We start from the raw sequence: 72,089 nt of genomic DNA on the forward strand, positions 1-72,089 counted from the left end.
CTATATCATGATTATCAATTGTCCATGTTGAATACCAAGTTATCAATTTTATTGTTTTAAAAGTTGCTCTAGTTTGGACATTAATCTGAGTTAAAATTACTCAACTGCAAACAATCCATTGTTTCATGCTTGGATAAAATGAGGGTGATGAAAAATGCCAACCTTACCATTATAATTTTTGATTTGGTACACTCAGTAGAAATGGCCCATGTTGAAAGTAAACATTTTTGCTTCACCCTTCTTCAGGAATATATTCACTGTAGTTCCTAATGATTAGTGATAGAATAGTTATCTTATGATTTACTGTTTTAGATCTATCATAATCCTATTTTCCATAATCATAAGGTGTTCAATCTTTAGTTCATTGTTTAAATTATGCTTAATTTATGGTAGTTACATGATGATCTTACTTCTAGTTCCTTCTTTTGTTATTTCCTAGATCTACTGAAACTCTAGCCCCGTGATATTTTTCTTTAAAGAGCAGATGATTTGTCAGGCCTATGGTACACTGTCTGTGAGCCAAGTATGCTATGCCGTCTCTCCTCTGGGGTCCATCTTCCTATCCTGAGTATAAATAGGGATCTATGAATATAAAGCAGCTGAAAGAATGCATTCTGAAAAAGTTGCTTGTGTACTGATTAACCCTGCTCAACAGAAAGTACAAATCTCTATGGCTCTTAGAATTACTTCGATTTCACCAAGAATGGACTCATATAACCATAGAATATCATGGTTGGGAAGGAGATCTTAGGCTCCATTTAATAAGACCTTATTCATTAAGGCAGAAATGAATGAAATAGTCAATATTTTGCCAGTTTTGATTTCAAAATTTAATCTTCATATGGCTCACCTAATATATGAAGGAGAAAAGCCCCAGTAACTTGCCAATGAGACATCTCTAGGACAGGGCCACTGCACTACATGGATTCATCTCTATGATCTCAATAATACCATTTGATGTGGGAAACAAAGGCAGAAGAGAAATTGTTAAATTTCCTTACTACCTACAGCCCATTGACAGGCAGAGTGACATTCCTCTAGGGACTCAACTGCCTCAATGTTGACATTTTGCTAAAGGCAAAAGGCAATCCTAGCCCAATTCCCTCCCCACCCCCTCCCAGGATCCTGTAAGCCTACTTTAACATATAAAAATTATTTTGGAAACTTCCTTTATCTCTACCCCCCAAGATACATGTTGGCAATCATCCCTCAAGCATATGGCCCACCAATATACATCTGAAGGGTCTCATGACTAAGGTTTTATTAGACAGTAATAAATGACATTTTCCCAACAATAACTAGCCCCCTCAAGGTCCTGGAAACCTTGCTTCCAAAATTCCTTAGAGACATATGCTATCCCAAACCCCCTCTAGTGCAGCTCTTTCTGCCCACAGGTCCTGTCCCTGTGCTTTAATAAAACCACCTTTTTGCAAAGCCATCTCAAGAATTTTTTCTTGGCCATCGGCTTCAAACCCTAACATCTTTCCTACATCACTATTTATTCTGTCTCTCATGTTGCTTACCTATCAAAAAAATATTCTTAGACAATTGATAACATATTTTTAATGAAAGGAGTGAGAAAGGAACCACACCAAAATTTCCCTCAAGGGAGACTGGGACTTTCCAAATGACTTTGAACTAGCAAGATATACCAGTGCAGTTCATTGCCAGCAGGGAAGCATTCTAGATCATTTTCTTCGTTCCAAGCCATTCTGTTATTATCTAAATAGACTCTTCTTAAGTGATGAGTGAGTAACATTCCAAAAATTATTTGTAAGTGATGGGCATTTTCCAATACAAATAACATAATGAATGATTATTATGTTCCCTGACCAATATTGCGAAGTCATTTTAACACACAAGGCACCTAAATATATTGGAATTGTTTCAAATACAACTAACCATCATCCATCGCATTGTTTCTATGGGACAATTGCTTTCTTAATTCTAAGTCTTTTTCTGTCAATAGCAGCAGCCATTTCTCTATCAATGTAGAGCACGATCTTCATTGGAGGTGGGTTGATTTATACCCAGAAATCATTAAAAAGGAACTTTTTTTTTTATTCAATCCATTTCTGTAACTACATGACAGAAAAATGACATGGAATAGACACTCTCCAGTTCAGAATCAAAAGATGAAAGAAGCATTGCACCCAAGAGTAGCATGCAGTTTCATACTCATGTAGAAATTCTTGATGATACAATTGTATATAAACTGAGGGTTGACTAATCCGCAGCTTATATCTTCTGTGCTTCTCATTTTGTATCTTGATCCTATTTTAGAAATTATGCTATGTGGAAATTTGAGAGCTACATTTAATTAGAATAGCCACATTATACCCAACTACTTCATTTTTCATGGTCTGAAATTGTCAAATTATTTTTTATTCAATAGTTATATTTTCATTCAACTTCATGATTTTTTTGTAATGTGCACTGTAGTAACATAAACTTTTAAACTTAAAAATTAATTTTGACTTGCCAAAAGAAGCTTTGTTTCTGAAAGTAATTATTTGCAATAATTGCCATGCTGTTTTCTGAAGAGGTAAGATTCCTGGTGTCACATGGCAACCCCATTCCTGGGTCTCCTGCTGGTTTCTGTCAGATTAATGTGTTCTGCTCCCCTGGTGAAAAATCCACATGGGTTCTCCTCCAGGCCACCTGTGGAGAAAGAGAGGGGCTTCCCCCCCACACACACACTTATATTTCCAAGAGAATGAGAATAGATAGAATGTGGATCAGAGGATTAAGTATCACTTACAGTAATGCTGTTTTGAGAGAATTTAATCTCAAGAACAAAACAAGTTGAACTTCTGGTCTCACAAACTACTAGCATTCTTCTCTCAAATTTTTCTTAAATAATTCGACAACACTTTGTCATTCTACATGCCCTCTCATTCTGCTCAAATCTTGCCATCTTCTATCTCCTTACTTTAAAACAACTTTTCTTTAAAAAGGATTCAATATTGGCTCTTGGTAAAGATTAGGAAGGTTCAGACATGAATCTCTTACTATTTTAATCACCTACTGTCTAGTTTGACAATATCTGTAATTTTTTCCCCCTTTCCATCATTATTATAACTTTTCTCAAAGCAGAGTCATCATCAGGGAACATCAGGTGCCAAAACTTTCTCTTCATTGTTTTCCTTTATTCAGGGAGGGGATAAGCTTGATAGCTGCATTCTTATCAGGCAATGTCAGACTGCACATCCATTTAAAGATCACAAAACCAGTATGGATCTGAAATACCAAAGGTGCTGAGTGTGAGAGATGATAAGTCTATTGGATTTGTTATACCGTATATTTGAAATCAATTTCAACCCAGCTGGAATGTCTTTTAATTTTGAAAAAAACTTAACTTTGGAATTCTGGAATATGCTTTTGTTTGTTTGTTTGTTTCCTGCATTTTAAAGGACTCTCTTCTTCACAGTTAGGTGAATGGTGTAAAGTTCTGCGTGGTTGGATTCCCATACAGGCAGGGCTTTGTAAGTCATTCTCTATGTTCTTAAGAATGAAGCCCTTTATCTTAATGAAGAAAATTTCCAGACATTTTCTTCCTCCTGGGATAATATCTATGTTTTAGTATTTGTTGACTGAAAAAAAAAAAACCCACAATTAATGACACTTACCATACACTTAGTAAAGCTTTTGGATGTATTTTATTAATCACCAGGTCATTTTCACATATATGACAAAGAATACAGAATTGTATGAAAGCTATTTTACTCAGTTTATAGACAATGTTTAGACAGCAGATAGATATGATCTCTAATCATACTTCCATGTTGACCCCCAGAGATTGTCTTTTATTTATTGAGAACTGTAGACTATTGTAGTATAAGCTGGTTGTGTGGTTTTATTAGGGGTTTACATAAATGCTAATCATTACTCATAAAATGAGTGATGGACCATAAAATGTGATCTATGTGAAACGCACTTCTTAATTTGCTAGGGAAAAAAAGAAAGATAGAGATGATTTAATGATGGTCAGGTTTATACCAAATCTGATAGTTGTTACATGCATGAACCTTTACTTAATTCCTACTCTTAAGGGATAGTGTGTATTGTGTGTATATGAACTGACCTCTCTTTAGCCCTACTTAGTCATCACTTCAGAAGGCTTAGCTCCATTTCTAATTGTTCATAGCATTTGGCAAGGAAATTATTTTTATTCTTCAAAATCATTTCTGGTGAATTGTTATTAAAAGTTATCTACCCTTGGGGGGAAAAAAGTTACCTACCTTACTAAAGACCTAAAAGGAAATTTCTACCAAATACATACTTATATGCTTGGCTTCACTGATAATTGTTGCTTGCAGAGAATGTCCAAAGCCTCTAGCTCAGTCTGACCCATGGTAAATCCTTCTCATTATGCCCCCAGATCCCTGAACATTTCTCTTTTTCAGAGAGTCTTGCTCCCGAGTTTTGTTTTGCTTTGTTTTGTTTTCTTTCTTTTCCTTTTTTTTTCTTCTTTTCTTTTCTTTTCCATTCTTTTCTTTTCTTTCTTTCTTCTTTCTTTCTTTCTTTCTTTCTTTCTTTCTTTCTTTCTTTCTTTCTTTCTTTCTTTCTCTTTCTTTCTTCTTTCTTTCTTTCTCTTTCTCTTTGTTTGTTTGTTTCTTTCTTTCTTTCTTTCAAGTAGTTTTGCTTTTTTACATGAAATTGGGAAATTATCCCTTCCCTTAATACCTAATTATGACTTAAGGCATAATTGCTTCTAGGGATATTTCTAGTTAGGGCCCTAAGAAAGCTAAGAATCCAAGGATAGGGAATGAGCCTATTTTACCCATTGTAACATCCTAGGTGTCTAAAATAGGAAACTGCTCCTAGTAAGCCTCAATAAATATGAACAAACATCCAAATGACTCTTGAGTAGAAAAACTCAGTCTTTGGAGTATATATATATATTTTTTCTGAGCCCTCAAATCATATCACCCAGGGTTGCCCACTCCTCTTATTTGTATATGTAGCTATATAATTGTGAGGTCTAGGCATAGGGGCTATTTATTTTGCTGCTTTTCAGAATCTAGGTTATTATCTCATATAATTGCTACTCTTTTATTCAAATGCAGTCACCTGACTTTGTTTTAATTGTTTAATTTATTTGTTTTAGTAATTGGTTGTGTATCCCAAGTGTTCATTAATAGATGAATAGATAAAGATAATGTGGTTACACACACAGAGAGACACACACACACACACACCCTGGAATATTACTGAGCCATAAAGAAGAATGAAATCTTGCCATTTGCAACAACATGAAGGAATCCAGAAGCTGTAATGCTAAGTGAAATAAGTCAGTCAGAGAAAGACAAACACCACACAATTTAACTCATATGTGGAACTTAAGGAACAAAACAAATGAACAAAGGAAAAAAGAGACAAACAAAAGAACAGACTCTTAAATATAGAGAACAAAGTTGTGGTTACCAGAGGGGAAGTGTGTGTGTGTGGGGGGTAATGGGTGAAATAGGTGAAGGGGGTTAAGAGTATACTTACTTTGATGAATACTGAGTAATGTACAGAATTGTTGAACCACTATATTGTACATCTGAAACTAATATAACCCTGAATGCTAATTATACTGGAATTAAAAAATAATAATAATTGGTTGCAGATCTTAAATCTTTTCTTATTAAATACTCTCCTTAAGGCTGCATGTGTTGGGGGGGCGGGAAAAAAAAAGGCTGCATGTGTTGGTATAGACTAAGGACAAAGAATACATCTGAATTTAGAGCATGGATCCCTTACCACTGATGTGCAGCTCTAACAGTAATAGATTGCTCATTTTATGGCAGAATCTGTGATGATATCTGCTGAGATCAGCAACATGGGCCTAGTCAGTACATGACATTACTATGTTATTAAGTGATATATGGCATTAACACACTGATGCTCTCTGTTTCCCAACTCAATGAATCATAATAGAGTCATAATAGAGTAAACCATTAGAGACACAATAGAAAAATCTCTCTCTCTCTCTCTCTGTATCAGAGATAATGGAAAAAGGATATTCCTACAGCAAATAGGAATTTTTTGGTGGCACTTATCCCATTGATATGACCCCTTCAAAAGGTGATAGAATGGTGTGCCAAACCACGACTGTGCTTGAGCTTTTGCTCAGTTCCCAATCAGGTTTGGCAGTTATCCATGTTGGGAGGCCTTGAGGCTCTGAGAAAGGTCTGGGTCTTGGTGGCCTCTCAGCCACCTTGCTGTGACTTGGAATAAAATAAACCTACTCAGCAGCCAAAGAGAGAGAAAAGGGGAGAGGGGTCAGAGAAGAAAAAGTTGATAAAATCTTCATCTACTTTTGAGAATTTTGTTTGTTTGTTTGTTTGTTTTGGAACCTTGCTTGTCAGAACTTGGAAAATTTAAAGAAAGAGGAACTTCCAGTCTGCTATGAGGTTGTATGTAAAAGGAACATCTTTAGTGACATGACATACTAAAAGGTCAATTGAAGTGACGTGTTATGCCTAAGAAATGGGATTTTATTTATGCCTCCTTCAGAAGAAATAATTGATGACTTTCAACTGTCCCTTGGGTTGAAATTTAACGTAGGAAAAGAAATAAAGGCCCTATTCTGGAAGGTTGCTTGTCAATCTCAATTATTGGGCAAAGTTGTCAGGACTATCACATACATGAGTATAGGATACTTGCTAGTGATAGAACTATATCAAGTAACAATATTGGGTTCTGTTGGTTAAAGCCCTGGGATTAAAAGAACTAAACAGTATCTGTCATGATATTGAGTTCTTCAGAGAAATGTGCAAGATAAATCAAGGTTATTTTTAATCCATTTATTTAGCAGGGTGGTCATAGTCAGAAATGAGCATTTTGTGTCTCTAAACTCAGAGAACATGGTTCTTCAGAAGATTTGCATGATTGGGGCAGAATTTGTGAATGTGTTTGTCCTATGAGAGCTTCTCAGTAAACAAAGCTGCTTTGCCCAGAAAGGGTTGGGCATCATCTGGATTCCTTTGGCTGTAGTTAAAACATTAATGATCTTAATGTTTCATAAGAATCATGAGTACACTGGCTGTGTAACTTAGGTTTCATATTAGTTGCTTACTAGTGCTGCTCATATTAAATTTTGAAAAAAAAATAGATTTTATTTATTTATTTGAGAGAGAACAGCAGGGAGGGGCACGAGTGGGAACTGGGCCAGAGGGAGAGGAAGAAGCAGACTCCCTGCTAAGCAGGGAGCCTGTCCTTCCAGCTGGATCTCAGGACACTGGGATCATGACCTGAGTGGAAGGCAGACAGTTAAACAACTGAGCCACCCAGGTGCCACTAAATTTTGAACATTCTTAGCTATAGAACATTTTTTCACCTTATAATACCCGTTTCTTTTGGCCATCCCCTCACCCACCATTGGTCTTCTTTTCCTTGTCCAGGAGCTCCCACAATTTAACATGAATAAGAATCACCTTGGAAACTTGTTATAATGAGATTTTAATTTAGTATGCTGGGATGATCTCAGGAATTTCATTGAAAAGAAACTCTTCGGATAACTGCAGTGAAGTAGTTGCCCACACTTCAAGAAAACTAGTTTAGATCTTTCTTTGGCTAACATCTTTCTTCTGATTAGCATTGAACTGCGTTTCCATCTTCTTGGATGCAGATTCTGTAGGATCTTAGCTGTCCTTCTCTTTACCACCTATACCTACAGTGAATTTACTTCACAGGGTCACAGGTAAGTCAGAGAATGGCATGCTTGAAAATTTGTGAATATGTTACCTTACAAGGCAAGAACGACTTGTTAGATGTGATTAAGGATTTTGAGATAGGGCGATGATGCTGGATATCTAGGTGGGCCAGAATGAGAGAGAGAGAGAGAGATGGTGTGCTGCTGGCTATGAAAATGGAGGAAGTGACTATGAAAAGTTCTTACCTAGAACCTCCAGAAGGAACACTAGACTGCCAACACATTGATTTGGGGCCAAGGAAACCAATTTGAGACTCCTGACTGCCACAACTATAAGATAATAAATTCATGTTGTTCCATGGATAAAGAAGATGTGGTACACACACACACACACACACACACACACACACACACACACAGGAATATTATGCAGCCATCAAAAGGAATGAACGTTTGCCATTTGCAATGATGTGGATGGAACTGGAGGGTATTATGCTGAGCGAAATAAGTCAATCAGAGAAAGACATGTATCATATGATCTCACTGATATGAGGAATTCTTAATCTCAGGAAACAAACTGAGGGTTGCTGGAGTGGTGGGGGGTGGGAGGGATGGGGTGGCTGGGTGATAGATATTGGGAAGGATATGTGCTATGATGAGCGCTGTGAATTTTGTAAGACTGTTGAATCACAGACCTGTACCTCTGAAACAAATAATACATTGTATGTTAAAAAAAAAAAAGAAGATAGTAGGATGGGAAAAATGAAGGGGGGGAAATCGGAGGGAGAGATGAACCATGAGAAACTATGGACTCTGAGAAACAAACTGAGGATTCTAGAGGGGAGGGGGCGGGGGGATGTGTTGGCCTGGTGATGGATATTAAAGAGGGCACGTTCTGCATGGAGCACTGGGTGTTATATGCAAACAATGAATCATGGAATGCTACATCAAAAACTAATGATGTAATGTATGGTGATTAACATAACATAATAAAATTTAAAAAATTCATGTTGTTCTAAGCTACAAAGTTTGTGGTGCTATGTTTTAGTAACAATAGGAGGCTAATGTATCTCTCTAAACTTGTTTGTTCAGTTCAATGAAAAAGTAAGAATAATAATGATTCCTATTCCTTAAGATTTTTGAGTAGATCAAATGAGATACATGTAAAATATATGGGTACCTATCAAATATATACTGCTGATAAAGATGATGGTGATGATATGAAAGCCAACAGCTCTGCTTCACCTCTTCTAGTTACTCAGAGCCTTAGCCACTTCTAAAAATAAGGGTTATTCTTAACTCATTTGATTTTAGATCATTTTCCACTTCTAAATGTCCCCCTAGATAATAAACTCTCTCCCTTTTGTGTTTTTCCAGGAAAAGCCGGCCATATTCTTGTTCCCATATTAAATCAATTAACAAGACTTTTTGACCATCAACCAACTACCCACAATTATATGTGCCAGGAATCACTTGGCTCAATCATATTTCCCTTGTGTTTCTATAATTTACAGTTTTAAGGTTGGATGAGGTTATTTTTCTCTCCAGAGAAGAGCTTCTTTTGAAAATCTCACGGTTCCATGACTTTTTATTACTTCCCTTTATCAGCACCTAGCACGTTCCAAAATGATGTAAAGGATTAAAAAGAAGAAATGATTTGCCTCTTAAGGACCTGATGATGTATTGTAACAAATATAACATGATCAAGATGTCAATCAAATGTAATGATAAGAACTCATAGGAAAGGAGCTGCATATTGATATGTTTGGAAAAGGCTTTAGGGTGGAAGTAAGTCTTTAGCTGTGATTTGAAAGATGGATAGAATTTGGATAGTGAAAAGGGATGAGGCAAGGTACTTTAAATTAAGGGAACAATGAAAAGAATCTATGGAGTCCACTTAGAGATAGGGATGAGGAGAGACTGCATCAGAAAGGATCAGCTAATAGGGAGATGGAATCAAGGTTGAATCATTATGTGCTCAGGCTTTACAAGTACTGCAAATACTGCTTACTCCATTGTATTCTTGAACCTCCTTAGAAACCCATACCAGCACATTTGTAAGTTTAAACAAGACTTTTTTTTTTTTTCTTTTGTATTATCAGAATAGTCTACACTCTTTCCATCCAAGCTGATTCTCTGCTTTGGATTCCAGGGTTAATGGATATCCATCCTCTATCCTGCCAAATAGCTTGTACCCTGTAATATTGAATTCCATTAACGGTGATAAAGTTCTCATTTTAGATATTTTTTAAAAGGAAAAAAATATCTGATAGGCATATGGAGTAGAGCAGGAACATTCTAAGTATCAAGGGAACTTTTTTGGAGAAGGAACAAAGCAATCAGCAGTTTATCATTATTACTGCTTCTCCCCAGTCACATTAATATAAAAAGGGCTAGCACTTCAGTGAGGTAATAGTGCTGGAGGCATTAGCACCAACATCCCTAGCAAAATCTCAGCAGCTTTCTGGATAGAAGCAAAAGAACAGAAGTGGATGAAATGACTCAAGAAAATAGCAGAGATGGTGAATCAGCAGTCATGGGCTCCCTTAGAGGTAATTTATGTTCATGTTCAAAAGATGGTAACTGCTTCCTAAAAAACATACAGTAAAATAAATAAAAAGTAGAAAATAGTCCATTTCATGATCCCAGAGTAAGTAAGGAAATACAGGGATTTTAGGTAAGGGGAGCCCATGAGTACATTTGTTCCATGTGTCAGAAAAGATACTTCCCTAACTAAAGGAATACCAGGGCTCTCAGCTTGTAGCAGTTGTTGCCTGGTGTTTCTCATACATTTTCCTTTCCAATGCTCTCATGAACCTCCAACTATATGCATGAAGATAAAATGAATCAGCACAATACCCTGAAGTTTTTTATTGGATTTATAAAACATACAAAAACATACATAAAACAACTTTACTTATTAGTGGGTAAGTATAAGATAAACACTCATGTTAATCACAACCCTAGTCATGATATAGCATATTGTCAGTACCACAAATGTAACCCTCTTCTCCCCACCCCCAGGTCCCTTCACATCACTATTCCCTCCTCTCCCCCAAAGTAATCACTATCCTGAGTTTCATGACAATCAGTTCATTGGTCTTCTTTATACATTTGGCACTTACGTATACATTACATAAACACCACAATTTAGTTTTACTTGTTTTCTCAATGTTATATAAATACAATTATATGATAATATTCTTTTGTGTCTGGCTTTTCTTTTTCCCTTTTAATGTTATGTTTTATGAGAATCATCCATAGTGTTGCTTGTGGTTCTTGCAATTATGCTTGAAGTCACTCTAGTGGGTATTACATTATATACAGGCATTATAGAATGGATGTGTAAACAAGTGAATGTATATTTCAGATAACATTTCTAAAAGAATCTCAAGATGAACACTCATCAGTTCTTTTAAAAAGTTGTATTAGTTTTCTATTGCTGCATAACAAATTACCACAAATTTAGCAGCTTCAAATATCTCCTATGTAGTACCTCACAGTTCTGGAGGTCAGACATTTTGGTAATCTTGACTAAAGTTTCTCTACTCTCAGTCTCATTAGGTCAAAATCAAGGTATTAGCTTGTCTGGTCTCTTATCTAGAGGTCTGGGGAAGAATTCACTTCCAACTCATTCAAGTTGTTGGCATAATTCAGTCTCTTGCAATTGTAGAACTGAAATCTCATCTCCTGGCTGGCTCTTGGCAGGAGGTCACTCTCAGCAACTAGACGTTGTTCTGAGGTTCTTCCATGTAGTCCCCTCCATCTTCAAAGCCAACCAATGCAAATTTCTCTCATTTTCCCTTCTGTCAAGAGCTGGAGAAAACTCTGCTTTGAAGTGATTAAATTCATGTGATGAGATTAACCCCACCTAGAAAAGCTCTTTTGTCATATAATGTACCATAATGATGGAGTGATATATCATTATACTTACAGATTTCATCCACACTAAAAGGAAAGGAGGTTTTACAAGGTAAGGATCATTAGGGGTATCATAGAATTCTGCCTATTGCAGGAGTAAGAAAAGAACCATTTTATCATTTTAGAATCTAGCGCTCCATTGCATCCCTATTGCCCTAAACTTGGATCTTAAAATAACGAGGGACACTCATACTTCTTGTAAAATTGATGTCTATCTTCATCAGAGAGAGCTGACATTTGGCATGCTCTTTTTCTCTATTCCTTAATTTAAGTGTATTTATTAAGCATATACTATTACTAAAGAACTGTAGATGATACAAAGATGATGTGACAATTGCATAACAAACTATGGAACAAGATAAATTGTAATAACACAATACTTAGAATTTTTCTTAAGATTTATTTATTTATTTGAGAGAGAGAGAGAGAAATAGAGAAAGAGTGGGGGGTGGGGGAAGAAGGGGCAGTGGGAAAAAGAGAATCTTGAGCAGACTCCCCACTGAGCATGGAACCCAAGGTGGGGCTCGAGGTGGAGCTTGATCCCAGGACCCTGAGGTCATGACCTGAGCTGAAAGCAAGAGTCAGACACTTAACTGACTGAGCCACCTCTCAGGCACCCCTCAATGTGAATTCAAGAGAGGGTGAGACTACATTCTGCTGTGGGCATTGAGGAAGGCTTGAAGTTTCAACCAAACTTAACACCTATCCTCTATCTTTGGTCTGTTCTCTTTATTTCCATTCTCCTCACAAATCCTTTTATTCATTTAAGAAATATCTACATAGCCAAGTACTATTCTAAGCCCTTTACATATCTTGACTTATTTAACTTCACAACAACTCTGCAATCTTACTATCTCATTTCATAGGTGAAAATACCCAGACATGAAAGTTAAGTAACTTGCATAACTTTGCACAACAGGTCAGTAGCACATCCAGGGTTTGAACCCAGCCACAGTGGCTTCTGAGAGTCCTTGTTTTTAAACCATTATGCTGTACTGTTTCTCACCAATTCCAACATAACCATGTTAAAAATTCCAACGTAACCATGTTATTTCCAGGCTCATATCATTATGAACCATCTAGGGCAGTGATTTTCAATGAGTCTATTTTTGTCCTCCCTCTTTTGTCCCCCCATCCCTGAACTGGATATTTGGCAATATCTGGAGACCTTTTTAGCTGTCACAGTGACACTAGCATTTCGTGGGTAGAAGCCAGGGATGCTGCTAAGCATTCTAATTCTTTGCCTCCCATAACAAAGAATTACCCAGCCCCAAATGTCAATAGTGTTGAGGTTGAGAAACTCTTGAAGCCTATGACCCCCAGGATTAAATTAAAGATCTCTAACATGGCAAACAAGGTGTTTATCTTCATGCTCATCAATCCCTTCTGGTTTATTTTAGGAGCACAAGGTACATGCACAGTGCTGTTTCTTGACATAGTGGCTATATTTATTCTCTCTGCTCTGCCTGGAATCCTGTTCTACCTGTCCTCTCACCCATAACAATTCTCAGCCATTTACTCATCCTTTGAGTCTTCTCTCAGGCCACAGTCATTCATGAAGCCTTTCCCTATACTCCAGTCAGGGTGAGGGGCCCCTGTACCATCATTCCAAATTATCCTCTGCATTGTTGAAGTGTTACACTTAAGGCACTGAACACTTATTAGCAATTTCTTTGCCCCTTTCCCCCTAGGAGTTTGGGAATCCCATGGGAGCAGGGACTCTGTTAAACATGTGTCAAAAGCACTTAATAGAGTGTGATTTCTGACATAGATGAACCCAATAAATCTTTGTTCAATGAATTAATAAATAAAAGTATTGTATCCTCTGTTATGGCTGCCATAACAAAATGCCACAGACTGGGAGCTTAAACAACAGAAATTTATTTCTCCCAGTTCTGGAAGCTGGGAATTCCAAGATCAAGGTGTTAGCTCGTTTCTCCTGAGGCAACTCTCCTTGGCTTGTAGATGGCTACCTTCTAGCTGTGTCCTCACATGGCATTTCCCCTGTACATGTACACGCCTATTGTCTCTTCCTTTTCTTATGAGGACATCAATTCTAGGGTCTTACCCTTATAACCTCATTTAACTTTAGGTACCTCCTTAAAAGCCCTATCTCCAAATATAGTCACATTGGGGGTTAGGGCTTCAACATATGAATTTTGGGAAGATACAATCCAGTTCATAATAAATATGAAGTGAGACAATACAGCTATTATTTCAGTTTAGTTAGGAAAATGCTTCTCAAATCTAATCATTTGATATAAGCTATTATTAAAATATTAATGTTTTTTATTCTGTCCTTTCTTTCAAATAAATATATTAATAGTGTAAGTATAAATGAAAATCAAGCTTATATCCTTATAATAGGTATCCATACAAATGCGCACAATGAAAGCAAAATACTATTATTAAATTGTAGCCACAGAATATTGCACATGAAGATATCTGTACTTGCATTTATGCTTTATCATTGAGATTAGCAAGTTTTAGAGTCATGTAAAGAGTCACCTGCACCACAGTAATATAGTTGAAAGAAGGAAAGAAAAGTGAAAATGGAATATCATTCTTACTATGCAAGTCAATACTGTTTCTTCCACATCTTCACCAAATTAGATGCATTTCAAACTTGGGTACAGACTAGGTTAGATTCTAGGATGTGTGATTCAGGAGCATTGGGAGTGGAGGCTAGTGAAGCTAATTAGGGCTAGGAGGCAGGAGACTGCTCTGACTGCTGGCTTGGGTTCTGCTTGTTTGCTTGTCTGCATTATTTGATATTATATAACTTGAAGTTACTCCTTGGATTTCAAGTATCCTGAAAATTTTACCGCAGGTCGTCTTTTAGTACTAAGAGAATTTGCATACACACTTTATAAACCTTTTTAAATGTACAGTGCTAATTTAATTCTTATTCCATAACCATGTTTTATTTTTGGTGGCTTCATACTCCAAGCAGTGCTTTAGAATGATTTTGTAGTGATTTATGCCAAGGGATTTCACATTTGGCATGCATCAAAATCACCTGGAAGGCTTGTTAAAACAGAGTTTGCTCCCAGAGCTTCTGATTCAGTAGACATTGTCGGGGCATGAGAATGTGTATTTCTAACAAATTGTCAGTTGATGCTGATGCTGCTTTTTGGGGCCCCCATTTTGAGAACCACTGCTCAGTGGTTCTTATAAAGAATTGCCTTGCCTCTTTGAAAGATCGAGGTATGAAAAATAACCACATTTTGCTCTTCCAGACTGGGAAATTAAAGGCATATGTAGATGTAATCCCCTTTTTCTCCCCTAGAGCATTTTGGACATCATTGGTATTTTGAGTACAATTCCTCAGTTCCTATTTGGACCTTCATCCAGTTATTGAAGACTGATTTATTGAGTCTTTTTTTGTGTGTGTGTGAAGTTCTATGCTGGGTTGTTGGTATGCAAGAGTCTGCACAGGTAAGGTTGCAGGGTTTATATAGTTTATAGTGTTTACAGGCACTATGTGTCTATTTTAGTCAATGTGTGATATCACAGAACTGGGAATCCAGTTCTGTTTCAGTTTGCCAAACTCCAGCTTTGTGCCCTTGAACAAATCATGTAACTTAGGGGTGCCTGGGTGGCTCAGTCAGTTAAATGCCTGCCTATGGCTCAGGTCATGAGCCCAGGGTCCTGGTATCAACCCCGGCATCAGTTTCCCTGCTCAGCAGGGAGTCTGCTTCTCCCCCTCCCTCTACCCCTCCACCCTGCTCATGCTCTCTCTCTCTCTCAAATAAATAAATAAAACCTTTAAAAAAATCATGTAACTTGTCTGGATTCCAGGTCTATCCTCTCAAAAATGAGATTAGCCTCACATTCACTGACTCAAATATTTCTGGAAAAGTATGACAGTAAAATGATATGGGAGAATATGATAACCTCATTTCTTCTCTCACTAGGTATAATGGTATGAATGGAAATGGTTACTGTTAGTAAACACAATGATAATTTGTGTAATTTGTGTAGCATTTAAGTAATTAGTTGATTAGAATCTTGTTTAATTAGCATTACTTCTGCTTGGGACCTGATATAGAGGAAGGTGTCTGAAATAAGTGCTAAACATCACACAAATCAGAAACTTACACTGAAATCATCTGAATCATCTTGTAGCATGTCTATCATGAAGTCTTTCCTGTCTCTTTTATGAGGATTAACTCTATTTGTTGGCAGCTCTGCCATATCTGAGCACACATATGCTGAGATAAATCAACACCTTATCTCCAGGAAAAGGCAGAACAGCTATTTAAGAGACATTTGACAGTTATAAAAAAAAATCTTTGGTACCTAGATAAATCTAGTGGGTAGTATATGCCATTTCACTGATTTGGAATGATATTTTTTCTCCTAAGAAGTGGACAGAATATTGGCTTCGGAGCTGTACAGATTTGGACTTGAATACTGACTAAGCTACTTATGACTTTAGTGACATCAGACAAGTTACTTCAACTCCTTGAAGCATAATTTTGTCATCTATAAAATGAGACTAATATAACTTACAGGATGTTATGACAACTGAGCATAATAACACATGTAAAACATTGAGCAACATATGTGACATATGGTAGATGTTAAATTTTATTTAAAAATAACTTGTAACCAGAAAACTGTCGCAACTAGATTATAGATAATCACTTTGGACCTAGAAAGGATAATAGTATAAGGACATGGATTGCTGCCAACTGCTTATCCTCTGCAACTGCGTGGATAACCTGAGGCAGAAGGCAGAACAAAGGCTTAGAGAAATACCTTAGTTTGTGTTCTCCTGAAAGCAAAGTATGAGACAAGACCTTGGTTGCCCTAGGAAGTAGGGATTAAGGAGTGGGGAGAATGAGACACAGAGGGAAGATAGGCCAATATTCTCAATATTCAGGTATATTTTTGAGGTTGTCACAGTGGATATTGGCGACTGATTCCCCTGGGTCTCCTAAGAATTATGGAGAACACTTCCCACAACACACCAATTGAGAGAAGAGGTACCAGAACATGGGGTAAGGCTGGTCCTAGGAGCTTTAACCCACACTTCTGAACGGAATCAACATATGGATTGAGGGAGTTCCCATAGCCTTAGAGAAGATGCCTAATAGAAAGTGGAAAGATCCTGTAAGCATCCTTTACAGGTAGAACACTGCATCAGAAAGCTACAGATGAGCCTGAACTGCAGCTGAAGTCAGAGGTTGGCTAAAGGACAAATTTGGGGGAAGCAGGGGCATCTACTACATGAAGCTAGGGTGGCTTTGTTCAGGATTATGTAGGGCCAGCACTTTTTAGAATGATATGGCTACAATAGGTTCACCCTCTTCTCTTTCCAAAATTTCCCAAGGTCATGTTCAAACCAATGAGTATTGCCTTATTTTAAGCATAAACTAAAAGAAAAGTATATACTTGACTTCATACATTTTAAAGACCAGGCATAATGTCCTAGGCATAATGACCATGCTAATAGACATTTGTTTTGGATAATGTGGTCCTTAGACTACCTATACCAGAATTACCAGTAAGTCTTACTACATTAAAATCTCTCAGGACAAGTTATCTTCTTTAATAAGCTCTGTATTGGAAGTCTGGGAATTGTTATGCTGTATTCTTTTGAGCTTTGGGTTCTCTAATTTCTTTTACATTCATTGTCTTACAATTTTCTTCTTATTCCCTTACATGGAAGTAGAATAGGATTTGAGTTGTTTTTCTCCCATCTTTTGGTGAAAGTATGGGGAAATCATTCACAGAATGATTTGTTTTGGTTACATTGTGTGCAGAGTGTGGATGAGAGATTCTTTCATCTGCCACTTGTACATGATTTAACATACACACTTTAATGTAGACCTGCATAGAATCATCCCATCTCCCAGGTACAAGAGGGACAGTAAAGTTGACTATATCAGTAGAGGAAACAGAGGCTAATAACACTTGAATGTTCTATTTCAGTGCAGATACCAATGCATAGTTCAGCTGAGATTAGAGCTTTGTCCAATACCCTAATATTGTTGGGGCAACAGCTGCCTGGAAAACTGGCATGGTAAATAGCTCATAGGCTTGTTGTTTCATCCTTAAAAGGAGATAACATCCAAACACATTTTTCAGAACACTCCTTTATCAGACCAACTATAGTTTTCCTTTCAGACATTTATAAAAGTACTAAATCTTATTGAGCATACAGACAGTGATATCTGGGCACAATGAACTGATTTAAGAATAAAGAAAATACTTAAGCATAGGATTTACTTTCTTGTCAGCTGGCTAGTTTTATGTAGGATTTCTTAAAAAAAAAATCTCTTGCTAGAAATATGCCATTCAATGTAAGGGGGACAAATGTATGGACTGTGACTTCCAAATTCTCTTTTATTAAGTGCCCTCAGAATGTCCTTCTATCATTCTGGATACTCAGGACTCAAACAAGTTTGCTAATAAGATCAGAGTGAAAACTTTATTAAATACTGGTTCATTGCAGATTTTATGGTTTTATTATATAGTTTGATGGTACTCTCTGAAGACTGCATTGTATAGCTCCCTAAATTCCATGCTTTTGATAGGTTCTCTTTCCAAAAGGGCATTGCTATAATGGCGATGTAATGGCAACAGGAGAACTTAATGATTTCAGAACATTATATTTTATAACCATTACCTGTAATAGATAAGACAGGGAATGTTTAGAATTTATTATGTCATAAATGGGTAATCAAATATTTGGGTGGTGGAATAGATTGGATAAGTGAGATGAAAGCTATTGGAGCTGAAATTCTTTGGTATATTTTTTAGATGTGGGTGTGGATAGGTGAGTGGGTGTAAATGACAGCAAACCATTACTTTTCAAGTTCATATACCTGATAGCTATAGTTTTTCTACATTTCCTTCCACCATCAGACTATGAACAACTACTTCTTTCTGCCTTAGTTTCCTTATTTGTAAAACAAAGATAATAATAATGGTCATCTCTTAATGGGATTAAGGCATACACATACACACATACATATATACACATTGTGTATATATATTCTGCCTGATATCACAGTGTTACAGAGTCTACCTAATCATTTAGAGGTAGTTTGGTAAAATTTTACACACAATGCTAACAATATTGGCTATTTTACTATCCATGGAAAATTTGATTAAAGGGATATTGCTAAATAAAAAATTGGAACTGCATCAAATTAAAAAAGGCTTTTCACAACAAAAGAAACTAGTAACAAAAGGAAAAGGCAACTTACTGAATGGGAGAAGATATTTGCAAATGACACAGCATACAAGGGGTTAATATCCAAAATATATAAAGAACTCATACAATGACACCAACAAACAAACAAACAAACAAACAAACCCAAATAATCCAATTAAAAAATGGGTGGAGGACCTGATAGATGTTTTTTCCAAAGAAGACATACAGATGGCTAACTAATCACTAGGGAAATGCAATTAAAAACACAATGACATAGCTCTTCACATCAGAGTGGCTGGTATCAAAAAGACAAAAAATAACAAGTGTTGACAAGGATATGGAGAAAAAAGAAGGAACTCTTGTGCATTACTGGTGGGAAATTAAATTGGTATGGCCATTATGGAAAACAACATGGAGTTTCCTCAAAAAATTAAAAATAGAAATACCAAGCAGAAACAGATTCATAAATACAGAGAACAAACTGATGCTTGCCAGAGGACAGGGGGTGGGGGAATAAGCAAAATGGGTGAAGGGGAGTGGAAGATACAGGCTTCTAATTATGGGATGAATGAGTCATGGACATGAAGGATACAGAATAGGAAATATAGTCAATGGTATTGTAATAGCCTTGTATGGTGACAAAAGGTAGCTACACTTGTGGTGAGCATAGCATAACGTATAGACTTATCAGATCACTGTGTTGTACACCTGAAACTAATGTAACGTTGTGTGTCAACTATATTTCAATTAAAAACATAGAATGCTATATGATCCAGTAATTCCATTTCTAGGTATTTACCCAAAGAAAATGAAAGACACTAATTCAAAATGATGTATGCACTTTTATGTTTATTGCAGCAGTATTTACAATGGCCAAGATATGGAAACAACTGAAGTGAATGAATAAAGAAGATATGATATATAAACACAATGGAATATTACTCAGCCATAAAAAAGAATGAAACCTTGCTATTCATGACAAAATGGATGAGGGGTATTATGCTACTTGAAACAAATCAGACAGAGAAAGACAAATACCATACGATTTCACTTACATGTAGAATCTAAAAAGCAAAACAAATAAAACAGAAACAGATAAAATAAATACAGAGAACAAATTGGGGGTTGCTAGAGGGTGGGGGGGATAGGTGAAGGGGATTAAGGGGTGCAAGCTTCCATTTATAAAATAAATAAATCGTGGGGATGGAAAGTACAGCATAGAGAATAATCAATTAGATTGTAATAATATTGTATGGTAACAGTAACTATAATTATGGTGAGCATATCATAATGTATATAAATGTCAAATCACTATGTTGCACACCTGAAACTAATATAATATTGTATTTCAACTAAACTTTAAAATTTTCAAAAAGGGGATATTGCTATATAGAGGCTAAAGATAAGAATTATAATATCATTAATAATAAAAGTATAGCTTATAGCTGATACATACATAATGCTTACTATGGGCCAAACCCTGTAAATGTTTATATAAATGGATTTACCCATCACAGACCCATTATGAAGTAGCTATTATTAGCATCTTTTTTGTACAGATGAGACAATGAAGGTAGAAAGAAATTATTTCTCCCAGTGACAGTAGGAAAATAGGAGAAAAATTATGATTATTTGGTATAGTAATTTAAAAAGCAGGGTTTGTAATTATTTATTGTAGGTTCAAGGAATCCCTCAGTAACCTCTTTAGGCAACTTAGTGTGGCAGCCAAGTAAAATATGTAGGGTTCATAGCGACAACCCTGAAACACATTAAAGAAAATGACTCACTTGTTATGCTCTTCAAGACAAAAAAAAAAAAAAATCTATCTATTTCAAGATTATTTTCACCTAAAATAAGTTCAAGTTTTGAAAACTAAAAAATATTCAGTTCTTTTTCATTGGTCAGGATATAAAGAAAATCTCTTAATTTTACACAGAGAACAAAATGGTATTCATCATAACTTTCATAGGTTAAAAAAAAAGTGAAAACAAGGAACAGCAACCACACACACAAAAAAGATTTATTGAAATTTAAGGAGGTAATCTGGAACTCCCTGTTTCAAAAACAGGTTTTAAAGCTGGGTGAGATATGTTCTTTGTTTTTCAACCTACTCTATTACATTGGAGCCCCGTCACTCCGCATCAAGCCTGCTTGTGGCCATCCATACCTCTTTCTCTTCATAATGCTTTGAGATAATTCATTTGTTTATCTAGATTAATATTCACTTTCTTTCATAATAAAATAAAATAAAAATTTTAAAAAATATTCACTTTCTTCAAGTTGATGAATAGAAATTGCATATTTTGGAATTCATCTGGTCTACTGATGCTGAACATAAGAGGAGATGCAAGGATGTGCCACGGATGATTTTTAAAGCAACGACCATTTATGCTTCTGAAATAAGGCTTAGCACTGAGTTCTCTCAGACTTCTTGATTGTAATCTGATCCTACTAAAAAATGGAAAGTTTGCACTGAAATTTTAAAAAATTCTGTTTAACAAAAACAACCATAGAAAAGTATATAAAAGGGTAATAGGAAGAAGGTATTTGCAATATCAAAATAAGGTATGAGATATCAAGAATATTTAAGGAACTCTTTTAGCAATACATCATTAGAAAGAAGAGAGAACTTAGAAAATGAATAGTAATTCAGAGAGGTGGAAATCAGAAAGACCTGTAAGCATTTGAAGAGATTGTTTATTCTCATTATTCATCAGAGAAATACAAGGTAAAGAACACTTTGCATTCTCCACAATGGCACAAATTAGAAAGTCACATAGTATCTAAGCCTAGTGAGGATATGGCAAAATGGGAGCCTAAGTGCGTGGCTGTTGGAGGTATAAATACTGGAAAGCAATTTGGCAGTATCTCATGAAATTAAGTTGCCTGTGATCCAGCATTCTCATTTCTGGGTATATTCTTTCAAAAATATGTACCTCATAAGAGAACATGTGGTGGGATTTTCATATCCACACTGGAATGATAGCAAGAATTAGAGAGTGTGCAATGACTATCACCCATAAAAATAGGAAAAAAAATAGAATGGTATTAGAAGCACAACACAATTTCAACAAATACTCACCTGAAATACCACAATACGGTTACAAGGATATAGCACTATCCCCCAAAGTACTTGAAAGATAGATGGGAGAGACCTATATTACATATACTAAAAAGTTCTTTTGTGAGAGTAAGGGCTTGGAAGGGGACAAAAATTTATTTAATAAAAGAAAAGCAGATGATCATTATCCAAATCAATTATAGATGGGAATGATAAACTCAATTCTGGGCATGAATTTCAAAAAAGGAAAAAGCAAAAACCCTCTATACTATTCTCTCTTCATGAAATTTATGTGAATAGGCAGGGTAGGCTAAAATTGGGGAGGGTTTTGGAAATAGAGGAATTCCTGTGATCTATGAAAGCCTTGCCCAAAGATTTTTGGTGCTTATTCATGAGTGGTTTTCAGGCCTCTGATGAGTATTACTGGCTCTGCAAAAATACTAAAATATTCCAAAATACTAAGATTGATCTATTTAAACTTTCTATCACTGTGGTGACTCCAGGTGTCATAATTTCTGATGCGTAACCACCATCACATGTTAAAATGCAGAGTTCCTTTTGGATGATATACTTAACCTGAGAAAGAGGGTGGACAGAGTATTGGCCACCAAATGTATTAGAGGTTGATTGTAGCCACAGGTTACCAGATTGCAATTAAAAACAGGAGTTGTTTTTTTTTTTTTTTTAAGATTTTATTTATTTGACAGAGAGAGAGAGAGAGAGCACAAGCAGGGGGAGCCACAGGCAGAGAGAGAAGTAGGCTCTCCACTGAGCAGGGGGAGACAGATGTGGGGCTCAATCCCAGGACCTTGGGATCATGACCTGGACCTAAGGCAGACTGACTGAGTCACCCAGGCACCCCCAAAACAGGGGGTTTTTTGTTTTTAAAAAAGTAAAATATTGCCATCTAGTTTATTTTCTACTGGGTTTGCTATTGATCATGGTATTTGCAGTTCTAATTAGGAAATGGGTAAAATTAGCAAGTAAACTAAGCTTAATAAGCATAGATTATAAAGAGATCAAAATACATTTTTAAAGCACTCCATGAGCTAATACAAATAATATTAATACATTTTATATATTTATATATATATCAATTTATTAATATATATTTATATATTATATATTTATGTTATAAATATATATTTATATATTATATAATTATAATATAAATATAGCATAAAATAATTATTTTAATATCTTAAAATCTTAATAGATTAGAATTGATTATTTAAAATAAAGGTTGTTGGGGCACCTGGGTGGCTCAGTCGTTAAGCATCTGCCTCCAGCTCAGGTCATGATCCCAGAGTCCTGGGATCGAGCCCCGCATTGGGCTCCCTTTGCTCAGCAGGAAGCCTGCTTCTCCCTCTCCCACTCCGCCTGCTTGTGTTCCCTCTCTCACTGTGTCTCTCTCTGTCAAATAAATAAAATCTTTAAAAAAAATAATAAAAAATAAAATAAAGGTTGCTTTTATTTTCACTAAGGCAAATCTTATTTATGATTGAAAACAATGGAAGAGAAATATATGCATTGTGTTGAAACTCTATGTTTTTGGTAAACAAGAAAAGATTCTACATAGGAGTAGTATAGGCAGAAAGAGGTTTTTTTTTTTTTTTTTTTTTTTGTAAATGCAGTTTAATAAAAGCTAAGATTGAATTACCTAAAAAGGCAACATTCATGACACTATAATATTTAAGACGAGTTATGAACTGATGTATAGAATCTTCAGTGAATCAACACTGATGGAGCTTGACAATGAATACAATCAATGACTGAAATGGGCTACATGAAGCTGTCTCTTTAGAACAAGTGAATATTACCCACCAAAATTAATGGAATATTGGCTATACTCCAAGATGAAATAATTATACTTTTAGAACTAATGTTAACCTAAGTTCAAAGATGACTGATGATCATACTAATGCTTACCATGCAACAATGTCAACACCTGATTATTGGACTGTCAGTCTCCTTTATTAGGTGATCAAGAATCTTTCATGATCTTTCAAGCTATGTATTTTATTTTATTGAATAAAAGAATGAACGTATAAATAAATGCATGGATATGTGGGTATATGGGTGAAAAGAGAAAAACAATAAAAGAAAAAATTTGGAATCATCTTAACTGGGAGAGAAGACATGACTTACCTAGCTATCATTACAAATTGAAGAATTTAGGCTACGTAGGTATTTGGACATAATTCTAAATTAAAATTTTAGCTACCACAACATATAAATTCAGGATATTACTGAAAATATGTAACTTAGAACCAACATATTTCGTAAGATAGAAGTAACAAAGTAAGGAAAACTGTAATAAAAGCTGAGAGCCTGGTAGTACTGTTCTCATAATTTGTAGTCACTGCCAGAAATAAGCTGCATGAGTGAGGTGAGGGTGTGTGTCAGAAGAGGCTGTAGCTAATTTTTTAAAAATAATGGTACTGGAAGCATTTATGATATCTATAAAGGTGTTTTATTTCTGACCGGTGACAGAGGTCAAGGTACAGGACAGATTTGGCTACGCTACACTATTTTGTCCAAACGTCAAATGGGAGACCTAGTCTCTTATCATTTATATAATGCAGCAAAGAATATCAATTTGATTTAATTTGCTCCTTTATATTGAATGTTGTGAAAAAATGCTGTTGATAAAATGCTTATGATCCTTAATTTGTACTTCAAATAAATATGCAATGACAAACATTCCGTTTATAGTCTTGCACTCTGGAATGTACATCTAAAAATATATCCTGGGTAAAGAATTTTTAAAGCATTTTTCTGTGACTTGAAACACAATAAGTAATTATTAGATTTATTTATAAGTTTTATCCCTTATCTTGTTTTACCAAGTGTTTAAAATTTCTTGCAAAGTGTATGTAATAAAGGATAAAACAAAATTTTAGATTAGAGTAAAACAGAGATGGAAAAATAATAAAACCACGTAAATGCAGACCATTTTGTGCACTTGCTACAGATGGATCTCAGAATGACTATGTTTAATTGTCACAGCAAAAGAAAATATATAAGATTTTTGTTCATTGAATTAAAACCATTTAAAAATCAGGTTAATCTTTAATTGCACAGCTTTGCTTGATATCAAAATCTGATAGGAAATTCCCTCATGACCTCCAAAATGGAACATTGTATTTAATGATGTCTCTAAACCTCCAGTAAATATCACTGTGTGTGTGAATGTGTATGTGTACATGTCTCCTAAGTCCATCTATATATTACATATATCAATACATACATAAAATGAAATATTTATATATATATGTAAAATACGGTAATGGAAATTCTATTGGAGAGGGCTTATAAAATTAATTAGTACAAATAGATACTCTGGCCTCTGATAACCTGACTTCTTACTCCAAGGAAATAATTTAGACTGTTCTAACAGGATTTCTTACCCCAAGATGTGTATTATCATAGGGATTCCAGTTATGGGATACAGGGATTTTGCGAACCACCTAAAACTATATGTAAATACCACATGTACCTTTTTACATTTTCCCTACTACCAGTATCACATAGCATTGTCAAAATGAATTGTATCCCTCAAAATTTAAATAATTGCATACCACATGTTTATTCGATTTTTAATTTTGAATAAGCATGTATAGTTATGCCCTTTGATGATTTGTTGTTTATTTAATTGTTAGTATTTAAGTGATTCGCTATTGATATCAACAATGTCAGAAACGAGGGCTCCTTTATTTTGTGATAGTCATGATATTTTATTTAAAATGATTGTTTTAGAGAATATATATGATTTTCCCTGAGAATCTTCCCTTAAATAGTTTAGCATATATTTGGAAAGTTAAGACTTGGTTGGTTTGGTACAATAAAAGCCACAGATGAATTGTTGATGAACCAATATTTGGAGAAGGGTTTTACTTTTTTTTATATTCATATTGTCTCAATTAATGAAACCCATTGAATCTATCACTTCATATAAAACCCAGGTCTCTGCCTGTGTAAATTAGTAATATCATATAATTCTTAGGGCATTAACTGTTTTCCCAGCTCAGAGTTTATACTTGTTACTTTGGGCATGCTGGAATCTTAATCCACGTACAATCCTGGAAAGAATGTGGGATGACAGCAGTGGAGAATGACAATTGCTATCTACTTTTGAATTAACTGCTTCAGGTGAGGTCATTGCAAATCATCAGGCAAGGCAGAACTTCTGTCACTAGACAGGAGAAGAGGCAATTTTCCTGATTTTACAGAGACTTTTTGTGATTTGTGGGTTAAAGTCTTTATATTCAGCATAAATCATCCAAATGCCCCATTCCACTTTTGAGAGTCCTAGTCAATCCCTTAAATTTTATGAGATCTGGCAGGGCTGATAAACCCATTTATGTTATAATTTAAGCAACCTGTAGAAGTTTCTGCTCTTCTTTTCAGTTTCAGCAGCCCAACCCTGCATCTGCAAGAGGTATGAGATTCTTTTAGGATAAACATGGGAGCTTTCTTTCTTTATTATCACTTAAGCTAAGAATTTAAAACCTTGAACTTACCCTTTTTTTTTTTTTAAGATTTTTATTTATTTATTTGACAGAGAGAGAGAGAGCACAAGCAGGGGGAGCAACAGAGGGAGAGGGAGAAGCAGGCTCCCTGCTGAGCAGAGATCCCAACTCTGGGATCATGACCTGAGCCAAAGGCAGCCGCTTAACCAACTGAGCCACCCAGGCACCCCTTACCCTTTTTTTTTAAATAAAATCTCCAGTGCTATCAGAATAGCTAGCCTACTCCACATTTTGTATTACTCCGTCTCATCGAAACAGTATGTTCCAGCAGCCAGCTGGTCTGCCAGAGGTTGCCTTCAATGAGCATTTTGTTCCAGGGAATTACAGGATAATAATTTATGTAACTATTTTGGCACATGTCTGTGGACTAATAGCATGCCATTTTCCAACCTTCAAAACAACCAAGTCAGATAAACCAATTCTGAGTCATTTTCCTGCAACATCTCCAGTTACCTAATACTCTCTCAGGCAAAGTTCTAGGTATTTTAAACAGAGAGGGGTTTAATTCAGGTAATGTGGTGGTTACATATCATCAGAAGTATTTAGTTAAGGAAAGTTAAAAAAAAAAATCACTAAACCCTTGATTTAAAGACCAAATTATTTTAGTTGCAGTCTAGATGTTAAGACGCTACTCCTGTTATCAATGTTGCTACCCGCATAGTTACTTTTTGTTCATGGCACTGGTAACTAGGTATCAGCACATGGAGCTTACAAAGGCACATGTTTTTTAGAACCTGTTTAGGAACCGTAAAAGATGACTTCTATTTCTGTCCCTGCCTTTCAGATCTTGCATATATCTCAGCGGCAAACACTAGATTGTATCCAATAACTTAGCCACAAAGGAATGTGAGTAAAGCCCTTTTAGCCTTTGTGGTACAGGAAGGACCATGGGACGGTTGTGTTTTCCTCAATCTTTCTAATATACTTTACAGAGTTAATTTTTTTTTTTTTAAGATTTTATTTATTTATTTGACAGAGAGAGAGATAGCGAGAGCAGGAACACAAGCAGGGGGAGTGGGAGAGGGAGAAGCAGGCTTCCTGCCGAGCAGGGAGCCCGATGTGGGACTTGATCCCAGGACCCTGGGATCATGACCTGAGCCGAAGGCAGTCGCTTAACGACTGAGCCACCCAGGCGCCCCTTTTTTTTTCTTTCTTAAAGAACTTTCTTCTCTTGCTTTCCATGTAATGGTATTTTTTTCTGTTTTTTTTTCTCCTCATGCCTTGCCTGCTATTTTTAAGGACCCTTTTCTGGATGAAGTGAGTAAGGAATATGGAGACAGATGGGTAAGCCCATTATCTTTGATATAATAGCCAGGAAGACTTCTCTGAATAGGTGCCATTTAAATGGAGATTAGAAGTCTGGGTGTGTGCATGTGTGTGTGGAATTCTAGAAATATGGGGTAGTTTTTAGGCATAACACCGACTTTTTTTCTTTTTCATTCCTTTCTCCCTTCTTTCTCTTCTATGGCAACTGTGGAAACCATCTGCTGAAGGTGGCAGCATCAAAGGGTGAAATTCTTTGGCATCCTTGCGTAACTTCCTCAAGGGAAGCCACACAAAAGAGAGGTACCCTATTATGAAGAACTGTACTGATTGTCATATGAAAAATAATTTTCACTTTGTTTTATGCCACAAAATAAAAGAGAGTATTTAACCTGTTGGTTTCATGAAGATTTGGGGTTTATCAGAAAGTAGTGCTAGAAAGAGACAAGAAAAATGTGGGCCTATACAATAAAGTAATTATCAGGATAGACAATGAAATTTAGGTCAGATAAGAACAGATAGTATTGATGGACAGTTAGAAAGTGATAGTTTCAATATATTTACAACACTGACAAGTACAAGGATTGTGAAGGTATTTGAACAAGTGAGAAAAGTATGGAATGCTATTTTAAAGTATATGATATCAAGAATTGATGGGAGGTTTGTTTTCTTGTGATCTCAAGATTGAGGGTGTGCTCATAGAAGTGAATGATGGGGGAGATACAAGGTCAACAAACTGAGAGGCCAAAGCCTTATGGAGCACCATTTGAAAGACATTTAATTTACCCATTGCAATATTTTAAATATTCAGTTTTATTAGTAGATGAAGCCAGAACTGCAGAAAACTGGAACTGCAATACTGGAACCCTATGGGCCCTTTTCTCTTTACATTTTATAGAATTATCTTTGGTGAGGCAAAGTGTTCCATATAAAAAATGGGTTATTGGTGTCAGACTGCTCACCTTCTGATTCTGATTTAATCACTCACAAGCTAAGTGGCACTTGGCAATTGGCTTGCTCTTAAAGACTTTTTTTTTCTGATGTAAAAGGAATTTTTAAGATGAAATAAAGGCAATGATTTTAAATGTCTTGGCTATTAAATTACTGTCATTATTGTGAAATACCATGGCTTCCAACTTTGTTTGATGACCTGGCATTAAAATTCATTGCTAAATTTACTGTAGGGACACTGGTAAGGACAATATCCATGACATCATTTCTTGTTACCCACATAACTCCTTACTTTACAAACAAAAAACAAAAACAAAAACAGAAAGAACTTCCCAGATTGAAATGCCAGGAGGAATTTGCTTCCACTGAGAAGCTGTTGTGTATTTTCAAATACTCCACAGATTATGTTAATGGATGTTTAATCCCTTTTAGCTTTGGTCACTAGGTAATTAGAGTCAAAATTGTGGCTTAACTTTAATATAGGAAAGGATTCTGTGAATACCATATGTGTACTCTCTTTCCTCCATTAATTATAACATTTTAATTTATATTTAGCACTTATTAATTTTTTATTTTGCAAGTCACCTCAGTTCGTTTATGTGTGTGTGTGTGAATAACCTCAATATCCTCAATTCTGAAACCTCAAACTGTTGAAAAATGGAGGTCTAGAAGATTTCTACTGCTAGAGAGTTTTTGTCTGTTTTGTTTTGGTTTGGTTTTGCTTTGTTTTTGTTTTTTAATAGTGAAGGGTTTTCCATTTTGGGACTAGAATGAAGCAGTTCTCCTTTTGTTAGGTGCAACCTGACAATGTTCTAATACACCTTTCTCTATCAGACTTATTTTTATTTATTTATTTTTATCGAGAGAGTGAGCGCACATGCATGTGCAATGTTGGGAGGCAGATGGGACGGGGAAGAAGCAGAGGGAGAAAGAATCTTAAGCAGGCTCCATGTGGAGACCAATGTGGGGCTCAACCTCAGACCCTGAGATCATGACCTGAGCCAAAATCAAGAGTCAGAGGCTTAATGGCCTAAGCCACCCAAATGCCCCACAAGGCTTATTTTGATTTCAAAGGCTAGTTGTGCATCATCTACTGATTTTATTTCTTAATTTAGTCCAATCTATTTTATGATTATTATTTCTTTACATTGTGGTTGCTAGCATCTGATGAGGGCTCTAGAGTTCTTTTCTCAATTACATTTATATGGATATGTTAATGGTAAAATGAAATGACAAACAATGAGGTAGTATTTCCTATCCCACCATTGAATCAAGCAGATATCATTTTAATAATGTCCTATTTCCATCCCTGCCAAGTAGAGCTTGCTGCACTGTGATTGAGACACCATGTTAAGTAGAACAACTGTGAGCATCTTTGAGAAATTGCTCAGAGCTTAAATGTTTCTTACTTTTCATACCAGCAAATGATTTTATCTTTGACCTGTAATTTGACATTCTAAGCATAGGATATTCTGTGTTTTAGTATCAAGTGTGATTAAGCCCATTGGATTTCATCCAGTCTTCTACTTATGTTGACACAGGGAAGGCTGAGGATACATCATTGAATTTCAACCCTACATAAGTTTCAACAAAGGCAAATACATAAGAAAGAAATAAAAGTGCAGTCGCTATTAGTTCTGACAATAACTCGGTGCAAATTCTGGAACATGATAAACCAAATAGCATACTCATAAACTTTTCTCTTCTGGACAGATTTATATTTAATTTTAGGAGATATTTGTTATGTACCTACTGTGTGGAGAATGCTAAGCTCTTTTTTTTATCATGTTATGTTAATCACCATACATTACATCATTAGTTTTTGATGTAGTGTTCCATGATTCATTATTTGCATATAACACCCAGTGCTCCATGCAGTACATGCCCTCCTTAATACCCATCACCAGGCTAACCCATCCTCCCACCCCCCTCCCCTCTAGAACACTCAGTTTGTTTTTCAGAGGCCTTCGTCTCTCATGGTTCATCTCCCCCTCCGATTCCCCCCTTCATTCTTCCTTTTTTGCTATCTCCTTCTCCTTCTCCTTCTCCTTCTCCTTCTCCTTCTTCTTCTTCTTCTTCTTCTTCTTCTTCTTCTTCTTCTTCTTTTTTAACATATAATGTATTATTTGTTTCAGAGGTACAGATCTGTGATTCAACAGTTTTGCACAATTCACAGAATGGCTAAAATTAACAAGTCAGGAAATGACAGATGTTGGCAGGGATGAGGAGAAAGGGGAACACTCCTACACTGTTGGTGGGAATGCAAGCTGGTGCAGCCACTCTGGAAAACAGTATGGAGGTTCTTCAAAAAGTTGAAAATAGAGCTACCATATGATCCAACAATTGCACTACTGGGTATTTACCCCAAAGATACAAATGTAAGGATCTGAAGGGGTACGTGCACCCTGATGTTTATAGCAGCAATGTCCACAATAGCCAAACTGTGGAAAGAGCCAAGATGTCCACCGACAGATGAATGGATAAAGAAGAAGTGGTATATATATACAATGGAATATTATGCAGCCCTCAAAAGGAATGGAATCTTGCCATTTGCAATGACGTGGATAGAACTGGAGAGTGTTATGCTGAGTGAAATAAGTCAATCAGAGAAAGACATGTATCATATGACCTCACTGATATGAGGAATTCTTAAACTCAGGAAACAAACTGAGGGTTGCTGGAGTGGTGGGGGGTGAGAGGGATGGGGCGGCTGGGTGATAGACATTGGGGAGGGTATGTGCTATGGTGAGCATTGTGAATTGTGTGAGAATGCTAAGCTCTTAAAAGACAGAAGAAATTGTCAAAATTGACAAATTGACAAATTGACAAAACAAAATTGTTCAGGCTTCAAGAAATAGCTCTTGATTGTAGAATATGGATCAAGTTCAGAGAACTGTGAAATTTGGGTGATGATGTGTTAATTAGGTTAAGTGTAGCACATGTAACACTCTGGTACAGGCTGTTGATAGTGCTGGAGGCGGTGGGTGTGGGGGGCACTCTCTGTATTTTATGTTAAATTTTGCTGCAGACCTAAAACTGCTCTAAAAAATAATATCTATTTAAAAACAAAAAGAAACAATAGCAAATTAAACTTAAAGTGGTAAAAGAAAATATAAACACCTGAGAAGAAATTAATTAATTGGAAAACAAACATTCAATAGAGAAAACTAAGAAAGCCAAAAATTGGTTCTCTATGAAACCTAATTAACCAACGGCAAGACTTATTAAAATGTAGCAGAAATACAAAATATCAGTGTAAGGAATGTCGAAGAAGACATTTATACTGACCAATAGTCATTGCAAATAGAATACAAGAATATTATAAGCAAGTTTACATGAATAAATTTTAAAAATTTAGATGAAAGGGACAATTCCTAGAGAAGTACAACTTAGCAGAATTAATATCATAAGGAAGAGAAAAAAAATTTTTTTTTAAAGATTTTATTTATTTATTTGAGAGAGAGATAGCAAGAGCAGGAACACAAGCAGGGGGAGTGGGAGAGGGAGAAGCAGGCTTCCTGCCGAGCGGTGAGCCCGATGTGGGACTCGATCCCAGGACCCTGGGATCATGACCTGAGCCGCAGGCAGACGCTTAATGACTGAGCCACCCAGGCGCCCAGGAAGAGAAAATTTTTAAAAATCCTATTCTTTGAAGGAAATTTAATCCATAATGAAAGGCTTTTCCTCAAAGACATTCCTACTCCATGTAGTTTTCAGTTTTGTTTTGTCTATTAAAATACCCTAAAACTCGGGAAATCTTTCCTTAGCTGTATCCACTCTACCAATAATCCCAACAAAGGCATTCTTAATCTCTCTTGCAGTATTTTGGTTTGGTTTGGTTAGTTTATCTCTAGCATTTCTTTTTGGTTCTTTGTTAGAATTTCCATCCCTCTGCTTACCTTGTCCCTGTGTTCTTCTTTATTGTACTTTATCCATTGGAGCCAACTTATTCTCATTGTTTTATTTTATTATTATTTTTTATTCACATTGTTTTAAATTGCTGGTCTGATAATTCCCACATCCCTGCCATATCTTAGTCTGGTTCTGATGCTTGCTACTTTTCCTCAAACTTTGGTGTTTGACTTTTGGTATGTCTTGTAATTTTTTCTTAACAGCTGAACATGATGCACTGAGTAAAGAGAACTGTAATTAGGGCTTTTGTGGCAAGGTGTGGGTGGAGGAAAGTGTTTCATAGTCTTAAAAGTCGGTCTCAGTCTTTTAGTGAGCCTGAATTGTGAACTTCCCACATGCTTCTCAGTTTTTTGCCTCCCTTCACTGGGACAGGATGAGTAGAGTGGGCTGGAGTTGGGTATATCCCTTCCTCTACATGGAAACCTAGAGGGGACAGGAATTGAGTTTTCTTTTCCCCCAGGTCAATAAAGTTCTGATTAACCCCAGCAGGTTAGGTTCTAGTGAAATAGTTTCGCCTGATGGCTGACATTTTAAAGAACACGGTGCTCTGGTGTATTTCAAAAGATTCCTATTTCTCTCCCCCCGTGAGAAGCACAGAAGATTTTTCTCCACTCTTCACTCTGAGAACCTGGTCCAGCTCCTAGAGGTAAGAAACAAAAATGTGTGAATCCCTTTATATTAATGGCCACGGATGGCCTTTTTATTTCAGTCTCGTGTTTTCCCTTTTTGCAGATGACTTGAGCTACAGGTAAGTTTTGTATCGTATTTCCTTTACCTGCAGGATTTCCTTTAAATGTGTTGTAGTAAATGGTATCGAATTCTCTGTTTTTGTCTGCAAAAGTTATTTACCTTTCCTTTTTGAAAAATATTTTCAATTGTTACAGATTTCTTGCGTTGAAGGTTTTCTTTCAGAACTTGAAGAATGCCATTCAGTTGTCTTTTGGCTTGCATAAAAATTGAGCTGTGAATTTCACTGTAGTTGTAGTTATCCTTAGTGTTTTCTCTAATCAAATTCCTTTAGTGTTACCTTGTACATCAGTACAAGTTAGATCGACAGAGGGTTTTTTCTCAATGTTCCTGTCCTGTTATTAAATTCAGACATCGCCTGTGTGTTTCTACATCAGAATAGGTCTCTCTTCATGCCCTTACCGCAGGAATAGACAGCAGCAGCTTACTAAGGGTGCACAGTGGCCTGTTGGTAGGGACAGAAGGGCATTCTCTGTTTGGGGCTTTCTCTATGATCTTGTCAGATGCTCCTGCCAGATGTAGGATACCTCTAATAGCCAGGGTCTGGAGAGCCTCCAACCTGCCTTCCAAGGTTAGAAATAAGTTTTTTGTTTTTTGGGTTTTTTTTCTTTATTTTTGCCAGAGCGGCAACTGTGTTTGTTTCCCCCCTCCCCCCACCCCCATGCTCATGGCTCAAGATTTTTTTTTTTTTTTTTTCTGTAGAAGACAAGTTTCCAGGTGGAACTTTGTGCTTTCATGCTATGTCAGCTGTTTTTCTTCAGGTTTATACCATAAAGGAGGCCTTTTGTAGTCTTTCACTCTGCCCAAAATTGTTCTTTTTACCTTGTGGTGACATACATGGAAGAGTCCAAGATTGAGTATAAAATCCCTGGTGTCTGTGGCTTTGGGGAATTCTATAGACTCAAACTATCCCACACTTGGTCTTTAGCAATTTGTTTATAAGCTTTATCTGAAATTTTCTTACTGGCTTATAGGATGGCCCAGTTTTCGTCTTCTGTCCTGCCCTAGCAAGCCACCACTCACATTTCCTTGAGGGTGCCTACCTTTCCTTAGGTTTTAGCCTATTTGTTTCTGTTGTGACCTCAGCTATCTTATTAGCTCAAAACAAAGTATAGCTTTGTAGATTGTTTTTCTTTTTCTTGTTGTCTGAGTGAGAGCAATGCTTTTTCCCCCTTTCTCTATAGTAACTGGAACTCAAACCTTTCTGGGGAAAAGTTTTTGATCAAGTGGTAACTACTAAATCTGGTGCCTGCTTCATATAACAAAAAAAAAGTTGCTCACGCTTGTGTTGGGTTATTGAGATTATTACTTCCATTACCATTTGTGTTGGCATCCCCCTTTGAAAACTTGGTTCTTCTTTAAAAAGGCCAGAGCAGAATTTTTCTGTGAGCAAGGTATGTATGTAACATATTGTAAATGTGATGCCTCTAGCATGTCATTATTAAGCTGCAGGCTTTGCAATGCTATTTATTTAGTTTTTTACTAGTAGAGTAACAGATTAAATGGATGTTCATATATGTACAGAAATATCAGAAATTACAAAAATGACTGTTTTAATCCAATCTCACAGTAGGAAAGCTTATTTTATTACCTATTCATTTAAAATTTTGGAAATTTTATTTATCTTTGGAGCACTGCAAAATAGGAGTACAGTGCTTCCTTAGATGATCAAGCAATTAATTTTGGTACCTCAGAATTCTTAATTCTAATGTATTACATCCTTTCCATTAAGTTTCATTTCATCACTCTTGCCATTATCACATTTTACTTAATCAGTGTGAAAACTACTTCAAAGTACAGTGTATATAAAAGATATTAGTGCACTCTTGACTTCCAATGAATAGGGTAATAGTCTAATGCACTCAGAAAATATTTTTTCAAAGCTGTTATGAGTAATAGATAAGTGTTATGTATTTATCCAGTTGGGTCAAAAAAGCTAGAAGCAGAGTGACACTGCAAAATATATATATAAAAGCTGTTTATCATAAATGAGCTAGGGCATGACATCATCTTCTTATATTGTCATTGTCACTAATTGGATGAAGAAATAGGAGTAGTGTAAAATCAGTTTAACCATGTGACCTTTACTTTTGAACTAGATGTTCATTAATTCAATAAAAGTTAATTGAGTGACTATTATATGACAAGTGCTGGATTGGATTAAAGAACTGTGGATTTAGCAGTGACTGAAAGAGAGAACAAGCCTTGCTTTTTTGTATAGCTCTCCATTTTTTCCAACAAAAATTAAAAGTATTTATTGTACCTTTTATATTAACTTTCCTGATGAGATCTCAAGTGGGTAGCTTAAGTTTGCATGTCATTAAAAAATTTTAGCAGTTGACTACAAATTCAACTGCTATATCATTTCTCTACCATGCGTAATGCTTCTTGTTTTTATTTGAACAATTAGAATAGTATATAAGTATTGTCTTTAAGGTTGTCAATAAAACTGAAGAACTAGAAGAGAACATGAAATATTTGGTTCAAATTTAAGTAAAGGCTTCTGCAAAGTGTCATTCACCAATTTTCCTTTTCTGAATGTTAGATATCCCTGTGGCTCTTTCAGCACTCTTTGTGCATGAGACAATATTAGGTTTTCAGCAGTCATAGCAACATGAGGAATAGGGCTTTCTTTGCCAGGTGTAGACGTGAGGTTGCATTTACATTGTATTGGCTTTGGTTGTGCTGTGGTACACTGGAGCCAGATCTTGCTGGCTTTGTGAGCCAGTTTTTCAGGAGTTTTCAGACCTGGTTGTTTAAGAATTGGTGGCTTAAAATCTGACCGAGTGGAGTATTTTGTGACCGTGGAGGCATTTTATTATTGTGTTTTGGGGTCCCCAATGCCATCCCCATGTTAGGAGATTTCCTAGAATGACTCCTAAGACTAAAATCTTAGGATTAAAACTATATTTTATTACCTAGAAGTAGTAAGGTTATACAACCGAATCATAATGGAAAAAGAGGTAAGGAAACATGGAGGAATCCTTCTGCAGGCTTCCTTAATGTCTCTCCCTCTCATGAAGTATCACATGGAGCACACTACTCCCCGGAAATGAAAAGGCTACAGCATGCATGCAATGTTTACTAGGTTTGTTTGTTTTGTTTTGTTTGAGGGAGCTGCTGAGAGACAAATGGCCAAGGTGTTTACTGGGAGCTGGTTACATAGGCACCCTCTGCCTAGCACATACCAAAATTCCAGACTCCCAGAAGGAAAGCAGATATAGTATAAAGCATATTCTCTACACAAACAGTCTAGACCCATACCACCACCCTGTCATTTAAGGAATGGTAGGAACACTTACCATCCAAGTTCCCAGACACCAGCCAAATGCCAATCTTGAAAGTAGGGCTTCTAAGAATAGTAGTCTCCAACCAACTAACTTAACACTTTTCCGCACAATTAACTTTTTCATAACCTGACTGTAAAAATCTTAAATGCTAGTTACAATCAAGTTTCTATCTATTTACATTAATTAGAATAAGCAGGTTAGATTAATTAATCTGATCCCATTAGGCAGGCTATCTTACTTGCTGCATTCTGATAAGTAGATCTCCCTGCTGCCTCCTTTGTGCTCATCCCATTATTCATTTTATGCATTTACTCCTTCAGTAAACCTTCATTGCTCTATATACCATCAACATAGTTCAAAATATAGAGTACAGAATAGTACAAAATTAGTTCTATAAAGGAACTTGTACTTGTGTATGGCAAGTATGTGTATATTATAGAGATTGTCAACTTTTGCTAAATACTATGAAGACCATCTAAGAGAAATAGCAACAGAGTAGGATTTGAACTAGTTTATATGTTGTTTTCAAGAAAGGACTCTCTGGTAGGGGGTCATTTGAACAGAGAAGTGAAAGAAATAGGGATGTAAATTACACAGATACCTGGAGGAAATTCCTTCCAAACAGATTTCCATGTACCAGAGGCGGGAAGTGATGGAAGAAAGGCAAGGAGGTCAACACGGCTGATGTAGAGCACACAAGGTAGAGTGTTGGCTAACAGAGGACACCAGAGAGGTAGAGTAAGAATAGAAAACTGATGTTTTAGAGATTTGTAGTTTCTGTTAATACCTTTTACATTTTCTTCTGAGTGAGAAGGAATCTGAAGGGTTTTGGAAAGAGGAGTGATATGATCTTATGTACGTTTAAAAAGTCAGAGCAAAGAATAGGTTTAAAGGGCAAGGGTGGAAGCAGAGAGAATAGTAGGAATATATTAAAATAATCCAGGAAAAAAGAATGATGGTGAGGATCAGAATAGTAGCAATGAGTGGAAATGGTAAGATTTGGGCTGGGTATATTTTGACATCAGGGCCAATGGGAACAGGATAGAACAAATAGTATCTTCTTTTTTGGATGGTACTTTAAGATTTCTGCTATGATTAACTGGAAGAGCGGTGTTGATATTAATCGAAATAGGAAAGCTGGGAAAGAAGCATGCTTGGGGAGAATCAAGAATTTATGTTTGGATGTGTTTGGATACATATTTGATGACTAAGTGGAGATGCTGAATCAACAGTTGGATATACAAGTCTGAAGATAAACTTGGGAGTAAACAAGTTAAAGATGATATTTAAAGCTATGGGAATGGAAGATATCAGAATGTATAGTTAGAAAAAAATTACAAGAACAAAGCCATAGCTAATTGTTACAAGCCTAGAAGATGAGTAGATACCTGCAGAGGAGGATTAAAGTAGTTAATGAAGTAAAAGAATCAAGAGAAAGTGGTGTCCATAGTCAATATGAAGAACATCTTTCAAGGAGGAAGTGGTCAGCAATGTCAAATGTTGATGATTGTTTGCATTAGGGGGAGTTTGAGAATTGATTGATATATTCGTTAAGGTGGATGCTCCTGGTGATATAACCAAGAGTAAATGATACAAATTACATTGTCCTAGTGATATAAGTTAGTGTGGGTTCAAGACAGAATAAGAGCAATGGAGAGATGGAGCGTGAGTACAGATGGTGGCTTGAGAAGAACTGGATGGCTAAAGAGGATCTTTTAATTCATATTAATATAGCATATTTGATTATGATAAAAATTGTTCAAGAGAGAAACAACTAATAATGCAGAAAGTCAAGAGAACAGTATCATGAGTAAGTGAGATAGGATGAAATCCACTGCATAACTGGAGGGATGAGGGTAGGAATACTAATACAAAGCAACAGCAGGAGAGAAAGCAGAGTATGTAAGAATAAAAGTATGTGGGTTGGTGAATGGCAGATTAGGGGCTGCTGAATGCTTCTGTTTTGTCAGTGAGCTATTTAAAAGGTGAACACCTGAAAAGAAGGAATGCCCTAGAGGTGGACAGGTGGGGTGGTGAGGGAAGAGTTTTTGTTAATTTGAGGAGAGAGGAAAATAGATCTACTATTTGTCTAGAAGGGTGGATGACTGATTTGACTAAGGAAATACAATGGGATTGAAAGAAAGAACGGATTTTGCCTAAGATTTATGGTCAGGGCTTAAGAGTTAGTGAATCAATTCAGGTCCTTTAAGAAGAAGATGCCAGGTTGGCATTAGACCTGCAAGAGTTTTAGGGGGACATACCTGTGAAAGGTAGGAGAGTTAGGCATGGTGGAGAAGAGTTTTCAGACTGTGATGTAGGTCTGATGGCTGTGAAATGAAAGCCAGGAAAACTCGGTTAAGCACTTCAGACTGTGCAGTGCAGGTCTGAGAATGTCTTGGCCAGGTCAACGTGAGGTTCCCCCAGCAAAATTGACTGTTAAGAGAATCCCATATTGAGCAGAGATAGTTCTGCTCTAGTAATCTTGTCAAACCCAGTTATTGGCTGGGAGCAGCCTAGGGGGAGCTCAGCTTTGGCACGAGCACTGCAGAGAATCTGTAGGTGCTGCTGATGGAGGCTTTCAGTCAACAGGGCTCACTGCAGCAAGTTCTGAAGGGAGACCTGAGCTGTGTGTGTCCGTGGCTGGCGTGTTCAACTTGGCCATGTGTTTTACTCCAGCAGTGTTCAGCTACTCTGATGAATTTGAGGAGGAAGTGGAATGTTATATTTAAATAGATTTGAAAATTCCTGGGGTCATAATATGAAGGGAAAGGGGAATCAACCAACTGAAGCATAACCAAGCAGTTAAAATGAAGAAAAATAGACTCTAAGCTGGTTATGGAAATGAGTACTTGAGGGTACTATAGTTTTACCTATGCAAGCAAGAAGCTAAAGTCCTTTTATTAAAGTAAAAATCTTTAATTCCTTAATTTTCTTTGCAAGTTTGACTATAAAAGTATAAGGCATATAATGTCATATGTGTATATTTATATGTAGAGAGAGAAAACCTTTCAAAAGTTATCGATTTACACATACGTATATGACTTAGATGTGAGAGGAAAGCTAGGAATTTGTTACTTCCTAGGTAGATTTAATTTCCATGTGTTCCTTATACTCTTAACCACACAGAGTTGGATTTTAATTTTATATATCCATTACAACATTGCCCCATATTCCATTGAACTGCTTCATCATGTGTTCAAATGAAGAGGAGAGATCAAATGCATCGAACTTGCTATATTGGGAGATGATCTGCAGTTCTACAAAGTAGTACTGTGTTGTGAGAATTTGGAGGATACTTTGGACTCTGTGGATTTTAAGGTTTATTTACTGGCTTTAGGATTAAGCCTTAGTCAAAACTATGGCCAATACCTGTATTCCCTCTTAATTTGCCTCTACTTGCCTAGAGACTCCACTCCCTGAATGAATATTGTGGAATTAGAAAATCCCTATTCATCTGTGACTTTGCTCACCAGATGCTAAATTCTAACTGTAAGACGGGAATTAACTTCCATTTGTCCTTGAGTTCATCCCCTCCATTCTTTTCGTACTTTAGGCAGGTCTAGTTTCAGATTTGAATCTTCAGTAAATCTTGTTCTACTTCAATTAACAAAGCCTAGCTATGTCAGGTATATTAATAAGTAAATAATAATTTCAATCATTGCCATTGTCACTAGTAAGTGCCTGGAAGTAAGTCTGTTCTGAGAGCCTTAAGAAATATTCATATTCAATCCTTATAATAAGTGTATTTTATTATTATCATTATCCCTATTTGGAGATAAGAAAAATGAAGTCCAAGTAATGTAACTTGCTGAAATTTATACAACAAAGCCACAGAGAAACCAAGCTGACTTCTAATTCTCTTTTAATCTCTATCCTGTACCTTTCATGCTAGACATTAAGTATATCAATTTATAAATGTCTCATTGTCCCCATTTTCAACACAGCCACAGATCTATCTCCTTTTGAAGTTCTATATATTAATAGATACAGAAACAGTACTGTCTACTTACAGGAAGAATAATAATCCTATGTCTCTACAAGGCCATCATTGGGTACTTGTTGATTTCTTTCAGACCCTGAACACATGGCTTAGTGCTTACATTTATTGATGTTTCAGGGTAACTATTTTTGGCTATAGCTATAATCATAACCCTCAAATAGAAGTGTAATTTTTTTCTTATAGTTTCAAGTCCTATTTTCATCAGAATCATTGTTTTGGGCTTGAGTTTTTCAGATCATAAAGGTGGCCTCTTAAATCAGTAACAGAAAGGACTCTTCCATAGGATGATATATGCTTCCAGAGGGCATGTCAGAATAAAGCAATATCCTCATTAAAGGATGATTTTACCTATTTCTCTTTATTGGTCTAAGAGTTATTTTCCAAAACTATATTGGAAAATTAATTACTTAAAATTACAATGGCTGAAAAGCAAATTGAAATTCCAGTAAAGTCAATGATAGTTTTTCACTGCTGAAGTAAACCAATTACCTGTTGGAAACATTGTCCTGTTTCTTTAAAAGTTTTCTGTCCATCAATTGTAGCATCTGTTTGGAATGTTGTGAGGAAATGGGTTATAGCATTTAAGTTAAGGATTTCATTTTAAATAGAGGATTGTATTTGATAAAATTAGACACAGCCTTTTCTTGTTTTTCTTCATAGTCTTAGACACAACTGAGATTCTGTTTAGCTCTACACAGAAGAATTTTCTCCCACTGAATTAAATATGTTATGAGTATTCATTTCACTGGCATTTTGTTGCAAAATTCAAGGTGTCATATTAATTTTTCTGTTACATAGGAATCTAAATAAAACAATTTGAACGAATCATGTTTGGTATAGTTTAGGAATTATTTTTACAGGAACAACATAATAAAAACCTTAAACTTAAGTATTTCTTACAATATGTATACTTGACTTTTGAAAACACTTTTGATTTCCATATGAATGGTCTGGGTATGGAGAAATAACAATTAAAAGGGAAAAAAACTTTAATATCTGTATTCTCTGTCCTTTACATATGCAACTGCCCTTAAATTGGTAAACCAAGTGAAAAGGAAGATGGAAATGATTCATATAATATAGGCATGTTCAAAAGTTACTGTACTGTTGGGAAGACAGTTTTATTTCCTATATGCAGTAAATTATCTATAGGTTCTCCCTTTATGTCTTTCATATGTGTTTCTTCCTTTATATTCTTAATATCAACTTAGACTTTATAACAGTTCATTGATAGAACTTCAATAAGCTTGGGCACCTGGGTGGCTCGGTCGGTTAAGCATCTGCCTTCGGCTCAGGTCATGACCCCAGGGTTCTGGGATCAAGTCCCTCATCGGGCTCGCTGCTCAGCGGGGAGTCTGCTTCTCCCTCTGGCTGCTGCTCCCCCTGCTTGTGCTCTCTCTCTCTGTGTCAAATAAATAAATAAAATCTTAAAAAAAAAAAAAAAACTTCAATAAGCTTATGATTATATTTACTGCCACCAAACTCTTGCTACTCTCAAACTACTTCCAGGGGGATAGTTTAAGCACATCACCCTCACTTGGTTGTTCCTGTTTCAAGTTCTTTATCCCTTGGTTCTCACTCAGTCTTACTTGATCGCTCCGCGCCCTGTACTTTTTAGTGAGACCAGCTTATCTGTGGATAACAACCGATGTTCTGATCAGATTAGTTGTTATTGCTTAGCTGCCTCAATTGAGCCAAATGCAGTCTTTCCTTTTTGTCTAACATTGACTGTATCTGTTTATTCCATAAAATCTCACCCAGTTGATTTGTCTCTGCTATGATTTTCTTTGTTCTGAACACTTAAACCCATCTATATTGCACAGTCTCAAACTGGACTCGAGCTTATATTGTTTTCTAGTTGCTTCATGTACTATATTCTCCCAGTAGGTTATCTTAGACTATTATTCTCTACTGAGGCTTGTTGAACACTAAGAAACAAATAGATATTTAGTAATTCTAAAACATTCTAATACAAGATCTACCACAGTAATAACATTTGTTAAAATCCAGTAGCATGTGGCTTAAATGTTCAAGAAGGTGTCCACAGTTTTTTTGAAGACCATCTCATTCTAGATTTATATACATGAAATTAGCTCCATCTTATTCTTAAGTTTCTTCCAGTACAAATTAGCAAGATAGCATCCTGAATAAAACCTCAAAAAAGTTTAAACATCACATATCTAAAATTTCATAAGCTGAGTAAAATATTTTCAACAATAATTTTGAATTGTTAATCAAATGAGAAAAATATAAACACAGCATTTGATTCTTTTTTGTTGTTTTATATATTACTTGAGAAACTGATATTAAGCTTTGGACCTGCTTACTATTTCCTCTCCAAATGCAGTATGCATACAATATTTTCATGCTATTTGCTCTGGTTTGTATTGGAAACAGATGTCCTTTGTAAAAAGTATAAAGTCAATTTTAAAGTACTGCCATATTTCAAGTTTGAAATGAAAATAATGGCTTCCTTGAAAAAGACAATGCAAATTGGACAAGTAAAACCCAAAGGAGGAAGGTTACCTTGGCCTAAAAATATATTTAAAAGATCCATTGTGGAAAACAGTGTGGAGGCTCCTGAAAAAATTGGCAATAGAAATACCACATATAATTAGTAACATAATTCCACTACTGGGTATTTATCCAAAGAAAACACTAATTGGAAAGGATATGTGCACCCTATGTTCTTTGCAGCACTATTTACAATAGCCAAGATATGGAAGCGACCTACGTGTCCATTGATAGGTTAAGGGATAAAGAACACACACACACACACACACACACACACACACACACACACACAGAGGAAATCTACGCAGCTATAAAAAAGGATGAATTTGTGCCATTTGCAACAGCATGGATGGACCTAGAGGGTATTGGTCTAATGAAGTAAGTCAGGCTGGGAAAGACAAATGCCATATGATTTATTCATATGTGGAATCTTTTTCAAAAAAGGAATACATAAACAAAAAGCAGAATCAGACCTGAATACAAACATGATTGCCAGAGGGTATGGGAGTTGAGGGATGGGCAAATGGGTGAAGAAGAGTGGGAGATACAGGCTTCCAGTTGTGGAATGAATAAGCCATGGGAATAAAAGGAATAGCATAGGGAATATAGTCAATGGTACTGATGGTAATAGCCTTGTATGGTGACAGATGGTAGCTACACTTGCGCTGAACACAGCATAATGTATAAACTTATCAAATCACAATGTTGTACATCTTAAATTAATAGAACATTGTGAACTACACTCAAATGATATTATATATATATTTTAAATGAGTAAATTGCTGGTATTTGACTTAAATGAAAAGTTGGTCTTTTGGATTTGATTTTAACATGGCAAAGCTCATGTCCTCTTAAATATCCATTTGAGCTTTTTAACATTTTATTCTGGTGATAATAAAAGTTGGTGATGTGATTCACAGAGGTTCACAGAAACATCAAATCAGAATTCCTATAGCTCATGTGGCCAGTAAGGTTAGCTTATGTCAAAGAATTCTTGATTTTTTTTTTTTTTCAAGGTTCTCTAAGTCAGATTCCTATTAGATTAATCCTCTCCAAATGAATGAGGTTTTGTGTGTGTGTGTGTGTGTGTGTAATATACAATGCAATGTGGCACTAGTATGCTATTTCAGCAAGAAAATATCTAAATCTATATTTTTAAAAATGTTATGAGAATTAAGCCTCAAAAAGGTCCTGCAGTATTTTCTCTATTTGTAGACTTCTGCCTATTAAGAAACTGAAAAATCTTTGTGATTGCTGATTTTATCCCAGCGAAGCACCTCTCCCAATCCTGGAAAGTTCAAATAGTTGTTTCTATTCACTCTATTAATATTAATATCTTTATAGAAAGATATTATTTGCCTCTTCCATTCTCATTTTCTCCTTAGTTTTCAATCTTCCCTTGGTAGCACCAAAGAGCAAAAGGATAGCAAAAAAAACCCTGAACATTCATGCAGCTGTCACAGGTCAAACTGATGCATCAAACCCATCAGGAGTTTGTGCAGTGATGGCATCGGATACAAACAGTAAGTCAGGGATTCATCACCACCTGGTCTATTCGTTTTTACAATAACCCTTTTATCTGGAATATTGGTAGACCTCAAAAGACATTAAAGTATTCTTTACTGGCAACTCCTATACATCCCCTTATAATCTTGTCATTTCTCTGATTCTAAAAGATCAAAATTAAGACTTATGGAATTGGTATCATGTAGTTTGGTTTAAGTCTAGCTTTTTTTTGTTTTGGCCCCTCTCATCTCTGTGGTCACATAAATCCTAGATTTGCAACCTTCTTCTCTTTAACTCCCTCCTCCAGAATAAATTACTGATCAAACATGCTGTCTTAAGTCCACTAGCTTTGTACAAATCATTTGACACCTTATAACATGGTTTGCCTAAAAGGTACTTAATAAAATAGAATTTCTTTCTGATCAACTGTACCCCCCCCAAAAATATAATGCTCTGCTCACATGTCCATGTTTACTTAAATTTCCATTATCCCTATTTAAAGCTCACCTTTGATTTCCTACATTCTTCTTTTCTTATAAATATTTCCCATTCATGTCCTTATAAATACTCTTCTATTTTAGCAAATTTATCTGCCATTTATAGCCAGTCCACAAATGTACTTTTCCCTGACACATTATTTTGAGAGTTGACTTTTGTATCCTTTCAAAAATATTAAGTTCCATGCTGTGGTAGCTGAATGTGGGTTCAGGGAACTTGCTTCTACAGGATCAGTCATTCCCAGCTCTGAGATCAAACTTGCATTCAGTGGAACAGTGATTCCTAAAGCATTGTTCAGGGACCCATGGTGTTCCCTAAGACCCTTTCAGGGAGTCTGCAATACCAAAAAATTTTCACAATACTGAGATACCATTTGCCTCTTTACTTCTCATTTTCTCATGAGTGAAAAGTGGAGTTTTCCAGAGGCTACATAATCTGGCATTGAAACAGAATGAATGCAGAAACAGGAAAATTCAGCTGTTTCCATTAAGAGAGACATTAAGGAAAACTGTAAAATGTAAACAAGGACTCTCTTTACTCAGTTTTCATTGTTTTGGTAAGTATAGATACTTTTTATAAAGCATATAATTTGTTAATGTAATGGCTTTATTGTTGATTTTATTTTTTTTTTTTTTTTTTTTTTTTTTTTTTTTTTTTTTTTTTTTTTTTAAAGATTTTATTTATTTATTTGAGAGAGAGAGAGCACAAGAGCGGGGAGCGGGAGAGGGAGAAGCAGACTCCCTGCTGAGCAGGGAGCCCGATGCGGGACTCGATCCCGGGACTCCAGGATCATGACCTGAGCCGAAGGCAGTTGCTTAACCAACTGAGCCACCCAGGCGCCCTATTGTTGATTTTAAATAAGGATTTTTAAAAATTTCTCCATTTTAGTTTGCAATAGAGTAATTACAGACCTAGTTGGCATAAAAAAAGCTCTTTGGGATTCTCAATATCTTTTAAGAATGTAAAAGGGTCCTGAAGCCAAATGTTACAGAAACACTATTGTAGAGGCTGCCTACTCTCTTCTCAAATCTTGAAGTATGTCTTCTATGTACAAATACGATTCAACTTGTAAAGCCAGCTCTGGTCGGTTCCAAATCTATTTGTGTAAAACCCATGTCTGGCTGGGTTTCTTGGTCATCTGATCTACATTCTTATTTTCCTGGACTTGTGACCTTGGCTGAAACCCGTGTGGTTTGAAAACTTGTGAGTATGCCCTTTTCTGGCTTCTTGATCCCTGCTTTCTAGTTTTACTCTCTTAAATCCATTGTTAGCAAGGTTTCAGGAGGGATAGTTACTCCTTGTCCCAAAACAAGCCTGAGGAACTCTTACCTGGATTCGGCTAAGAAGAATATACACCTCTTTTCCTGTATTTGTATATTAGGAGTTTGGAGTAATTGACACTGCCACTAATTGTATATCCGACATTTGTGGATTTAATAGAGTTGCTAATTCTCCCACCAACGGTATCCCTGATGTGTCTGTTGACTCTCATTTTCCTGTCCAGGTTCCCACATTCCTCTAAGATTGAAGTCCTTCCATGCCCTCCTTTTTAAATTCATTCTGCTCTTGCTCTCACACTCCAGTACTTTCACTGACTGGTGTCCTGCCCCCAGTGTCCAGCCCTTGCACCTATAATGGGAAGTCCTTGATGGTCCCTGGCTTAGCCTTCTCTCATTCCAGACTACTACTGAAACACCTAATCAATTCACCTGGATTTCTTTGGTTGCAATTTTTTTTTTTAAAGATTTACTTATTTAAGAGAGAGAGCATGCGCATGTATGCACACACAAGTGGGGGAGGGGCAGAGAGAGAGCGAATCCTCAAGCTGACTTGCTGCTGAGTCTGGAGCCTGTTGTGGGGCTTGATCACAGGACCTTGACATCATGACCTGAGCCAAAATCAAGAACTGGCCGCTTAACCGACTGAGCCATCCAGGCGCCCCTGGTTGCTTTCTTTAAATAATTTTACTTTATGTATTTTTAAGTAAGCTCTACCTGTACTTGGAGCTTGAACTCATGACCCAGAGATTAAGAGTCACATGTTCTACCAAGTGAGCCAGCCGCCAGGTACCCCTCTTTGGCTGCAAATTTAAAAAATTTTTTATTCCAGTATAACATACTTTATATATACATATTATGTCATTTAGGGTGATATATTTTTATAAATTGAGCATATTAAAACCAAAATCCAGATCAAGAAACAGAACACTGCCAGCATTCCAGGATCCCGCTTTGTCTACTTCTTGTCACTATTCCAAAAAACCCACAACTTTCCTCTCTATACGTATGCATGTATATATACGTATATATGAACAATATACATTCTTTTCTATAGAGCTTCTTTAACATTTATTGTTTGTGAGTTATCCATATTTTTGTGTGTAGTTGCAGTCTTCTCATTGCTGCATAGAATTCCATTGTGAGAAAATACTGCAATTTATTTCAGCATTCTACTACGGTTCAGCTTATTGTTCTCTTAATAGTACTGCCATGCACACTTTACTATTTCTTTTTCATGAACATATGCATGTATTTCCATTTGTTATATGTTTAGGAATAGAATTGCTAGATCCTAGGATATGCTTATGTTCAGCTACAATAAATTCTATCCACAACATTTCAAAGTGGTCACATGAATTTATACTCCCATCAGTACTACAAGAATTTTTTTTTTTTTTAAGATTTTATTTATTTATTTGACAGAGAGAGACACAGCGAGAGAGGGAACACAAGCAGGGGGAGTGGGAGAGGGAGAAGCAGGCTTCCCGCAGAGCAGGGAGCCTGATGCGGGGCTCAATCCCAGGACCCTGGGATCACGACCTGAGCTGAAGGCAGATGCTTAATGACTGAGCCACCCAGGTGCCCCAATACTACAAGAATTTTGACTGCCATATCATTCTCAATTTGCTGTTTTCTGTCTTTTTTTGATTTATCATAGTAGTGACACATTGTGGTTTAATTTACATTTCTCTGAATGATATTGTGTGTCTTTTTATATATTAGCCATTCAGATATGCTTTTTCGTACTTGTCCAGCTATTTTGCCCATTTTTTTCTATTGGTTTGCTTGTCATTTTCCTACTGATTTATAATGCTTTATATATTCTAGGCATAAGGCTTTTGTTACATATGTGTTGGAAATACTTTGTCTCATCCTATGGTTTACATTTCTATTCTTATCAGGTCATTTTTTATTGAAAGAAAACTTAATTTTCATATTCTTTATTATTTACCTTTGCAATTAACTCCCTGTTTTAGAAATCTTATTCAAGGGTCAAAAAGATGTTTTCTTTTGTTCTTAAATTTTTATTTTACTTTTTACTTTGTTTTCAGTAAATTTTAAAATTTACTAAAATTTTATTTTACCGTGTTACTTCAAAAATTTATTAGTCAGGTTGTAATCCATGCGGAATTGACTTTTGTATATGGCATGAGATAAGAGCAAGATAATTTTTCTGTATGGTATCTAATTAATATAGCAACATTTATTTTAAATATAGTTTTTTCCACTGTTTTATAGTATCTACTTTGCTATAAACTAGTTGATTTTGATTCAAACTTTTTTCTATTTCATTGTCCTATGTGTCTATTCTTGTGCTAATTCCCATACTGTTGTACTGATAAAGCTTTTATTTTTTTTTATTTTTTATTTTTTTAAAGATTTTATTTATTTATTTGAGACGGAATGAGAGAGAGAGAGAGAGCACATGAGAGGGGGGAGGGTCAGAGGGAGAAGCAGGCTCCCTGCCGAGCAGGGAGCCCGATGCGGGACTCGATCCCGGGACTCCAGGTTGATAAAGCTTTTAAATACATTGTTGTAGTAGGTAGTATAAGTCTTGCAGCTTATTCTTTGTTTTTCCTTTATGTATTCTTGGACCTTCATATATCCATAAAGATTTTGAATCATCTTTACAATTTTCATGGAAATAAATGTTATTTGGAATTTTGCTTGGCATTGCTATAGATTAATTTGGGGAGAATTGGCATATTTAAAATATTGAGTATCTGAAGCCATGCATCATGTTATAGTAAGGAAATTCTCTTTTATTCCAAGTTTGATAAAAAGCCTCAAAAATAAGAAATGAATTTTAATTCTACATATATTTAGAGCTCCATTAGACATTAGATTTATTCTTTATGTTCAATATGTATGCATATTTGCCCGTACATTTGCCCTTTCTGGTGTTCTTCATTGTTTTATTTTGTTTCTATCTGAGTTTGTTTCTTTCTACCTAAAAAATTCCCATTTAATGTTTCTTTTCAGTGCAGACCTGCCTGCAACAGATTCTTTCAACTTGTTTGTCTGAAAGTGTCTTAATTCAATTCTTATTTTTGAAAGAACCCTTTCTGTGTATAGAATTATATGTTCCTTTTTTTTTTTTTCACTTCAAAGATTCATTCCACCACCATCTTTCTTTCAAAAATCTAACAGTCTTAAGGTTTCACCTTGTAAGTCCATCAAATTAATTAGAGTTACCACACTGGACTGTAGGGAGTTGATTAGTATTAATATCCCTGCTTTCTTTATTTCTTTAACAAAAGTTTTTCTACTGTCTTCTGTGACTTTCATGTTCTTAAAAAGCATTTATCCGAGAAGGTGGTTGAGGAAATTCTAATATTTATCATTTTATATTTCTAAAAAATATTAGATAGGTTTTCTCATATTGACATATCTATCACTCACACATCCAATTATGTACTCTTATAAGGATGATGTTACCCAAGGATGTGTTTATATTCTTGTTTCCTATTTCTCCTTTTATCATTAGCCAGCTGCCTTTACCTCTATGTCTCCATAACCATTCAGTTTCACATGGGTCTCTGTAGTATGCCCCTGGGGTCATTGGTACGGATAACAGTGCATGGAGCTCCTTTACCAACAACCCAAGGAATGACCTTTTCCTACTTCCAGCTCACTCACCTCCATGAGGGTCATGCAACTTTGGATTTTCTCCTAGGGATTTGGAAAAGTTCCTGGCCTTCAATTATGTACTTCTATTATTTTGTGGTTGAAATGAATTCTGTATCATGTTCTACTGTAGTCTTTCCTAATTCTTCTTCTGATTTGTATGTTTTAGACTTATTTTTACTTATTTCTTGAACTTACTTGAACTGATTTATACATACTTACACTTATTTAGACTTAGACTTGTTTTTACTAGGATTAATACCTGGGTGATGTCCTTTTTGGAGGAACGACAGATAAAGTAGATTTTTCTCTCCTCCATTTGAATGATAATATTGGACCACCAAGTCTTTCTTAGTAACTCCATTTATTTTCATACAAGTTTTTTTTTTTTAAAGATTTTTATTTATTTGTCAGAGAAAGAGAGTGAGCACAAACAGGGGAGTGGCAGGCAGAGGGAGAAGCAGGCTCCACTCTGAGCAAGGAGCCTGATGTGGGACTCGATCACAGGACCCTGGGATCATGACCTGAGCGAAGGCAGATGCCTAACTGACTGAGCCACCCACACATCCCTATTTTCATACAAGTTTAATCTCATTCCCAACCCTTTCCCAATATTAATATTAGGCTGAGAAATGGTCTTTTTCTTTTCCCCCATATACTCCTTTTCTGATTTTTTTTTTTTTTTACCAGCCATAATCCCAATGTGAGGTAATAGACGAATTGGACACTGATAATATGATAATTATATGTTTAAATTTGTAAGATATTGTCAAACTGTCTTCCAAAGTGGCTGTACCTTTTAACATTCCTGTCAGTAATGAATGAGAGTTTGTGTTTTGCTACATCCTCACCAGGATTTCATGTTGTCAGTGTTTTGGATTTTGGCCATTCTAACAGGTATGTAGTGGTATCTCATTGTTTTAATTTGCATTTCTCTGATGACACATGACATGGAATGTCTTCATATACTTTGAGGTCTGTGTATCTTCTTTGGTGAGATTTCTGCTCAGGTCTCTTGCCCATTTTTTAATTGAGTTGTTTGTTTTCTTACTGAGTTTCAAGAGTTCTTTGTATATTTTGGATAACAGTCCTTTATCACATAGGTCTTTTGCAAACATGTTCTCCCTATCTGTGGCTTGTCTTTTCATTCTTTTGATAGTGTCTTTTGCAGAGCACAAGGTTTTCCCATTTTAAGGAAATCCAGATTATTAATTCTTTTTCTCATGGATCATGTCTTTTGTGTTATATCTAAAAAGTCATTGTCAAGCCCAAGGTCATGCAGATTTTTCCTATATTACCTTCTAGGAGTTTTATAGTGTTGCATTTACATTTAGGTACATGATCCATTAGGTACATGATCCATGTGACTTTTTTTTATTTGATTTTTGCATTTGCTAAGGTGTAAGAGATGAGGTTTAAGGATGTATGACTAATATCAAACCAGTGAAATTAATGCTTCTATTTCTTACCTATTTTAAAGTCTTAGCAGCCATTGAATCTGTAATTTATACATTAGTGGTCTCACAATAAGCCATTAGGATGCTTGGGACATCATGGCATACAGGTAATATTCCTCATTTATCTTAAGCCACTGTATTTCAGAGTTGTAAGCAATTAACTTCAGGGTCATATTCCCACATGTCCTTTGTCAGGGTACAAGTTCAAACCCTGTGTTGACCCTTTATCTGAGCATCTCATTTAGTATTTTATTTTTTGAAGTGGTTTTAAAAAGAGTAATGCTGAGAGATGCATGGGTGGCTCGGTAGTTAAGTGTCTGCCTTCGGATCAGGTCATGATCCCAGGGTCCTGGGATCGAGCTCCACATAGGGCTCCCTGCTCTGCGGGGAGTCTGCTTCTCCCTCTTCCACTCCCCCCCTACTTGTGTTCCTGCTCTCGCTCTCTGTCAAATAAATAAATAAAATCTTTAAAAAAAATAGAAAAGCGTAGTGCTGATATTACTTGTTTTTGACTTCAGAGACTTAAAGCTCTGCAAGTGTCTCATTTCAGTTGCATATTTTTCTAATACTTATTGAAATAGGCATTTTCTTCATTTTCTAGAAATATATTCTGTAATATAACTTACCTAGGATCTTCAAGAATAATAAATTAAAAAATTTCAAACCCAATTTCCATTCAATTTAACTAATAAACCAGCTGATAAATATATATTTTGAAAAATACCATCTAAAAATATTCTATTCTTTTCTCAATGAAATTTTATTATCTTTACTTACTGCAAATACATGTCCCCCAAGAAAATAAAAATTTTAAATACCAACAAAAAAAAGTTTTTGTTTTTTAATTTTTTATTGTTATGTTAATCACCATACATTACGTCATTAGTTTTTGATGTAGTGTTCCATGATTCATTGTTTGAACAGTAAAAATATTCTATTTAATTGGCTAAAGCAGTGGTTTTGTTGGTTTGTTTCCTCCATGAACCAATGTGCATATGAATAAACAGTGTGCTAGTGGAGGTGCAATGTGATATCAATGTTTTACTTGGTCTTACCAGTCTTTTGTTTATTAGTGAACATTTAGTGATAGATCCCGTAGATGCTACACAAAACTCCATCAATGTGGCTGAGGAGGAGGGATATGGAAAGATAGAAGAACCTACATCTAAAACAAAATGTATCTACCTTAGAGACAGTTTTAGACTATTGCAAATGTATTTGTAATGCACATGGAAGTAACCTAGGAATGTGTTCTGAATAAAAACACTTTTCACTAAAATTTTATGTCCTTCTTTGGTAAAGGAGGAGAAAGAAATCTTTTATACCTTCACCTTGTTAGACATCATATTGAACATTTTACATAGAGTATTTTATATATATACATAATTATATATATGTAATTATAATCTCTCTATAGGTCTAATTTTATTGATGACTCTACACCTAATTTAAGAACTTCAGTTCAAGTTTACAGGACCAGAAAAGATGTCAAGTTGTTATTTATTCTCAGATCTAACTTAGCTCAAAGGTCATGTTCTTTTTACTATTTTCTGTGATATAGGAAAAAGCCAAAAGTTATTAAGTTTTTCAATCACATTGTAAAAAAAAAAAATTCTTCTTTTAATATATATTTATACTGAAACAAAAATATACTATCTAGTCTTTTACTAACAGTGATATGAGCTGGGAAGGATTATTAGAAATGTCTATTCAATGTACATATGAAGATATTTAAAATAATGGCCAAATCACCAAGGTTAAATTCAAACAAATATACTAGACTTAGATAAGAAGCGTTATTTTTCAAGTATTAAAGCTAAAAATATACCAACTCATTTTGCAAGTTTTTTTAATTTTAGCAAATTTACAGGATCACTCAATTAGTGTGCATCTTAAGTTTATTGAGTTTATCACTAAACAGTTAAATATGTAAACTTTGAAGAACCAAATATATGCCAATTAAAAATGGTCTGCAATATCTTTTGGACATATTACTGACAGAATATAAAAATTAGTCCAGTGTTAAGTTTTGAACTAAATTGCAAGAATCTCTTAATTCCAAAATATATCAGAGACCTTTATGAAATAAAACTCTCTAACCAGAATGTAAAATCCATAAAAGGCAAAATTAAACCTTGTTGATTTTCTTTTCTTTTCCATGGCATAGTCCATATTTATCATTTTTTTTTTTTCCTCTTATGAATGATTTTAGAATTTAAGCTATGCTATTTTGGGCCTTTTCATTCCATAAACACATAGTTGACTGCTTTGATAGATCCATTTTTTTTTTTAAAGATTTTATTTATTTATTTGAGAGAGAGAGAGAATGAGAGACAGAGAGCATGAGAAGGAGGAGGGTCAGAGGGAGAAGCAGACTCCCTGCCAAGCAGGGAGCCCTATGCGGGACTCGATCCCGGGACTCCAGGATCATGACCTGAGCCGAAGGCAGTCGCTTAACCAACTGAGCCACCCAGGCGCCCTGATAGATCCATTTTTACAAAAGTCAATTCTAATGGTTTTCATGGATATTGAAATCTATACATAATAACCATTGATATAAACCTTGATACAACAACCTTTGACAGTTCACCTCAAAAATACTGTTCCTGGAGATAATATTTGCAAGGAAAGGAGTATGAAACTCATATTATTTTGTAAAATGTAAATTCTTTTTTATTCTTTAGTAAAAATTTCAGGTTTTTAGAAGTTAGCAGATATCCTCCTGGAGACAAAGGCATATGTAATTTGTCTCATTAAGGAAGCCAATGCAAAATTCAAATGGGTAACCTGAAGCAAAATAGGATACTGAAGTGAGATTATGTTAAGTAAATATTCATTGGTTTTATTTATTTCTGCTCTGTGTTTTACAAAAATGAGAAAAGAAAATGTGAAAATATGAAGAATGGGTCTGGAGATTTCAGTTGGACAAACATTTATTGTTGTTTTGCCTTCTGGCCATCAGGTAGCTTCATGACAGATTTTACTTTTCAACAATTTTGCTACATGTAGTTACAGTATACAAATCTCCTTTGGAAATAGAATCTGCATGGATTTTAAATTGAAGGCTATTGCTTTTGGGAAGAGGAAAACATTTTAAGTAGTAAATAACAAAGCATCACAGAGAAAAATCACCTCTGATTTAGTTGCCACATATAAGATGCTGATTTTTATGTTAAAGTAGAAGCAGAAATCATGAACAAGGTTACTTTTAAGAAGCAATAAAACCCAGAAAAGCAATATTGATTTATTCATTCTTCTGATTTCTTGATTGGTAAACTGGTTTTCTGTCCTTGTTTTTTGTTTGCTTGTGTAAGTAAAGGGCAAACTACAGAAAATAAGCCAGATGATTAAAATATCCATTAAAAATGAACTACAAGTATATGGCATGTATATAAACATACATACCTTTACTAAAAAGTTTAAGGTACATTTGTGTCTATGAACGAGATGAATACTTCAGTAACCTGATAGACTATATTTTCTGTTTTAATGAATACAGTTTGAATGGAATCTCAGTAGTACAATTCCCTTTGAATGAACAACAGAGCAGAAAATGTTCCTGTAAATGACCTTCTACCATTGGCAACTGGCATCAGACTGCGTAGTCTTTTTGGAAACTTTCTTCCCCTTATTTGATTATTATATGAGCATGTTACAGCCAATTTGAAGAAGAAAAAAAACTAAAAAAAAAACTTCACTGGCCTAACTTAAACTGTTCACAAATTTGCAGTGACAGTCATTGCTGCAGAAAGGAGACCATACAGGAAAGTTTACCTGTGTAAAAATATAATATTCATATCTATATTCATGGAAATAGCATATAAGCCGCCTTATGCTAAGACAGAAATTATTTTTCCCCCCCTTAACTGTCCTTTTGAATGCATTTAGGCTTTGGATCACCTGTGTAAACCATCTCAAATTCATTGCTTTATTTAATTCATTTGAACAGACTTTATACACATATTGTTATTAAGAAAAGAATAGAAGCCAGTAAACACAGAAGTGTTATTGAGTATAAATATACAATTTTTAATAAGAGGCTTCCAAATCTATTCTACTGGGATTTAAGCTGTCTTTTGTTTTCAGATTATTCTCCATTATATTATTGGTTACCTATTAATACTCATTTGGCCATATTGGATCTTATATTTTTTAAGTGAAATTTATATCCTGCTCATCCTTATATTCCTGATCTCATGCATCAGATACCTAGAAGAATGTTTTATATACCATAAGTGCCCAATCAATGTATTTTATGTAGAGGTGAATTTCAACATAAATGAACATATCACATTTTATTTTAGGCTTTAGGTTGAAAAAACTGCTCTTTGTAATGCAGTTGCAGTGAAAGGTGTAACATAAAATATATGATGGTAATATAATTTAGTATTAATTATAATTCAGTATCAAATCAAAAGAACACCAGAAATTTTAAGAGCAAAAAGAAAAATTTAGTAGTGCAATGTTTCCGGCACAGAGGGGGAAAAAAAAGTACTAACATGCTCCCAGATTTAGCCAAGACATCCCTATTCTATTATTTATCATTGATAAATAATTAAAATTGGATGTTCACAGGAAGTAACTTACCTATTTGCGTTTCAAATAGGTATTTGATACTTCTTTTTCCATCACACATGGAACTTTCAGTGTATCCAGGGTGAAGACAGCTAGTTTAATAATTTTTCTTATGGAGTCAAATACCTAGAAGTTGATTATCTATTTTGGTGACAAGATCCATAATTTATTTATTTTTTATTTTTTTAAAGATTTTATTTATTTGACAGAGAGAGACAACGAGAGAGGGAACACAAGCAGGGGGAGTGGGAGAGGGAACAGCAGGCTTCCCGCCGAGCAGGGAGCCCGATGTGGGGCTTGATCCCAGGACCCTGGGATCGTGACCTGAGCCGAAGGCAGACGCTTAATGACTGAGCCACACAGGCGCCCCACAAGATCCATAATTTAAACATGCTGAACAAATCCTACAACATCTGGCTATTTTGTACTTTCTATCACCAACATTATAGCAACAACGGTCTGTACATATTCTGCTGGATCTTTCGGTCTTGGTTAAAAAGCAAACAAAAAAGCCATTATCAGCAGGAGTAATGTTGATGCATTTGGAAATGCTGAAATGAATACTTGCTGAAGGATAGCTTCTATAGGCACAGCTTGCAGAATAGCTCTCCAGAGTAGGATTAGAAAAGATGGAAACTCAGGCAATTTCTCCTATAAATGTTTTAATAATAATGAAAAAAAAATCTTGAAACATGTCCAATACTTCTTGAGCAGTAGTCATAAGAACAGGGCATAGAGAACATAATTCAAGAAACTGAACATAAATTATGTTACCTTATCCCTAAACTCATGATTTGATAGTCATCTAGTCTTAAATTGCAAAGGAAAGGACTCTTATTTTATAAAATTTATCTCTGTTAAAGAGATACATTCAAGTTAATACCACAATTCAATAGATTAAAAACTGCACAAATGAAGAAGAGCTTTGTAAACTGCAAAGCACCAAAAAATCAGTGACTTAAAATTTACAAAGCCCTTTTTGCATTATCATGGGTTATTTCAACATAATATTCCTCAGCTTTATTCCCTGTATGATGAGGCATTTTCTACACCTGCTCCTTGTAGTATATTCATCATCTATCTTTTCACCCAAACTATTAGACTGGGCATAATTTTTTACTTTCCCCCTCCTTTTTAAAAAAATTTTGAGGAACCTCCATACTGATTTCCACAGTGGCTGAACCTATTTGCATTCCCACTGACAGTGTGCAAGGGTTCCCTTTATCCACATCTTCACCAATACTTAATTCTTTTTGATAATTGGCATTCTAGCAAGGGATCTTGTATCTTGTGTGAAGTGATCTTGTATCTTGTATCTATGACCTTACCTTTAGCTTTCTAATTGTTCTCATTTGAATCTTGCTTCCATAAATGAACAAAATATGCCCTTTTGATCTGATTCACTGTTTCTCAAAATTAAATGTGCATAGAAATCACTAGGCAATCTTGTTAAAATGCAGATTCCGATTCAACAGATCTAGAATGGAGCCTTGAGCTTCTGCATTTATAGGCTCACATATGATGCTGACAACATTCTGTAGTTCACACTCTGAGAAGCAAGAATCTTAGTAATTAATTGCTCATGTTACTCCCTTTCATTGAATTCATCATAGTAACCCATCTCTGTTGGAATGGAGTCAATTTAAGCATAGGATACAAAGTTACTCAAGTTCTTCATCAACCAATTTTTGATATTTACAACTACTTTTAAGCTCTCTTCTTTCTCCGTTACTAATTTTAATATGTAATCAAATATCAAATTTGATCGTTTCCCCCAAAATGAGGTTGAGTCATGCCTACACGACTGTTGACTCACACTCTTGTCCTGGCCCAGATGCTTTCACTGCCAGTATCTCTTGTCCTTTTAAGATTCACTTTGTTAACTCCACCAGAAAGCCTTTATTGGCAACCTGAGACTTGGGTTGACTGCTCTTATGCTCGCTTATCCCTCTGGGTTGACTATAATGACAACGCTTAAGACTGTTCTGAGATTATTTAGAAGTATTTATCCCATTGGTTTGTGAATTTGAGGCCATGGTATTTTCATCTTTGTGTCCCACAGGCTTAGTCACTGTACTAATTGCACAATAGTTAATATTTGTCTAACTCAAATTATGTGAGATCACTTCTGAAATTTGTTCAAATTATACATGTAACTGAAGTAAGCAGGACATTTTAAATAAAAATTTTTCATAATTTTTTTGATGGTCTTTAGTAATGTCCCTTTGTTAATTCCCGATATTGGCTACCTGTGTCCTCTTTTTTTTTCTTTGATCTTCTTTGCCAGGAGTATCAATTCTACTAATATATCTTCTGGCTATGTAGATCACCTTTGCTGTTAGTTTTCTATTTTCTTAAATTTTTCTTTATCCTTTCATTCCCTAATTCTCTGGTTTTCTTCATTCTTTTTCGTTGTTTTTGTTTGTTTGTTTGTTTGTTTTTTGTTTTTTTAAGAGTCAGGTCTAGATTACTGATTTTCAATTTTATTTTCTAATACTTGTTTACATTTTCCTCTAAGCCAAATTGTAGCTAGAACTTGCAAAATTTATTATGTAATATTTTTATTATATAGTTTATAATGTCTTGTAACTCCTTTTGGGGCTTCTTTACCTTGAGTTATTTAGAATTGTACTGCTATTTCCTTTGTGTCCTATCAATTAGAGTGTCATTAAAATAATCTCAGTAACTTGGGATTTGTCTATCTCTTATCAAGGGAACATTAGATTCAAATGCCAAGGTCACCTCACTTGTCTTTTCTTTTGAATCTTTGGCATACAAATTCTTTGCAATGGTAGACCTCCACTGAGGGTGTTTTGTTTTGTTTTAATAAATAGTGTGTACTTTTTTAAGTTTACCTAACCTGTAGGTTTGTATAATACAATCTACTCAGCCATTGCCAAACCCCTAAGTGACTTTTTTTTAGTGATAGTCTTTAAGTCCTTTCTAATATAGCAAAGAGTCAATTTATGTTTATGCTTCTTATTGGGCCTAATTGAACATTTCATCCTTTGGTTGAAAAATCTATTTTTTATATTTTCATATTTCTCCCCTTATGGTTCCTAATATTTTCTGGCATTCTATCAGTATATCAAGATACACATAAAGTCTTATTCTTAAGAACAAAAGCATACCCTTCTCAAAATGAAATAAAATAAAATGAAAATAAAATGAAGTTTTTCAAAATCAAATCTAAACTTAGTGTGAATTCAGGTGGGTTGGAAACTGAGTACAAATTAAAGAACTTTGAAGTATTCTGAGTATAATCTAATGAAATCTAACATAAATGCAAACCATGTAATGTTCTTTTCTCTTTGTATACTAATTTTGGGGAGATTTGCATCTTTATATGATTGAGTTTTCCCATTCAGGAATATTATATATTTCTTCAGGATTCTTTTGCATGTCACAGAATAGTCTTTTCTATACCTAATTGCTGGTTTTTTTTTTTAAACACAGATTCTATACATTTCTTTGTTTTTCTGGGAAGTTAACATATGTTGCTAATATTAGTTATTCCTACCTCCCACCTGATTATATGTTCCAAAGGGTGAAGAACAATTATAGAAAAGAATCTTGTTTTTAGACTACTCTGTTGCATCCCGGACTTTATATAAGATTTTTTTTTTTTCCTTTTCCTTCATGGGACAAACTTCCTAAACCTTCTTATTCACCATTCAGTTTTGGGCTTATTAAGCCTTTTCACCAAGAATTTTTTCTTGACTTTGGAATTCCGGGAAAGGCCTTTCTCTTCTCTATTTTATCACTATATTAATTAGTCAGGAGTGGTGGTTAATGAGTGCAAAAATTACTTGGAAACAATTTTTTTTCTCCTTTATTAAGTGTCCCGTGCCCTGTCCTTGAATGTTGTGTCTCAGTAGGTTTGAAATGTGGCTCATGCCTGTATATTTAGCAAAAGACTCCTCTGGTAATTTCAATGAAGCTCTGATGACTAGGTAAGCTCATTGTGGAAGGGGTCTGCGGTTTCATCTCTTCAGTAGCAGAGCATCTGGTACACAACAGGTATTCAATTATTTAACTAATAAATGAAGAACACACTATAGATTTATTATATGTATTTTATCATCAGCCACCTTAATGCTCTTTCAGAGGTAGTTGTTGTAATTTTCCCCTTTCTGAATACTTTCCTGTTTCATTTTATTATGGAATTACATTGACAAAGAATTCTAGAACAAAGTTAAATTATATTAATAAAAGGTACATTTTTGTTCCTTACATTATTTTTAATTTGGTTTCAGTATTTTATATTTTTCTACTTTTGTTAAGATAATAATTGACCTATAACATTGTGTAAGCTTAAGCCGTACAACATGATGATTTGATGTACGTATGTATTGCAAAATGATTACCACAATAAAGATAGTTAACACATCTATCACCTTACATAGTGACCATTTCTCTTTTTGTTGTGAGACCTTTTAGGATTTATTCTCTTAGCTACTGTCAAGTGTACCTTCACCCATTTCCTCTACCACCCAGCTCCTGCTTAACAACCAATCTATTTCTGTGAGATTAGTTTTTGTTATATTCCACATGTAAGTGATAAATCATGCAGTATTTGTCTTTCTTTTCTGTTGTTGTTGATTTTATTTTTAGTTTTAATTTTTTATTGTTTTTCTTTTGACTAGTTTTAGCATAATGTACTCAAATTTCATGCAATTTGTTACAAATGACAGGATTTATTCTTTCTCATGGTTGACTATTTCATTAAAAATGTCACATTTTTTAATCCATGCATCTATTGAAGGATACTTAGTTTGTTTCCATGTTTTGGCCATTGTAAATAATGGTGCGATGAATTTGGGGGAGGAGTGCAGGTATTTATTTGAGATAGTGCTTTCATTTCTTTTTGATACATACTCAAGTGGGATTGCTGGATTGTATGGTAGTTGTATTTTTAATTTTTTAGGAAATCTTCGTACTGTTTTCCACAATGGCTGCACTGATTTGCATTCCCATCAACAGTGAACAGGGGTTCCATTTTCTCCACATCTTCACAATAACGCTTGTTATCTCTTGGCTTTTTAATGATAGCCATTCTAACCAGTGTGAGGCTATATCTCATTGCAGTTTGGATCAACATTTCCTTTAGGATTAGTGAAGTTGAATACCTTTTCATGTACCTGTTGGGAATTTGAATATCTTCTTTGAAAAAATGTCTAATCAAGTCCTTTGCCCATTTTTCAATTGGATTATTTGGGTTTTTGCTCTTGAGATGTCTCAGTTCCTTAACTATTTCGGATATTAAGCCTCATCAGATACATGGATTACAAATACTTTCTCCAGTTCCATAGGTTATCTTATTTTGTACATTTCTTTTACTGTGCAGAAGCTTTTTAGTTTGATGTAGTCCCACTTATTTATTCTTGCTTTTGTTGCCTGTGCTTTTAGTGACATATACAAAAAATTATTGTCAAGACCAATGTCAAGGAGCTTTTTCTCTGTGTGTAAGTGTAGCAACCCCAGCTTTCTTTTGGTTGTCATTTGCTTGAAATACCTTTTACTATCTCTTCTCTCTGTTTGTAAATGTCATTAAAAGTAAAGTGAGTTTTTTGTAGGCCGGGTATTGTTAGATCTTATGGGGTTTTTTGCTTGTTTTTCTTTATTTTTATCCATTCAGCTGTTTCATGTCTTCTTATTGGAGAATTTAATCCATTTACTTTAAAGTAATTATCAATGGGTAAGGACTTGCTATTTTTTTAAGATTTTATTTATTTGACAGAGTGAGAGAGAGAGAACACAAGCAGGGGGCAGAGGGAGAGGGGGAAGCAGGCTTCCTGCTGAGCAGGGAGCCCAATGTGGGGCTCGATCCCAGGACCCTGGGATCGTGACCTGAGCTTAAGCCTGACACTTAACTGACTGAGCCACCCAGGAGCCCCAGTAAGGGCCTACTGTTGTCATTTTAATTATTTTCTGTTTTATAGATCCTCTGTTTTTTGCTTTTTGCTGTCTTCCTCTGTGATTTGGTTATTTTTTGTGGTGTGTGCTCACTCTTTGAGGTTACTAGGGGTCTTACATGAAATAACTTAGTTATAATAACCTATTTTTTTTTTTAAAGATTTTTTATTTATTTATTTGAGAGAGAGAGAATGAGAGAGAGCAAGCACATGAGAGGGGGGAGGGTCAGAGGGGGAAGCAGACTCCCCGCCGAGCAGGGAGCCCGATGCGGGACTCGATCCAGGGACTCCAGGATCATGACCTGAGCCGAAGGCAGTCGCTTAACCAACTGAGCCACCCAGGTGCCCCTATAATAACCTATTTTAAGCTGATAACTTTGATAGCATATAGAAACTTATTCTTTTACTGTCCCCATTTCTCAAGTTTTGTTACTAATGTACAATTTTCCTCTTTTTCTATATTGTGCATCCAAAAACAAATTATCATAGTTATAGTTGTTAATATGATTAAATTTAAAACTATGGTTGTGATTTATGTACCACCAATACAATATTAGGGAATTTGGTTTGAAAATATATTTATTTTTACCAGTGAGTATATTTATTAGTTTTCTTTGGTGGTGCTATGTTTACCTGATTCTTAGTGATTCTTGTATGCTTGCATTGGTATCTGTACATTTGAGTAAGCAGTCTTCTCTTCCAGACTTAAGTTTCCTTCTGCAAGGAAAAACCATCACAGGTCAGATCAGCTTGGGGTACTGACTAGGTCAACTGGTAGTTGCTTTGGCAGGCAGGGCTTGCTATTGAGTTTTCTAGTTGGGCAGTACCGCTGCCTGTGTTTTGATATTGGGAAGGGGTGCTGCTGGCTGGGCTCCAATTTCAAGCAGGCACCTGTGTGGGCTCCCCAGTTGGATATGGCTGCTGGCTGTGCTGTACGATTAGAAAGGGCCCACTAATTGGGCTCTGCATTTACTTCTGGTCTGGTGGGGTCATAGACTGTTTCCTGGTAGGATAGTACCACTAGTTGAATTCTGCAATTGAGTAGTACCATGGGCTGGGCTCTGCAATTGCTCCTGGTTGGGGGAGGCCTCAAGGACTGTGTTCAGCAGGGCCGTAGGCAGGGCTTTGTGGTTGGCAAGAGCCTCAGGCTATGCTCTGTAATCTGGTGGGGCCACAGGCTATGCCCTGAAGCTGGGCAGGGACATAGGCTGGGCTTCATGATGAGGTAGGCTGCGGGCTGTGCTTTGCTGTTAGATATGGTTGCTGACTTACCTCTCTGGGGAGGTATGGCTTCCTACTGTGTCCTGCTGTTGGGTGGAGCTAGAGCCTGTACTCAGTGGTTGGGCAGGGTCACTGGCTGGGCTCCCGGGCTGGTCTAAGCCATAACCAGTGTTTACTCATCAGGCAGGGCTGCAGGATGAGCTCAGAGGCTGCCTTGCGTCACTGTTGAAACTCCCTGGTTACAAAAGGCCAGAGGCAATGTGTAACACTTTGCCAGAGATGCTGGCTTGGTTCATTGCCTAATGGAGTTTTATAATGGGCTCTGCTGCTATCCAGCTTCTCTGGTCAGGTTTTCTGGTCCAGTGGAACTGGAAACTATGGTCAGCAGTTAGATGGGGCTGTGAATTTGCTTCCCTGATTGGTGGGGACTTACAATAGGCTCTGTGGTTGGTATGGCTTATTGGCTGAAGATTGAAATCAAGCAGAACTGCCATCTGAATTCCCTGCCCAGACTGGGCCACTAGCTTTGTTCTGCAGATGTGCAGAGCTACTGGCCTCGATGTCTGCTTGGGCACAGCTGCAAGCAGGAATGCAGTCCACCAAGATCTGAGTGCTGGTTGATGTAAGGCTTGCCCTCCTTTTTATCTATCTGATCCCCAGTGGTTAAGCCCTATAGATTAATCCAGTGATCCCCATGAGGCAAGACTTGAGTAGGCCTCTGGAAGTGTTTCACAACCCCGGGAGAGTTCAACGTCCACCTTGGGCTCTCCTCTTCCATCGGAGAAAGTCCTCTTGATGCAGCACTGAGCTGATTTAGGGAGGGGTACTATGGTACAAACGGGACTTTTCTTCTTACCTTTCTAATGCCATCCTTCTTGGTCCAGGAAGAGCTTCAGCTTCACCTCTGGGTTCTGGGATTTTCACAATACTGTCTTGTCTGCATGGTTGCTAGTCGGTCTTCTGGTGAGGGAAGACTAAAGTTGGGAATACCCTATACTGACATCTTGATGACATCACCTTCTTTTGTTTCTTTAGTTGTAATGCAATGTTTCACCATTAAGGATCATAAGACATTGACAATTATTTGGAAATTTGTATTCTTAAAATATTTTAATCATATTTGTAGTCTTATTTTACTAAAGACTTTTTCAAAAAAATGTAAGACTGGATGTTGAGTTTTACCAGATACCTTTATATTTACCTTGTATTCCCCATATTATATATTATAATCTCCATACTGACTGGAAGGAAGAGGTTGATAGATGATTCTATGGCTCTTTATATAGTCTCATGAATGGCTGATTTAGCTTGGTCAAATTTTTATGACATTAATTCAAAGAATTTATAAAAAAAACGATTGAGCCAATATAAATGGGAATCTCATTAAGTACTATGCGCCAGAACAACAATCTATACTTCGTCACTGATAATGTGTATTGAGTAATTAGTAACCAGTATTGATGAGATGTAGTAGCCCTGTAGAATATGAGTTAGTCATTATTCCTGAGGGGCTTTGGGACCAGCAACATAGAATAAAACCATGAAGCTTATGGCTTCCCTCTGCTTAGGTGAACACGTGTATTTCCAGTGTGAAATGATTTAGGGACATAGAAAGCTGTGCCTGAGAGTCATAGGACCTTCACTTTGTTGTTGCTGTACATGCTACATTATCTTTTACCTAGCCTTAATTAAGAATGCATTTATTATGTGAAATGTACTGTGTCTTATGAGTTTCACTGTTAAATTTGAAGCTGAGGTCACCACTGCTTATTGAACAGAGTGAGCTAACATGGAAGTATTTTCATACCCTGTAGTAAACCCTATTTGGGCATCATGTATTATTCTTACATTGCCAATTTTATCCTATATTTAGGAATTTCTCAATTCAACAAATGATCTATATTTTTCCTTTTTTTTATCACATTCTAGTTCTAACATCATATTAACTTAAAAATTGTATTTTTCCAATCTTAGATTTATTCATAATTTCTACCTTTTTCTTTATTATTTGTATTCATTTCTTATATTTACATTAATGTATTTCTCATCATGATTTAGATTAAACTTTTTTTTTCTAAAGTATCTAAAATAGAATACTGAGCCATTTCTTTTTTTTTTTTAATTTTTTTATTGTTATGTTAATCCCCATACATTACATCATTAGTTTTAGATATAGTGTTCCATGATTCATTGTTTGTGCATAACACCCAGTGCTCCATGCAGAACGTGCCCTCCTCAATACCCATCACCAGGCTGAGCCATTTCTTTTACTCAGTCATGGTCTCAAATCAATGACGCACACATACACATACACACTTTGATGCTAAAATGCAATTTGAAGCATATTACACACTGAAACAATTGCAGGCCATGATAAAGTTAGCCTCCTCACACGTTAAGAAAACTAAAGACAAATACCTTTTTGTTGAGTTAATGAACCTTCTGGTTTTGAACTAATGTCTGTTAATGTCTGCCTGGGTCATATGCACAGTAGAAAAAAAAGAAAAAAAAATCTCAAGATCTCTGCTTCCAGAGATGAAACATTTGACTTTTCTTAGTGCTGTAAATCATTAGGGAACTGGACAAAATACATAAAGCAGTTCTTTTCATCTATTAGCTAACGAGTAGGGTAGGACTGTGATCAATGAAAAAAGGATAAACAAATGAAGTTAATGCAACAACAACTCCCACTTTCTGCTGGGGAAAAATGGAAGATATAAAAATAAGCAAAAAGGAATTTTTAAAGATGAGAAATACAGTAATTAAAATAAAATTTTTTCTAGATTAGATGAACATCAGATTACATTAGATAAACATCTGCAGAATATCAGTGAATCTGAAGACCTAACAATAGAAACTATCCCAATGGAAGCACAGAAAATCAAAAAGATTAGAAAAAGGAGAAACAGTGACTCAGTGACTTATGGAACAATATCAAGAAATCTAAACTCCATGTAATAAAAGATTTCTTTTATAGAAACTGAACAAATAAGAAGACAATGGAATGACCTACTAAAAGCATAGGAGAAACAAGTAAGGTGCATATATGCTATAAAAACATTTTTAAAAAATTTTTTTATTATGTTAATCCCCATAAAAACATTTTTTAATAAAATTTGCAAAGGTGCTTCATTTTTATGGTGTGAATAGTAATTTGAAGAGGAGGACTGAATGAGGGGAGAAAGAGTCTGCATATGAGAGGAATAGATATTGAATAATATTCTTTAATATGTTACAACTTGATAATGAGAATGGGCAGAGAAACAATTGAAATATGGATTACTAATTCATCCCACTTATGTGAGTTGCTTAAAAGATTCCAGAGAAAACTGCAATATTTAAATATAGAGCTATGAATTCAATAATCATGTATCATATCAAGTTTTTAATTTTTAATAGCTCAGAGATAATATTAGTTAAAATGTGTTTGAAAAGAAAAAAAAAACTTTCAAAGTCACACATTAAAAATGTTATATTTTCCCATCTTTCTCTGGCTGCCTTAGATCTGACCTAAATGTTGCACTTTTACAAAGCTCAAAGGAATTTGTTTTAAGATTGTGGAAACATAATACCTACCGTGCAATATATCTAGAATTACATGTTTTTAATACTTTCTGTAGTTTTCTTAGGTTATGGAATATATATATATAGTCCAGCAAGTTTACTCTAAGATAATATTTTTACTAGTTCCCATTTTAAAATCTGATAATCAAAGATAGATCCAGGCTTTGTGGTGTCCAAGGCTTATAGAGTTGGGAGGCAGGGGGAAGCTCTTAAGTTAAAGGATATAAAATTACAAATAAAATTTATATGTAGAAGACCATATTTAGAATGAGAAAAAATTAACAACACAATGCAACTTTGAAAAAACTGGTAAATCCATCATAAAATCCAGAAATGTAATTCTAATTAAATAACATATGTAGTATGTTTTCCTAAAATTTAACTCCTACTATTTAATTGCAACTTCTTATGACAAAAAATTTATGCTACTCTACACAGATGTACTCAATGATTGTAGCACTGCTAGAGGTTTGTGATCCAAAATACAGGGATTTTCATAAATTCAAATTTGTGCTATGTATATCAATTGCAAAACATGGTGCATTTACAATTTTTATATACTGTGTTATTGAGTATATTTTTTTACTGGAGTGAATTTCTCTTTTTTGCCTATGTCAGTGCAAACTGAATCTTTTAGTTAAAATATTACACATCTGATCACTGGAAGAATTTTCCAGAATCTAGTTTTCATTTCCATGCATTTTAAAACTTAGTTTTATTCAGTTCCTGATTCTGGAGCCTGGTCCTATAGGATGAATTCTTACCACCTTTTCCCCTTTATCTTGATATTTGGTTGCTGGGTGAGTCAATACAGGGACAATAGGCACTTTCTTGACAATATTTCATGAGTACAACTAGCAAAAATTTATACATGAGAGTGACTGCAAACCACATAAATATTTCACTACATCCAAATTACATGCATTTTAAAATCAGCTTTTCCCTCTTTGGATCATGATCAGGATTACTTGATAGTCACCAATAGGAAGGAGGGTGTGATGGAGGGGAAGGCAGAGTGGCAAAGACAGGGATATTGACTGATAATAGTTAATTTTTTTCTTGTGCACATTTAACAAAAACATATGACCCTGGAAACATGGTTCTAGCATCTGTAGTCTTTTGGATTATCTGTCTCTGTTGATATCCGTTCTCACAAATACACAAATAACAAACCTCTTAATATAAGAATTAAAATTCTGAGGAAAGGATTCTACTTGTGGTAACTTCTCACAGTTGATAGTATTGTGAGGGACACGAGTAAACTCCATCCTGCTAAAATCTACAGTTTTCCATAGAATGACTCATGTTAATTTTTCTTCTAAGACTCCTCTAAGGAAACAATCTGGGCCATTTATTTGAGATGCAACTATCTCTTTACTTCAGTTACTGAATTACTTCTTTTTCCTAAAACTTTAATTTCTTAAAAGCATTGTCTACTACTATTTACAAAAATGATGAAAGGCTTTACTCTGTAGACATACTTTTATTTTCAAATGCCACATTCTATATTATAAGACATTCCCTTGTTTTATCAACAATGTTGGTTTAAAATTTTAGTTTGTGTATTTTCTTTTTTAAAAATTTTTTAATTTAAAAAATTTTTTTATTATATTCAATTAGCCAGCATATAGTTTGTGTATTTTCTTAAGAAACATTATAGAATGTTATTATCCTCTGCTGTATTCAAGTTTCTTATTATTTTAAATGCATATTAGTTTCATGAATATGTACTCTTCTTGATTAATCTTGAACCAAAAATTCCTAATTTACTGTATTCCTTGGCTGAGAAATGACCAGATGTGATTTAACCTAATTATGCTTTCCAGTGGAACTCAACCTCTTTGTAGTATCAGGATGGTTCAGGATTGTAGCCTTAAGAAAATATTTGGCATTCCATATTTAATAAAGAAGCCAATTTTCTGGAGGCACATTTTGCTTGCCCAGGATGAGTTTTAGGAAGCATTAGATTTCATTAACTAGACTATACCATTTGGACAGAATGTTCCTCTTTTATTCCATTTGAGTGTTGGATTGTGATAAGCCTTTTTGTTTTTGCCAGAAGTGAGTTAGTTGATGTAGTTCCCTGTCAATTAAGGTAGGAACCAGGTATTTCATGTGGTGGTTCTGCTTTGATTACCATGTAACAATAATTCTGGCTTGCTGATGAGACCAAATAGCAGGAAAGGGCCACATTGCAAGGGAGACGATTTTACTTTATTACAACAAAATGTCCTAAAAGAAAATATTGGCCATGGTAATCGAAATAAATTAGTTGAATATTTATCCTATAAATAAAGGATCCTTCAAAAAAGAAATTATAAACAATAATCAGGCCTACCTCCAAAAATGCTTTTATTAGACCTTCTAGGAAGGTAGAATAAATTTTTAAATCTCAACTATAACCTCATGTGGTTATTTTATTTACTTGTTCCCAGGATTCCTAAATATGTCATTTCTCCAGAAAAGGCACATTGGTCATCAGAACTCTGTGGGTCATGTAGGCTCTCAACCAACTTCTGGCAGTATCAACACCTTTAGACTCATTATATAACCCTTGTTGGTTACTTAGTTCTCTAATTTCTTATTCTCTAGACTCAACAGTGATACTTTACATGCATTATCAATGGAACACTTTATTTTATTTATTTATTTTTAAAGATTTTATTTATTTATTTGACAGAGAGAGAGCACAAATAGGCAGAGTGGTAGGCAGAGAGAGGGAGAAGCAGGCTCCCCGCTGAGCAGGGAGCCCGATGCGGGGCTCGATCCCAGGACCCTGGGATCATGACCTGAGCCAAAGGCAGCCGCTCAACCAACTGAGCCACCCAGGAGCCCCTCAATGGAACACTTTAAAAATAAAATCTATTCAGGAATTCCAATGTATTAAACAGATACCAGTGGCTCTCCATTATTTTTTTTTGCTTACACAACAGAAATTTATTTTCTTGCAGTTACCAAGGCTAGAAGTCAGAGATCAAGATAGCAAAAAGGTCAGTTTTTTTCTGAGGCCTCCCTCCTTGGCTTGTAGGCTCTCTTATTCTGGTATCTTCACATTGTATTTTTTAAATTTTATTTTATGTTATGTTAATCACCATACATTATATCATTAGTTTTTTGAGGGTGTATGAATTATATTTTTATGCAATTTTTGAATCTCACATGTAATGTTGAAATACGGCAGACACAAAAATTATACGTTGTATGATCTCATTTATGTAAATTTCAAAAACAGACAAAACCCATTTATGGTCGTAGAAGTTATCAAATTTGTTGCCCTTGAGTATGTAGTGACTTAATAAGGATATAAGGGGGAGCTACAGGTCTGCTAGTAATATTGTTTATCTGCATGCTAGAACATTTTAGGTTTGTGAGAATACATTAAAGTATACACTAAAACTTTTCTGTATATACTTCATACTAATTTTAGAAAATAATATAAGGCGTAGAAAGCATTCCTATCATAAACTATCCTTTGCATCATTAATGTTAGTGGATCACAATAGCAGGAGATCACATGTCACAAAGAAGATTTGACCTCAAAATATTCATCTATCATTGTCGACCTCTGAGAGTCAGGGACCTAGGGCAGCGAAGGAACTGAGAAAAAGAGACGACAGTATAGTGAGGCACAGGGGACCCCGAGCTAACAGCCCGAGGCACCGAGGTTTATTTTCCATACTCTTATATACCTTCTACAGCGATAGATAAAGATCTATAATGATTTGCAGCAGGGGCGTAGTAAGGCACATTCCTCCACGTATACAGGATTAGTCAAGCATGTAAGAACCTTTGAAACAGAATAAAGGAACAGAGAGGGGAGTGCCCAGTGTGCTGTTTATAGGACAAGGGAACAGAGAGGGGAGTGCCCAGTGTGCTGTTTATAGGACAAGGGAACAAAGAGGGGAGTGCCCAGTGTGCTGTTTATAGGACAAGGGAACAGAGAAGGGAGCGCCCAGTGTGCTGTTTATAGGACAAGGGAACAAAGAGGGGAGTGCACAGTGTGCTGTTTACAGCTGGCTTCCTATCTACAAAACATCTTCTGCTGCGTACTTTAGAACTGACCACACACGTTCCAAGGGCATTTCACTCTGATCCTTTCAGGTTACTTTTAACCCTGCAATTTTGAGTTTTCTCAGATCTCGGAGTCTGAGAGAACATGCACCAGTGGTCGTTGTGGCGTTCTGTTTCCCACAGCTCCCCCTTTCTTTTTTCAAAACAGTGGCTGTCATAAGCACTCTGTGGAGATTTGGGGCACTCATTTGTTTTTTGAGGGTACAGTATCCGGGATCCAGACCCCCATACGGGCCTGGAGAAGAAGGATGGAATCCGTACTGTGCAGAGGCGCATGTCACCACCGCTAACAGCCAGGAACAAATGTTCAGGGGGTTTGGTAGATCTAGTCGTCTCCAGGACTCGCTCGCCCTCTGAGTGAGGGTCTTTAGTTGCCCCCAAGTTGGGGGTGTTGTCGGGGTCAATTTTTGTTTTCGAGGTCTCTTCAAGGAGTGTTGCCATCTCTCGAACAGGGGGTTGGGTAGTCAATCCCTGCAGCGGCTGAGAGACCTCTTCTTTTTTTTTTTTTTTTTTTTTTTAAAGATTGTATTTATTTTTTGACAGAGAGAGACACACAGCGAGAGAGGGAACACAAGCAGTGGGGGAGAGAGAGGGAGAAGCAGACTCCCCGCTGAGCAGGGAACCCGATGCGGGGCTCGATCCCAGGACCCTGGGATCATGAGCTGAGCTGAAGGCAGACGCTTAATGACTGAGCCACCCAGGTGCCCTGAGAGACCTCTTCTGTTGTCTTTATCCCCGGTCCTGGGCCGGACTTTCCAAGAGGTATCCAAATTGCTCGACTGGATCCATCTGGAATGACACAAGCATAACCAAGGCCTCGGGTAATTAATTTCCCAGGCAACCAATTATTTTCATCATTTTTTATCCACACGGGTGCATCCTGAGTTGAGATTGAGGCTGGCGAGAAATGTTTGTCAGCTCTAGTATATGGTTCTCCTTGGGGTAAGTTTAGAAAATTTAAAATAAATAAGGTTTGTGCCATGACGTCTCGGGGGGAGAGTCCCCCTTCCTTTTTTGAAAGTTTTATGGAGTTGTTTTTTAATGGTGGCATGCGCCCTTTCTACTACAGCCTGTCCTTGAGGATTATAAGGAATACCTGTGATATGCTGTATTTGCCATTCTGCAAGGAATTCTCGTACTTTCTTGCTAGTATATGCTGGGCCATTATCTGTCTTGATACAATTAGGTAACCCCATAATAGCAAAACATTCAAGTAAATGAGAGATAACATGCCCAGCCTTTTCTCCCATCAATGGAGTAGCATGAAGAAATCCTGAAAAGGTGTCTATTGTAACATGAATATATGAGGCACGTCCCAAAGGTGGGAAATGAGTAACGTCCATTTGCCAAATACAATCAGGAGCTGTGCCTCTG

At 35.8% G+C, this 72,089-nt stretch overlaps 1 long non-coding RNA gene across 1 annotated transcript in view; it reads right to left on the reverse strand.

The window, feature by feature from the left end:
* Positions 1 to 71,419: 71,419 nt before the first annotated feature.
* LOC116633619 overlaps positions 71,420 to 72,089 on the reverse strand; it is a 5,270-nt gene continuing 4,600 nt past the window's right edge. The window contains exon 3 of the long non-coding RNA XR_004299760.1: positions 71,420 to 71,504. This is a non-coding gene — a long non-coding RNA (uncharacterized LOC116633619). The remainder of the gene's footprint in view (positions 71,505 to 72,089) is intronic.

This window comes from Phoca vitulina, unplaced genomic scaffold, assembly GCF_004348235.1.
Source record: "Phoca vitulina isolate PV1807 unplaced genomic scaffold, GSC_HSeal_1.0 scaffold8, whole genome shotgun sequence".
In the NCBI taxonomy this organism is placed as follows: domain Eukaryota; kingdom Metazoa; phylum Chordata; class Mammalia; order Carnivora; family Phocidae; genus Phoca; species Phoca vitulina.